The sequence below is a fragment of the Triturus cristatus genome, chromosome 5_2 (assembly GCF_964204655.1).
Source record: "Triturus cristatus chromosome 5_2, aTriCri1.1, whole genome shotgun sequence".
NCBI lineage: Eukaryota > Metazoa > Chordata > Amphibia > Caudata > Salamandridae > Triturus > Triturus cristatus.
The window spans coordinates 405,846,444-405,918,532 of NC_140588.1; the positions used below are offsets into that span (position 1 = coordinate 405,846,444).

A 72,089-nucleotide genomic window follows, 5' to 3' on the forward strand; every position below is an offset into this window, starting at 1 on the left:
AAGAAGACACAAGAAACAGTTGTAAGTGGGTAACAAATGCTGCAGGTTTTATTACATAATTCCAGGATATGTAATAGGTGGGTTATCTTACGGGCGATCCAAGGGCAGGCGGCCATCTACGTCACCTGCCCCGCCTGATGAGCTGGGCAGCACGGGAACGACCCGCAAGTGCTGCCCCCCAAGTGATTCTTTTTTCGATCACGTGCCGTTGAGATTCTACTCACACCCCCCCTCTCGGGGCGGAGCGTCGCATAGCAAGCCCCCGGTTGTTCAGGCCCACAACCGCCCGCAGGCCTAGCGGGGCGCCGACCGGCTTCCGGGACCTCTCTGGAGGCTCCTCGTTTTGGCTCAGGCACCACGTGGTGCCGCGCAGAGGTACCCTTTGTACCGGCCTGCTTCCAGATCGCCCTGTAACTCCGCCTGCAACGAAAAGGAAAACATTAAAACGTTCAGCAAAAAACCCCACCCCACCACACCACGCCGGGTAAGCGGTAGGGAGGGTAAAAAGGCGAGGTGGGCGACAAAGAGGTCGCCAGTGAGGGTGGGGGAAGGCTAAGTAGCCTTCCCCTCACACCTGGGCCCGGAAGTGACGCGCATTGCGCGTCACTTCCGGCCCCCGACACGAAGGGGGGCAACAATCAGGATCCCTGCCCCCGCCCCCCCCAAGGAGGGAGTGGGGAGGGGTGACCGGGGCCCCGGGGCCACTAAGGCGCCGACCGCCGAGTGGCCCCCTGCGGGGGCCGCGGTCAGCGGCATAGTACCCCCAGGGGCACCCCGCTTTCCCCCCTCCCCCAAATTAGGTTACCCAAAGAAGACACAAGAAACAGTTGTAAGTGGGTAACAAATGCTGCAGGTTTTATTACATAATTCCAGGATATGTAATAGGTGGGTTATCTTACGGGCGATCCAAGGGCAGGCGGCCATCTACGTCACCTGCCCCGCCTGATGAGCCGGGCAGCACGGGAACGACCCGCAAGTGCTGCCCCCCAAGTGATTCTTTTTTCGATCACGTGCCGTTGAGATTCTACTCACACCCCCCCTCTCGGGGCGGAGCGTCGCATAGCAAGCCCCCGGTTGTTCAGGCCCACAACCGCCCGCAGGCCTAGCGGGGCGCCGACCGGCTTCCGGGACCTCTCTGGAGGCTCCTCGTTTTGGCTCAGGCACCACGTGGTGCCGCGCAGAGGTACCCTTTGTACCGGCCTGCTTCCAGATCGCCCTGTAACTCCGCCACAGCCCTGGAGGCGGCTAACCGTCGCAGCCAGGGCCCCCCACCAACCCGCTATAGTCTTACCAGCACCTCTCCTATCTAGGGCTTCCTGCAACTAGCTGGAAGGGAACCATCCCTGCAGACAGAAGGGTTTGACATTCTGCCACCTCAAGACAGTTTGACAGTGCTCGCGGGACTCAAACCCTGTGAGATCCCTTATAACCACAGGCCCAAGACATACCAGTGAGCTATAGCTCCTGGATAGTAGATGGCCCCATCTATGTCCCCAATCCCTAGACGCTATCCCAATCGGATAGGGTCTGTTGAAATAGAGGGGCCTGTGAAGATGTGCGATAACTATTCGCCCCCCAGCGGGAAGGTTACACCTATTCACAATCCTGGGCCTGCCCGCTTTGACTATTATGACGAGAAGGGTTACTTAACATTTTTACAGTCCCCTCAGATAGTTAACCTGGGGCACGGGAGTGCACCTCACTGCCAGCGCGTGACCATGGGCAAGGGGCGACTCTTGCCCCTGCCCACCATCCCTTATACCTTATAGGAATTATGCCACTACGGATCCCTCAGTGATGATCCCTTAGGCATACCAGCTACGGGAATCTGTTTGGCTTAAGCGTTGCGCGCGGTCATAATGTCCCCTTGTGTTTGCCCCGCTGACACCCCAGATATTGGGACAGCAGCACCAGTCTCCTGCAGCTGCCGTACGCGACCAGTGATTCCGGTGGGGAGTGCCACCAACCGCAATGGTCCTCCAAGCATTACGGAAAGCCCATTTTTACCTGGGCCTCTCTCCAATTGATGGTGATTACACCCAGCTGAAGGCCAGAGGCCCGCCTAAGGAGCCTATTCACTTGTTTTGCTACCCGGCTCCCTTGTGGGAGGGCCACAGAGTTAGGGCAACGCGTGTGCTCCCAGGGCACGGTGCTGCTGGAAAGCAGATATCTGATACTCACACGCTGATACCTTATCTGTTGCTAAATGCCCTGCTGCAGGGAGTTTCCCAAGAACCGTAGACTTCGCGGTCCCACCTAACTTGATCCCATCACCTGGGGGGAACCCAGTGGTGGCAGGACCTGCATGGTAACTCCATCCCGACGTAGCTATCGCTTATTTGTGCCGCCGAAGCAGGCCATGCCCCCTTAGTCTCAAGTTCTACCCCTAGAGGATAACCTTGGGAGCAGACAAGTCTGTGGGAACCAACCGGAAACTTTGGTGCAAATACCGGCCCTATTCTGAGCGTAGCGAGTGCTGCACGGTCAATAATGCCCTGATGCCCTGGGGCTCTACGTGGTCTTTACCAAACTTTGAACGACCGCACACTTGCTATATAACAACCATACCACCCACCAGCCGGGTGGAAGGTTTTCATCGAAGCAACCCGAAATCTGTCTTTGGTTGCAGGGGAATGCCCCCCAAAGTACATCTGGACCTATTCCTATATGGTTCCTTCAGCTACTCCTCCTGCAGGCCTAACTCTTGGTTATGGTGCCCAGCTCAGTGTTCTGCAGGCCAATCGGCTTAACCATGAACTATCGGTCGATTTGAGACAGAGGTAAACCACGGGTTGCAATCCGCTCGCGAGCGGCGCACCCGCAACCACTTGGACAATCACGCCGGTAACCTTGTGCCGTGATTTAGGCCCTAGTGATGCGCTATGTGGTGACCACTTATTCTTTTGCCGCTATGTCAGTGCGTCCCCGAATTCAATGCGATTGGGGCGCTGAGCTGCACCCATATCTAACCCATCTAGTGGCTCAATCCAGACTTCCTTTAGCATTAGATAATAACTACCATTCTATCTCGGTTGCGTTGCCTTGCCCGACTAGGCACCCACCCGGGTGTCTAGGTTACAGTTAGATATGTGTGAGTTCCCCATGTCAGTGACCGTTGAAGGCGGCCCACCTAAGCATGTTGGCGGGGCCAAGTTGCGGGCTTAAGCATACCTCTTTTAGACTGTCGGCAGCGACCCGTGTTTAACTGTTACTAACATGGCAATGACAGTTCTACGTTAGGACTATCCCCACACTGGTCCGCCCTGCCCAAGGACTGATGCACCTGGGAGGGCGAGGCCGTAAGCAATGGGGGTGGGTAACGAGACAACAACAATGACAAGCGACCCAAGCCCCCTTTCAGCAAAAGGTTGGAGACGAGCGACACGTGGTCACGTGTGGTCAGGATCGGACTGCGCGACCCTTACTGTAATTAGCCCTTATATGTCGCGCGAAATCGACCCGAAGGTAATGGCGCGCCGTTCATGAGCACCGTATATACATACATCATCAGGCACGTGGATAATAATTATCTGGCCAGAGTCACCGCGTGACCCGCCCGAAGGTGTTGGGAGTGCAGAACATGAGCCCCGTATTTACATACCTTATTCGGGCACGGTCGATTAGTGATTAGCTCAAACCGTACTGCGCACCAAATAATTAGAGCGCCGGACACAAGCACCGACCAAATAACCCGTTCCGGTGCAGGAGGAGTCGTAATGCCCGGCATCGCCTAATGCGCGCGAATGTGGGCACGAGCAACTTCTTGTGAGTAATACATGTACCTGTATCATGTGTCTGCATCATAGGAAGCCAGCCACCACATGTTGCCTATTTATCTAGCGCGCGCTCGACCGAAAGGTATTGGTGCAAATTTTGTGAACAATGCCTGCACTTGTATCAAGTATCTGCCTTATAGGAAGCCAGCACATACATGTTGCATATTTGTGTCGCGCAAACTCGACGCCAAAGGCATTGAAGCGCTGTATATGAGCACCGTACTTACACAAGCCGACACGGGGAGAATAGGGGATTCGTACCATATAACACGATCGCCGTGCCCGGCCACACGAGCACCGCACCAGATTAACCCTTGAGGAGCGGGGGGGATTAGTAATACCCGTAATCGCGTGATGTGGACAGTGCATGTCTTGGTATCATGTGTCCGCCTTATAGGAAGCCTGCAATTACATGATGAATAGTTATATCGCGCGAACTTGACCGGAAGGCATTGGAGCACTTTAACATGAGCACCGTATTTATATTACCTCTTCAGGCAGGGGGTGTTTACGACATTCATACCATATTACCCGCTCCCCGACCGAACCGCGCGAGTCCCGCACCAGATTCTCCATTGAGGTGCGGGGGGGTTTATTAATGCCAGTAATCGCGTATGTGAAAATTGCATGCACTTGTATTATTTATCTGCCTTATAGGAAGCCAGCAATACATGTTGCATAATTATATAGCGCAAGCTGAAGGTGTTGGAGCGCCTTACCTGAGCACCCTATTTACATTACACATTCAAGCACGGGGAGCTTACAAGATTCGTATCATACTAAACGATCCCCGTGCCAGGTCCATTGCGCCTGCCGCACGCAGCCCACTGCATGCCCCCCCACCCTCAACGGCAGCGTAGCCGACGGGAGGGGGGGCGATAACCTTAACCAGGGAGCGCCACATGTGTTGCACCTCCCGCGATCAGCGGGGACCCAGGCAGCTCCCAGCCGTGCAGTGCTGGTGTTTTGGGGCCGTGAACCCACGCTAGTCTCCTACGTGCTCGAGTATATGGAGCAAAATCTTGCGAGCCATGCATGTACTGGTATCATGGATCTGCCTATATAGGCAGCCCGCAATTACATGTTGAATATTTATATAGCGCGAGATCGACCTGAAGGTATTGGAGCGCTTTACATGGGTGCCCTATTTACGTTACACATCCAGGCACTGGGCGCTTAATTCAAAATACAATACTACGTGATCGAGTGTAACAGATAACACGAGCACCGCACCCGATTATCCAGTGAGGTGCGGGGGGTATAGTAATGGCCGAATGCGGACGCAACCCCGCGGGCCGGACTGGTTACCCTAAACCAACAGCCAACTCACAGGTTACAACGCCTACCCCTTGCCCCCGCTCGCCCCAGCCGCGTGGAATACCGAAATTCCTTCAAACCTGTACTGTGCGCGAAAACCCTAAAGCGCCGGGCACTAGCACCGCCCATTCCGGAGCAGGGGGTGTCATACTGGCCGAAATCACCAAGGATGGGGCGCACCACGAATGCAGATGGGCATAAAAGGATGGGCATGGCCCCCATGCGGACCACCCTGATTCATTTGCTTTTATGGAATGGTCAAAAAATGATCGAATAAACTATAACTACTACTTCTACTAGTCCCTTTGCAGGCTGACTCGTCAACAGTCTGCATTAAATCACAAAGTAGAGACTGTTGATTTCACCCACGACCCAAAAATGTACATCTTAGCGTCCAACCATCACATCATAAAAAGTTGAATATTATGCATGTGCAGATGCAGATTTAAAGTGTATTGGGTTCCGAGTTGACAAGAAAGATTACAGCGATGTCACCTTCTATGCAGGCAATCCTTGGTCACCCCCTTTGCACAGCCCTTTCAGCGCCTTATATGTTTGATGGTACTAGTGTTTGAACACTACGCCCTCTAGCTACCAGGTTTGACGTTTTAGTTAGGTCTTTACAAAGGATATATGCCAAATAATCACTATTTATTAACTACATCTTTTATCGCCACGTGAGATGAGATCTTATAAGGCAGTGAGTGGGGGTGGGCTCAGGCGCTTGGAGGAACATCGGGTATCATAGCGAGGCGGAGCACAGTTGCGGACACCATTCCTTTTATATCCGGCACAGGGAGATTAAGTGATTTGCCCATGATCACTGGGTTGTACAGCGCCATTGCCGAGGCTTGCAACCGGGTCCCCCCATTCTATAAAGACCGCCTGAGCCCGTAGGCCAACTACACCGATTCACCCCGTCACATGTTTCACCCCGCCGAGTGGCCGGTTGCCGTCGCTATGCACTATGCGCGTCATTCTTTTTAAGCCGCTAACACCTTGCATCCTGTGACATGTTGTTTTATGTCGCAGGAAAGTGTTTGCACGGCTGAAAGTTAGTTCTAAAACCCCTTTCAGGGCACAGAAAGATTAAGCAACCGACCTCGGGCGCGTTTACATGAGCCCGTATTAGTATTACGCCCGGCACGGGGAGCTCAGTAGCCACTTACCCTATTTAATGTGGGGATTAAGATTAAGTGATGTGCCCCGAATCACAGAATGCGGTCCCGAGACTCGAAACACCAACCAGATTGAGATTGAGGACCTGAGCCTCGGTCCTTGTATACGTTTCGCTCTTTATGCATATATCCCGTAGCACCGTATTTACATACATATTGAGGCACAGGCCTCAACCGTTAAGAGAAACGTTAAGAGAAGGGAGGCCTCCGAGTGTCGACCTCCAGGGGGCACACACCAGACACTGGTGCGCGTTAGAAAATATCGACCCCGCTGTCACTCAACTGCGACCCCCTTTATGGTCTGCTGTTGCCTGTTCCCGATTCTGTAAAACAAACCAAGTGTTAAGCAGCTGTCGCATCACTGCCACTAGCCAGCAGGCTCGTGGTAACTTAAATTTTTAGATACCGTTTACTGGAGGGGTGAATTGCCCGGACACTGACGCAATGAAAGTTTATTCTAACTTAGGAAAGCATGTAGGGTAGCCGAAAACTTGCATTTGTTATATCTGTAATAGTGCAGTTGTGTAAAGCACTAACTTGCCGGGATCCAATCAGGTATCAGGGCGCTTGACATAGCACCAGCTACGTTGCATGGGGACGCAACTTCCATATTATGTTGGGCACGGGGAGATTGTGATTTGTCCAGAATCACAGGAGGATCAACGTCAAAACCGAACTCGAACCCCGGTCCCCAGGTCTGTGCTAGAGCGCCCTATCCGTTAAGCCAACTCTTCTCCCTTACTCGCAAAGCGCGAGAGAAGCGCCAGAATCCCACTTGCCGCGTCCCAAAGCCAACATAGAGGCTCGGACGGGGTCCGAACCCGTGAGCTTCGAGAAAACTGAGTGCGCACAAAGGTCATATGCAATCTTGAAGCCTTTGGGGGGGGGGGAAGACATTCCTCGGGTCAGACAGAAGCATTGTTTTTTTTTTTTTTACATCTATTAACTAGCGCGACTCGACCCGAAGGATTGGAGCGCTGGACATGGGCACCGTAATTACATTACCCAATCAAGTACGGGGAGATGAAGAGATATGCCAAGGATCCCAGAGTGTGGACGCCACCTCGCTCAAACCCTGGTTGCCTGCACCAAGGTCGGCAGCGCAGCCGACGGACCCCATCTCCTCCCCAAGTTGCATTTGAGTGATTTGCCCAGAATCACCCCATGCAGCCCCGAAGCCGAGACTCGAACGGTGAGTTCCAGCGCCACAGACCGCAGCTCTGCCCAAGGCCACATCGTCACTCGAGATCGAAGCCTTACCAACTGGCCACCGAGCCACGACCCAAGGCTGCCACAACCATGGCTGGGAAGGTGGGTGGGAGGGGCAGGCCCAGGGGTCTCGGAGCAGGCACTAGCACAAGGAAACGACCGACCGACATCTCACTATATTATGAACTGCTGCCTAATAACTCCCAGACCCCCTTCTTTATTTGGTACAAAGATTTCAATTCCCGCAGCACCAAAAGAGCCGTTTATATGACCAAGATCGCACACGGCCCTCACGTGTGGAGAGGTGCGCTGTGGATTGACTGTGCCGTTTATTATTATAGAGAAGTGTGCACGCGGGGTGCAAGGGTGGGGATGAACAAGCTCTCTTCTAGACCTGAACAGAACGAATCGAACCTGTAACCTTGGACGTAAGTGTCTCAGGCCTTGACCATTCTGCCACAGTGACTCATTACAGCGCGGACTCGACCCGAAGGTATTTGAGTGCTTTCCAAAGCACCGTAATTACATTACACATCAGGCACGGGAAAATCAGATGATGGCACTGCCGATGCCCGACCGAAAATACACACACGTGCGCCCCACCCCCTGCCGCACGCGCAACCTCCCTGGCCCCTAATCTTGCCTCCCCTCCGCCCGTGGCAATCCTCGCCACAGGGGCCCCGTCGACCTGGTACTGCCCAGGGACAGGGCCGGGGCGGAGCGGGTGCTGCAAGACTCACCAGAAAGCGTGGAGGCGACGAACACAAAGCCGTGGGGGCCTGCGGAGCATGAGGAGGTGCGGACGGCGGACCGATGCTGACGAGGTAAGGTCAGGCGAGGTGGGCGACAAAGAGGTCGCCAGTGAGGGTGGGGGAAGGCTAAGTAGCCTTCCCCTCACACCTGGGCCCGGAAGTGACGCGCATTGCGCGTCACTTCCGGCCCCCGACACGAAGGGGGGCAACAATCAGGATCCCTGCCCCCGCCCCCCCCAAGGAGGGAGTGGGGAGGGGTGACCGGGGCCCCGGGGCCACTAAGGCGCCGACCGCCGAGTGGCCCCCTGCGGGGGCCGCGGTCAGCGGCAAAGTACACGCAGGTCCCCATGAACTAAATCAGCACCCTGCTCGGCAGAATTCCAAAACGCCCGGTAGTCAGTCCGGCCCTGCCCGGGACCCCAGGAATTGTTGCTGCCCTGGCAATAGAACTTTAACAGGTGTCCGTCCTCTTGATAAGTGCTATGAGTCCGGGACAGCTGAGCAGGCGGTGCTGAGTATCTTTAAATGACATGCTTCTCTTATAACAGCGGTGCCATCACTGCTGTGCTCTTCTATTTCGGGTGATTTGAAGCAGTTTTAAGTTCTTATAATGGTTTCTGATTGCTAAAATGAGTGTCATTTTTGATACTTAAATGATTCTCTGGCCTTCGTTTGCTTGATTTTTCTCACGAGAAAGTGTCACACTTTACATGTTGAATGTCACTCCTTAGAACACTGAAAATATGAAAATGTCACACATATACAATCTGAAACCTTGGCAGCTATGTATGATATAAGCATGAATTGTCTCAGCTTCTTGCTCACTCATTTGTCCAATCCATGAACTCTCATTATCTAATTTATTCATCCATGTAGCTGCTCATGCACTTAAAAGTCACTCTATGCGTTCACCCTTAGTTCCACGATCCAAGCATTCTTCTATTCATCTACTAACCTATCCAGGAAGCACTCGTGTATTCACTTATCCATGCACTCAGCCACCCTTTCATTCATTCATGTACTCACACACCAAAGATCACAAATTCATAAGCTTCTTTGTTCGGAAGCACAGCAGACTTTGCTGGCAAATTATGAAATGTACTCCAGCGTTTTAGTTCTTATTACAACTGCTGCGTAGTAGCAAGGCTAAGATGACCGCCATGGTACAGCATTTCAGTAGTATACCTGTTAGTCCTATTTCTGTTTCTCTGTTTTTTCCAGCCCGCTGCCTCTCTGTGTGTCTGATTTGCCAGGCGAGGCTGCTGGCGGCAATTTGTAGCGAAGTTGGGGAGCAAGAGAGAAGAGTAAGAGTAAGAGTTGTTTTTGCATTCAGCTCGTTCACAGGGGTAAGAAGAAGACTTGGCGCATCGGTAGTTTGTTTTAAGAGAGGCGGGTGGGAATTCCCCACTGTCCCCACATTCTTGTTGGCTGGAGCAAGCCAATCTTGGTTTAAGAAGGAGGGAGGAGCCCTGTTGGGCTGCGTCGGGTGAATCATTTGCAAGAGTACAGCGTTGCAGTTCCCCCCTCTAAGACGCTGAATGTGGAGCTTTATTTGATGGGTGGGAGTATAGGTGCACTGGGCCAAATCAATTAACGTCTTGGTTACTTTCACCTTAGTAAAGGCGTTGCCGGCTTTAACACTGGTGGCGCCCTGTGCGACAATGTTTGTTGGCAATGACCGCCTCTGCCACGGATTCCCTCACCACTGCCCTTTAACAGAGCCCCTCAAGTCTCCAGAACCACTGTCTCTCGGATTCATTTATTTTTATAGCACCACTCATATCAGTGTAAGGTGTCAGAGCACTTTACATCTCACACACACATTGCACAGACAGTCTTAGGTGTGTAAATCAGTGAATAGGAAATGTTACATCAGACAGGACTACAAGGTGCAGTGTAGGAGTAACATTTCATCAATACTGAAAGGCAATTTAGTTTAAGAGTCCTTATTCTGGTAAAGTACAAATTCAGTAAAAAGTTAAAATGTGACACCGTTGTTAGGGGTTCTCTTTAATAACAAGAATTGATTTCTACTGAAATGAATCATTGTGGCAAGGTTAGGATAATTAAAGACTGAGAAAAAAAACCTATAGCTCTAACATAATACTTGCACCCAGCTGTTTGATGACAGTTAATAGCTCAATGCTCTATGTTAGGATTTTGACTTAACTAACCACAAGTAACAAAAGGAGCTCTCTTACAGAAGCAGTAACCCACTGACCTATTTACATTACATGCACTTTATCTGCAAGGTACATGTTCTTAGCAGCAGGCGTTTTAACCCAGTGTGCTACCTTTGGATGAGTCAAGACTTCCACTAGACAAACCTCCTCTCTTTCCAGGAAGACGATTAATCACTGAAGATATATTAAGATTTTAATTGATGTTTGAAAATTGCTGGAGGCCAGGAACACAGCAGCAGGTGCTGTTAAAATAGTGCAAAAATTTCGCCCCCACCCCCAGTCAGCGACCGGTGCGGTGGCACCGATCGCACCACCCTAGAGCCGGCCCTGAGTAAAGCATCGCGCACAGCAAGCAGACAGAACGCATCCAACCGTTCCCATTGTTACAGACCTAGTGTGGCAACAGATATGATTGGAGACATTTTATTGTGGTACACAGGTTCCACTGGCTCATTCGTACGTTTTCTCTCTAATTTATGTGGGGGCACCCGAAGTCAAGCTCTAAACATGATGAGTTTGCAGAGCAGACCGGAGAAACAAATGCAACTTTCATGATGGTACCTTATGGAAACTCTGGAAAGCGTGTGAAGTCACTTGGATTCTCTAATCTTAAATAATGTGCAGCTCTCCTTGTAAGCAGGGATAGCAATGCCATTGCCCTTTGAGTTAACACTCTAACCACGCTATTCCAGCCTTCCTTCTGTACTATTATGACCATGTGATAAAAAATAAAATGAAAACAAACACAAACTCGCTGATCCACAAACTCGCTGATCCACAAACTCGCTGATTCCCCCCTGGGCATCAGCGAGTCTGGGGACGGGCCCAGACATGTGGCTAAAAAGAACAAAGTATTCTGCAAATATTTTGCTGTCCTTTCACCTTTAGGTAATTACATATACAGTATAATGCACACACCTTAAATTGACCTTAAATGCCAATTAAATTGATCAGTCGGAAATGCCCTCTTAACGTTAGGAAAGGTCAGTTGGTTAATACAATTACTTCAGATATCTGTGTGTGTAACCAGTCGCAGACAAGAATCCTGTTTGGCACAGTGGACAATAGTTATGTGTATTTACAGTTCAGCAATGTGTCATCCAGCGACTGAAAGTACTGTGAACATGCAAGTCATTATTTTTAAATTGTATTACACATACTATTAGAATCAATCAATCAAACAGTGGTTTGTAAAGCATGCTACTCACCCGGGAGGATCTCAAGGCGCGGGGAGGTTGGGAGGGCAAGCAGCTCCATTCAGTCAAAGAGCCAGGTCTTGAGTGTCTTCCTGAAGAGGTTCAGAGAGGGGGCACGTCTGATGTTGATTGGGACCTCGCTCCAGGTCTTGGCCGCAATGTAGGAGAAGGCTCTTCCACCTGTTCTGGATCTGCGGATGCACAGGGTTTTGGCGAGGTCGGCTGATTAAAGGTTTCTCTTGGGTAGGTGGAAGGAGATTCTCTCGTTGGGGTATTGGGGTCCAGTGTTGTGGAGGCATGGGTGAGTATCATGAAGGTTACTCTTGTCTCAACAGGGAGCCAGTGGAGGTTCCGCAGGTGTTGGGTGGTGTGTTCGTGACAATGGATGCCGAGGAGAGTCTGGCTGCAGTGTTCTGTATGGTCTGGAGTTTACTTAAGATTTTTCCACTCATCTCTCTTCTCCCATTTAAATATTTATCTAGGCCCTCGTAACCTTCCTTTTAGACTATGGCAATTCTCTTTACTTGGGCCTGCCAGGCTCTCTTATTGTCTTCAGGTAGTTCAGAATGCAGCTGCTCACATGATCCTGAAACGACCTCATCGTGAACTAGTGCGTCTCATCTAAAACTCCTGCACAGGCTTACTGTTTGGAAGTGCTACTTCTTCAAAGCTCTCTGTTTGCAACGCAGAGCCATCCATAACTCTTCATCATAGAAAAATAATTTTCCCTTACTGTCCAACTCACTTCTTCACTGCCAACATCCTTCAGATTCTCTGCACGAAACGCAGATTCAAGGATGGCTGTGCTTTCTTTTATTTGGCATCCAAAGAATTAAACTCCCTGGCGTGTACCTTGAAAAACATCCCCTCCATGCTCCTTTTCAGGAGGAATCTCGTTCTACTTAACATTACCCGCAGTCCCTGTTGCCCGACCACTCTTCGTGGAAGAATGCGTATTTGTGGCCAAAAGTGAGCTTTATAAATGTAATTCATTTGTTCAACTTACAACTACATCACATTTCACACACTCCACCGCTTGGAACACAGATCATCCATTCAGAACAGCACAATGGTCCCCACACATAGTACCAATTGTTCATGCCATTCACTCACCTTCAGATTGTTACAACAGTATTTACAGTCTGCACCTCTGGTTATGTTATGGCACAAATGCAACCTGACTTGCCCACTTGATCGACCAATTAATCAAAACCTACATACCTCGCCGGCAGCCAATCATCTTGGTCATTTCACTACTCCATCACACAACACTTCCCAGAGCAGCTCTTATAACTTGCTCACTGTCTCAATTAACCCCGCCATTACCCATTTTAATGTAACCACTCACCTTCACCTGCTTGCAGCATTTACTCTAGCTTTTCAGAAACCTCAGTCGGCCAAATGATTCACTGTCAAAATTACCCACAAAAGCATTCTTCAATCACATCAGTAATCATCAGCATTCAACCTCACTTGCTCACACCGTTCACCACCCTCTGTCCTGTTAAACATCCGTCATCTACATAAACAGTCGCTTGTGCCATTCAGTCTAATGTCTTACATACATGTGCAACTCTATTCAGCCTTGCATAGCATGGGACGGTCCCTTGCAATTGTACTTTGACATCTATCGCTCCCAAATCGGAAGTTACTCTACTCACCTTAGCCGCGTACACCACTGATTTGCTACTCCACTTCCACAGCCCACACAATTCATTACTTGCCAATGTCCCTCTCAACACCACTATTCCTCCTCAGCAGTTCACAGCACTGTCCCAGGGTCATTCCGCACTGCTTATCCTCCATATCCACATAAAGGAGCAGTGTTCTTCACAGCCAGCTGCAATATCCCACACAATATTGCTCCAATGATTCATAGCACAATCAACAGCCTCCCCAGCCGATCTCACTAATACTGGGTTGTATTTTGGATTCACATTTGCAACCCGGCTCAGTTACAGTAGTCAGCTGTTAAGGCAGTCACTCTCAATAGTCAATCAATCAGTAGATTTGTAGAGCGCTTCTTGTCGCCTATCAGGGTATTTAGGCGCTGGCAGTATCCAGTTGATAAGCTGAATAGCCAGGTCTTCAGGGACTTTCGGGAACTCTGGAAGAGATGGGGAGGTCTGGAGATGAAAGGGTAGCTCATTCCATGTATTCGCTGCTTGGTAGGAGAAGGAGCGACCAACACAATTTTTACATCCAATGCAGGGGTAAGGTTAGAGAAAGGAAAGCGGTGCGTAGGTGTGTGGTGGACTGATGGAAGTTTAGGCTGTGGTTCAAGTACCTGGGTCGCAGCTGTGCAGGGCCTTGCATATGTGGGTCAGGAGCTTGAACCGGCATCTTTTCTGTACAGGGAGCCAGTGGAGGTCTCTGAGGTATGGGGTGATGTGGGTTTGTCTAGGGAGATCAAGGGCGAGTCAGGCTACAGTGTTCTGTATGGTCTGTAGTCAGAGGAGGAGATTAGCTGCAATCCATGGGCTGGAGATTAGGGCCTCAGTGATGGTGCATCTTGAGCTTTGGGGTAGCCATTTGAATATCATTTGAATAACAAAGCATGCACTGGATGAAGAATTAGGAGGACGAGGAGTCATCGTGGTTGGCTTGTCCGCCAAAATGATGCCTTGGTACCTAGCATGTGCAGTGGGGGTAGGGGTAGGTCTGAGTGCCACCAGAATGTGTACCATGGAGAGCATTTCTCCCAAAGATCAGTACCTCTGTCCTGTCCGTGTTGAGCTTCAGGCAGTTGCCCTTCATCCAGTTGACGTCTGTAATACAGTTGTGGAAGTTGGTCTTGGCAGTGACTTTGGAGAGGAAGAGGATGCATTGTGACGTCTGCATAGGATATGATGTTGGGTCTGTGTTTTTTTCACAGTGCTGGCCAGAGGTGTCTTAAGTGTTGAAAAGGGTGGCGCTGAGCGAGTAGCCTTGGGATTCTCCACAGATGATTTCTGTGGATTTGGAGGTGAAGGGGGAAAGCAGACTTGGATGCCTATATTGTGAAGTCTTGGGATGAGCGTGTGGTGGGAGACCGCATTGAAGGCTGCAGAGAGGTCTAGGAGGATCAGTGTCTCTACTCAGTCAAGTAGTACTCTGATGTTGTCAGTATCAGCTATGAGGGCTGTCTCGTGCTGTAGTTGCTGCGGAATCCAGATTGGGAGGAGTAGAGTAGGATGTTCCTTTCTAGATGTGAGGAGAGTTGTTGGTTGACGGCTTTTTCCAATAATTTGGCCAGGAACCGCAGCAAGGAAATAGGTTGGTAGTTGTTGAGGGACTCATCAGGTGACTTCAGTTTGACTAAACGATGATCTACCTTTTTGACCTTGGCATGTATAATTTCAAAAGGCAAATCGTTTCAGTTTCCTTTTCTTCGGGTCTTGTGTCAATAAGTTGTTACTGGGCAGGTAGTGTGGTAGATACCAGTATTTACCATTGGTATTTCAGGGCTTCAGAGTATTTTATTCTATTTAGATAACATAACCTAATTTCTTAAACATGTCTCTCAGAAGTGTCAACAATTAGCAGTCATGACTTACCCCGAGTAGTGGTTAAGGGATCAGAACACAAATAGCTTGATATAACATAACAGGTGTATTTGTAAAGCGCACGATTACGTGTAGGTGTCCTGGCGCTGAATAACAGGTGTTTGTTACCCAACTCAGTTATACACATTTTATCGACCTGAGATGGATGAAAGGCTGAGTTGACCCGCCGGGATTTAAACCTGTGACCATGAGGTCGAACACAGGCCCCTGCGGTGGCTGCTTTAGTCCACTGAGCCACCAGACCCGGATATAGTAATCGCACATGATAAGCTCAATATTTAACAGGGTTATATCTAGTTTAGAAAAGGGGTTATCAAACCCCAAAAATGTGCGTAGTAACTCAGATCCTTACCACCCCGCCACTCCCAAACCCTGTGCAAGCAAAGTGTCCTGAAAAGTGATAATGGAAAATCGGTCACCATGGGAAATAAAGAAATACTTCCTGGCAGATACACATCGTATGAAGCAGTATTTCTGTGAGACTTTGTCTCAAGTTCCTCTTATCTGCAAAAACACGAAGAAAAGGTTCAGTGCAAAGTAATGCACCTTTACACAAAACATATGGGGATGAGAAAAACTATTTGAAAGTCAAATATGTTAACTCTGCTGACCATAAATGTTCAAATAACCAGTGGAGCCCTTAAGGGGATTTGAGGAACAGAAAACGGGTCTCTTGAGAAAGACACTTATTAACAGTCTGGTCACCAAATTATTCGAAACATGGACTTTGGAGCCCCTGTATGCTTGGATTGCAATATTGTATCTATTTTGCAAAGTAGATACAGACAGATTGAATACAATTCCAACCCTCTTTAAGTGTAGAATTCTAAAGTGATTTAGCAAACACAATTTAGAAAAATCTCCAATTTCTGTTATACGCTTTCAGAGTGATGGGACATTCGGACTGCTGAAAACATGAACCTTGAGATTATAAGGTTAACCTTTCACGTTTCAAATCCCTAATCTGAGAAGATTCCAAATTCTGAGGGGAGATGGATTGATCAGGATTTACCAGTGCACTCTGACTGTCAAATCATAAGAGAGAACCAAGGATGTTAAGGCCAACAGGGTACCATCTGTAGCATCTCCACTTGGCTATCCTGCATGCTTGTTTTTTTAGATCTCGCTTACGCAGTGTACATGCGCTGCTCTAGGAGGGCCTTTATCCATCGGTCTTTACTTTTCAAGCACTGTACTCATGCTTGTGGCGGCATCCATCTTGCGGGAGCGAGCAGCGGTGCGGCCACGTTAATTACAAACATATGGCCGTTGCTCGCTCCCGCAAGGTGGATGCCGCCACGAGTGCGAGTGCTTCAAAAGTGAACAGTGAAGACTGCTTGTTTAGTATTGCGATGCACTTTCTTTTATTTGGCTAGTTGGTTGTGCTGTGGGGGCATTGACATAAGGAAGATGCAGTCCTAGATCACAGACAGAAGGTAGCGAGGCAGACAATCCCTTTTCGTGTTGCTGCATGGCTTGATAATGAGCAGTTCTCTCTATTTCGGCTCTTGCTTGTTTTACTCGAATGGGGCTGGCAATATGTTTTTTTATTTTTCAGGAGAGGCAAAATATTGTCTGCACACTATTTCCAGTCACTCCCAAGGTAAGCGCCCTTTCACAGAGGTCTGTATAGCGCCACATGAGGCGTCACCCTTCTGAAATGATCCAGTGTGTGGCTGCAGGGCCGCACTGAGAGCTCTCAACACTCTAGGAACTCCCGGCCACCCCCTTATGCTACAGGATCTGTGTAGCTCGTTACTGCCAATACAATGGCCTTGAAGCGCTATCAGAGTTCTGATATTTTCATCCATGGTCTTGAGACGCGTCACAGACTGGAGTGCGTTTCCGATTGTGTCAGTAGGCAGGGTGCGGTTAAAAGGTGGCTTTTGTGTACAATCTCGGTTGTACAGGTGTTGAGACTGGCTAGTGTTTGGTATGTAGAGTTTTTTTGTTTTTGTTGTTACACTGTCAGGTACCTGCTATTTGAAAAATGTATTTCTGCAATGTGTATTGCCTGGCATACACACTGCACTCTGCTCTGGCAAACTGTATGTTCACATTTAAGAAGATAATGCCTTGGGAGAGAGAGGGCTGCCCTGGTGCAGGAGCAGTGTTCCGAGTGGGGGTGCTGCCATCGACGTTACATCGCCGGAGTCCTAGGGATTGTAAAAATCCAAGCATCACACAAGGAACAAGGGTAGCAAATGTGCCACACCCATTAAGGAGGCAAGCAATAAGGATGTGGTAAGTAGCTGGGGTGCACTTTGGAGCACAGGGTCACAAATAAATTCTGGTAGTGCACTGTCATTTACAGAGAGCACATGTTCACTGCAATGGCCACTACATTTGCAGAAATACAGTTTACCAAGTCTATCTACAGTTTTAATGATAAACTGTAATGTGTGGAAATCTGGTTTCAGTGAATAATACTTGCTTGCACATCACTTAACTAAAGTGCCTCGATTTGTTTTAATTGTATAATAAAAAAGTCCCATCACACTTCAAAATTACAAAAAATGCTTCATTTGGGTTTTCTAACTGCAGATATATTGTCAAATATTTGTACAGTCCATTTACATGTTTTTAATGGTTGTGGCGTTAGAAACAAAACATCCCACCGCCTTTCACGTCGCACTCCCTGCACTCCAGCAAGATAACCGCATACAGAACTATTTACAAAATCCTCTCTTTGTAGTCAGAGGGTGAAAAGTAAACACCAATCTCCACATAAAATGAATAAGCAACAATTTGATAGCCTGACATTTGACCTCCTTTTTGAACACACAGCAAAACGCGGCAAGATAAAGAAAAACATTTAAAGGCAGGTTTGTTGAGCATTCATCTTTTGAACACCAATGCAGTGTTTTTTGGGGTGCTGCAGCACCTCCGCACCTCTTCCTCCAGCACCTATGGAAGGGGAGAGGAGTTGGCTTAAAGGCTAGGGCGCTCGACCTCGAATCTGGGGAACTGGGTCCGAGTCTCTGCAATGACGCTGAACATCCTGTGATTCTGGGCAAATCACTTAATCTCCCCGTGCCTAACAAAAATGAATGTGTCCTAATGTAACGCAACTGGTGCTATGTAAGGCGCTCTGATACACGATTCGGGTCAAGTTGGTGGTATATAAAACTCTATAAAAAGTTTTTTTTGAAAAAAGGCTGTTAACTCAAAGCAGTAAAAATAGAGGGAATTAGCTAAATGTACATAACTTTAAGGGCGAGTTTCCTCTGCAGTGTAACAGTAATAACATGGCGCACCTAGAAACAACAAGCATTGGCATAGCCAATAGGTCTCGCCTTTGGAACCTTATAAGTATTTAGTTATGCAGTACAATATCCTCGGTGCAACAACATCAACTGTTGCATGGGTAAACACTTATAAGGTCCCAAAGGTGAGACCTATTGGCTATGCCAATGCTTTATTTAAGTACTCTCGGAATGAGGGGAATCATTAAAATCGTTTAAAATGCTTTTATCGCCCAATCCTGTGCAATTTGAACAAAACAGCAAAACTGAGGGAGAAGAGCATTCTCTCTGGTTGCAAACAAGGCGCAACCAAGGGAAACTAAATCTGTAGGTAATCTGATGGAACTCAGTAGGATGGAGAGACAGGTAGACTGACCCATTCTCCCTGCACAGAAGTATACTGCACTGAGATTGAGTAGCTTGGTTTCTGAATAAATAAAGCATTTGTGAGCTAAAAAAGGTAGAGACGAAGACCCAGTTCCTCCACGATGATTAAGCTATGCTTTGGCAATCTAATTGTCTATTTGAATCAAGGCTGAGTGGTGTTTTAATGCTGGACCGCAGGTGGGTAGTGCCAAGTGAAACACTCTCAACTCCTTACAGATGCATGGCATCAATTGATCTAGTTGATCCCATCTGCCCTGGACTACTTTTTTATTGAAAGTTGCTACCCATTGCACTCTACTGTCATCTGTTGTCATTTCCCTTGGATTTGGAAGAAAGAGAGAATCCTTGTCCAGTGATTGCAACTGAAGCCAGCACAAGAGATGTTGTGAAAGCTGGGTCCGAACTGATATAGATGACGAACGTAAGGATAAATGTGTACCCGAGACCTAGATACAGTTAACACACATGAGGCCATGTTCCCTTGTGCTACCCACTCCCTTGCAGCAGCATTTGGCTTGGCTAATCGGTCTCTCAGATGATTCTGCAGATTCACATTCCAGTGATCTACCAGAAATACTTTCCCTAGGAAGTTGTTGAACTAGAAATCCTTAATCTTGGAGAACTTTGTGAATAGACTGGTACTCTTCCAAACCTTTAAAGAAAGAGGAAGATTCACTCAACCAGTCATCCAGATATATAAAAACTAAAATTCCTCCAGAGTGAGCTTGAAGTTTCATGCAACCTCTTGGCTGAGGCAAGGTGAAAGAGGAGAACACCACCAAATTGTGCCTTTGTAGAACTTCTACCTCCCAATCTTCTGGAATATTGATTTGCAGAGTCTTTGAAAAGAATTTGAATCAGCCTCACATCTGATTTGTTACTTAGCTGCACAGCTAGTTATACATTTGATGACTTCAGTGTATTGGCTAGTTGAGAACTGATTGAAACAGCAAGTTACTTGACAAAGTACCCCGTGGCTCTAAAAGGGATTTCGTCCTCTTGAATTGGAAGGCCTAATGCTCTTGTCTGTTCAAAACATCTTCTTTTAGGGGCAGCATGGACTAGAGTAAAGAGCTTTCTTCCCATGGCAGAATGCTTCACCATCTATTCCGGTTGATGCCCCAACACTCTCGAACCAGAGAATGGTAATACATTAGCACAGTTTTTTGGGGCGTGTCAGCCTTCAGTTTTTTTTGGTGCTGTATTTCACGATTCCATTTTTTTAAAATTAAATATCTTTATTTGCCTTTTCAAATTTTGCTGAGTTACAGTATAACAGCAAGTGTATTTGTAATGAACGTTAATAGAGTACATTATTTATGACAAAATGGAAATAAGAAAGGAGAGAGTCATTTTCATTGTCGAAACATATCTACTGATTCGGATATCTATTCTGTTCCTCCATCTGATATTATACGTAAACATCCGCGCCTAAGCATACCGTCAATTCAAGAGGAGGATGCAAAACATTAATATACTTTTATAATATAATAAACTAACAAAACCATTGTTTACTTGTCTCTCTTGGATTGCTGTGTGTAGAGAGCATACTTTTCAAGCATAGTGTATCCATACTTCTTCCGTCATCTTAGGTCTCACGGATCTGTCCCGGGCTATGTCTGTGCCCTCCCACTAGTACCTTTGACATGTTATGTCTATGGCCCTTTTCCCCTAGGTAGTCTAGGGCCTCATCCTGAACCCATATCAGTGTGTGCCTGTGGGCTTGCAGCCTCGCCTCGCACATCTGCTACCGGCAAAAAGTCTCCCCCTTTCTCCCTATCCATTTGTGTTAAATCTAACAGTATAGTGTCCCAATACTGTGCAATAGAGTATTTGCGTTGCTTAGCTATTTCCTCCCTGTGTAGTGATGTACTTTCAGCTTGCGCCCACACTAGGAGTGATTTTCTCCAACTATTAACAGCTGGGGGATCAGTGTGCTTCCATCTCTTGGTTATTAACCTCTTTGCGACTATCAATCCTAGGTCGGTAAATCTCAAATAAACCCTGTTTGCCTTTGATCTTGAGTGTTGGTATGAAAGTTTTTGTTTAATTTGTCCGGGGAAAGGTATGCCCTTTGAGTTGTATGCGTCTGAATTAGTTTAAACTTGGCGTTTCTTGAAAAAGTATTGGGGTTTGCTAGCAGTGTGTCCCATTCGCGGTCTGTCCATTGTTTTCCCTTGTCCACTTCCCATCGTAATCGGAGGGCTGTTATGGGTTTCATTACGTGGGTGAGTAACGCTTCAACCAGCCAGTGCACTATATGTGTTCCATTGCCCATAACATGCAAATATTGCAGTAGGAGATTTCTCAAATTCAGTAGTGATATCGCCCCATGCCGTGGAGAGCGATCTTGTAATTGAATTATGTAATAGAAATTGACCGGTAGGTAAGTCATAAACATTTACTAAATTCTCAAATGGTATCAGGGCACCTTCTGCATAAAGATCGCCCAATGTACTTAATCCTTCTTCTTACCAATGTACGAGTGTTCCGTTAGAGGTGTTCAGTGCACCCCAAGGTGTTCCTGAAAGTGGTATTGACGGGGCGTAGGGGGCTGTATTCTTTGTGAGATACAGGCTCCTCTTGTAGCACTGAAGTGCCAAGGCCACATACATCTGTAACGGGCACTTTGATCGAGTAATGGGATGGAAAAAGTGGTATATTAGGATTGAGACCATTGTGTTTGTTCAGTGGCTGTGTCTTCTAAACCCTTCCCTGCGAACCATCTCGTAACCCATTGTAATTACACTGTCAAATAATACAATTCCATATGAGGAACTGCCAGTCCTCCTCTACTTGTGTGGGCATATCATTTCTACAGTGCAATGCGAGACCGGCCCTTGTTCCAAATAAGATCTTTGGTTTGTTGCTCAAGTTCCCGAAAGATTTTGGTCGGGACATAGACTGGGAGGTTCGAAAAATAGTACAATAATTTCGGTAATATTATCATTTTAGTCAGTGTAATTCTGCCCATCACATTCAAAGGGAGTGAATTCCAGAATTGAATTTAAGCTCTAATGCAGGTTGCCTACTAATACATCCATGGCATTCCTATATATAACGATACCTAAATATCGAAATGTATTTGAATACCATCTGAGAGAGGAGTTGTTCATGTGAACGTGTAATTCGGCCGTGTCATGGATACAGGCCCGATTTTGCCCAATTCACCCTGAGACCCGACACGGTTTCAAATTCCTGAAGTGTGTCTGCTATTGTAACAGGGATGTTATGTAGGTCCCTTAGGTACAGTCGTAGATCATCGGCATATAATGAATCAGTATGTAAGCCGTCTCCCAGTTGGATGCCGCACTCTACCCCCGCCTCCCCCCCCCCCCCCCCCCGCGGAGTCGTGCGTTCAACGGCTCCATGACAAGAGACAACAGAAGCGGGGACAGGGGGCAGCCTTGTCTGGTGCCCCTATGCACGCGTATACTTTTCGATATAAGCCGACCCGTCCAAACTCCCAACAGTGGGACGTTTATACAGCAACTGTCGTCTAGCCCGTATCTACGCAATACCTCAAAGATATCGCCACTCCCGAGAGTCAAATGCCTTTTCCAAATCTAAAACCAGATATCTGTGGCGTAACGTTGTACCATAGAAAGCCTTGGTATATTAAGCGCTGTGCTTCTAGTGGAAACAAATCCGTTCTGGTCCGTATGCACTAAAGTCTGCACTAGTGGGACCAGGCGTGCAGCTATTATGGATCCTGGTACCTTGTACTCGGTATTAAGCAGCGCCAGTGGTCTGTACGAACCCAGCATTTCTGGGTCTCTGCCGGGCTTAGGAAGAGAAATCAGCAATGCTTCATTTTGCGTAGCAGAGAGGGTAGAGTCTCCTATGGCAGTTTCATACACCTTCTCTAGTTGGGGTGCCAGCACCTCTGCATAAGCCTTCTAAAACTCCGTCCGGGCCCAGAGTTTTTCCATTAGCCAGTGCACGGATGCTTGCCCTAATTTCCTCCAATATTATAGGGTCATTCAGCTCATGCTGATGCTCAGGCGTGACCTGTGGTAGGGTAATATTTACTAGGTAATTTCAAATATCTGCACTAGTAGCTTTAATCCGGGACTTAAACAGTGCAGTATAATGTGTTGTGAATTCCTGATGTATACCTTGTTGTGAATAAACCCTCTCTCCTAATGGCGATTGTAGGGATGTAATGGGCAATATAACATCCTCTTGACGAATCAGCCAGGCTAAAAGCCTACCAGTCTTGTCACCCAGATGATGAGTGCGCCGCATAATTAAGGCAGCGAAGCCTCTCTTTGAGGCGGGCATGTTCCGTCTTGTTACTAATCAACCTCTCTTGTGAGCTCTTCACTTTCGAGGGATCTTAGTTTTTTCTCCACCGCAGTGAGGTCTATCTCCAACTGTCTGCGCAGGCCAGCCTGTGTGCCTAGACAGTGTCATCTGGTAACCACCTTAAAAGCATCCCACTCTTATCAGTGGTGACGAGGCTGTGTCTGGGTTGTCTTCAAAATATTGTGCAGCCGCTGTTCCCAGCGACTCCCAGAATGCTGCGTCTAGTAGTGTGTCTGTTTGTAGGCGCCACCCCGGGATCGGTGGCACACTGTGGGTCCAATCTAGCTGTAATGTGTGTGGGTTATGATCTGAGTGTGTTCTCCCTAGGTATTGTGGATTGTCAATGGCTTTTAAAAGATTATTGGACACCATTATGTGGCCAAGGCGAACGTGTAATCTGTGTGCCCCAGAGTAATACGAGTAAACCCTATCCTGGGGATTTCTATGTCTCCATACATCTGTAAAATGCCACTTTTCGGCCCAGCTAGTTAGCGCTTTCATGGCAGTATGTGTGGGCGACCCGGGGAGAGGAGGAAAGGAGCGATCAAGGAAACATTGATTACACTATTATAATATCCTCCTACCAACACCGGATCCCATGCCAATTAGACAGTTTACTCGACAATTCCTCCAGAAATGTAGCCTGATCAGTGTTGAGTGCATATATAGATGCGATGACTATCAGTTGCCCATCTAGCTTCCCCCTCACTATGACATAACGACCTTCCGGGTCAATAATGGAAACTTCTATGTGAAATGGTGTGCCTGGTTTAACCCAATTTAAAACTCCCCTGGCGTATGCCGAGTAGCCCGTGGTGTGTAACTGACCTCTCCATCTTCTTTGCAATTGCTTCACTTCAGTCCCCGGCATATGTTTCTCTTGTAGAAGGGCAATCTGTACATCATGTCTTTTCAGATATGAGTAAATGAGGTATCTACGGGGCGGATTATGAATGCCTCTCACATTCCATGTGCATATTGTGATCGGCGCCATGGTAGCATATCGTTAGGGGTAGCATGCGACATGAATGACCTAATTACTTTATGAGTTTGTATATCTCTTAGCTGAAGTAAAGATTGTTGCGCGATAAGTGTGTATTTGTTTCTCAGTATGCATCGACCCAACACATGCCTAATGGTTAAACTACTATGAACTAAAGTTGTCAATACTAAAAGGGCGAGAATACAACATGCAGTCGTCCAAACAAACAATGAAAACGACATTCTGTCAATGACAAGCGGGGTTTCCTTGCAAGTGAAGTGTGTATACAGTAGAAAATATGCTTTTCCTCCGTGGGTCCTCTCTTCCCCCAATTAAGAAAACAGGAAACAAGATCCAACAACAATCTACATTGTCCAGTTCGACAGGGAAGGTCACATACCCTATAGCTTAAATCCCACCTTACACTGGCTCTCCCTCCTCCTCAAAAACCAATTACTATACCAGCATGCATGCACATCACAGCTACTTATCCCTGTAATACTTTAACTGTATGGACTAGTTATACGTGCGTAAGCAGCGATATAATCCAAACTATACTTATTCAGGATTCTACCACGCATGCAAGGCAGTCGTCTGCAGTCTGTGGAGTGACCACGGTAGTTCATCCGATCCCTTTGAATTCAGGGCTTCATCTGATCATTCTTCCTCGTTTTCTTGTCCCTGCAGACTAGACACCGATGACATTTCTCCATGAGCCCCTCCGATTTCTGCTGCTGCCTGAAGGGCATTGCTCTGGTCCTGTAACATCTGCTCCCGGTTAATGGCCGAGGTTTTGAGTAGCTTGATTCTTTGGCCGCCTATTCCCTCTTCTACGACGTCCAGATTGGCCATCCATGCTCATGCCACTCGCTCCCATTGGTGAAGCGTCTCTCCCGGGGCCTTGCGCATCCAGCCAGTCCCCCGCTGCCTCCGAAGTGTTGAAGTAGTGAGTTTTGCCACTTGCTACCACTCTGAGGTGGGCAGGGAACAATAGGGAATATTTAAGTTTTTGCTGCCGGAGCTGCCTCTTTACAGCCATGAAAGAGAATCTCTGCCTCTGCACCAGCATTGTGAAATCAGGGAAAAACATGATTTTGTGATTGTCCACCTGTATGCCCTATAGCTTCCTGGTCTCTTGAAGAATGGCGTCTGTCTCTATAAATCAGCAGACGTATCAGGAGTGGCATAGGCTTCGACCCCGTGGGCGGAGGCCTCGCCAGCACTCTATGTGCTCGTTCTACAACGAAATGAGAGGAGAGTGTCCCATCCGGGAGCAAGCTGCGTAGCCATGATTCAGCATGGGCTACTGCATCTCTACCTTCCACGTTCTCTGGCAGGCCCACCACGCGCACATTGTTGCACCTTGATCGTCCTTCGGCATCTTCGGTTCTTCTTTCCAAGAACTCCACCTGGGCAACCAGATCCTTTGTGTTTCTCCTCCGATGTTACCTGTGGGGAAATCTCTGACATGGAGGCCTCCACATCGGATGTCCTGTCTGAGAGCATACGGTGGTTCGCATGTAGAAGATTCAAGTCAATAGCTACCTTATCTATCTTGCTTTCCAAAGAATTATGGGTCTGAGCCATAGTTTCACTGAGCTTTTCACAGCAGCCAAGACACCATCTAGCTTGCTAGAGGTCGGGTACGAGGGCTCTTGTCCAGGCATTTTGTCTGAGTGGGCTTGAGTCAGAGGGGGCTGGGTCGGTGGGCCCCCAGCACCGGTTTGTGTTCTGCCTTTCCGTGACATAGGGTCGAGAGGGAGTCCCTGTCGGGTACTGGACATGGGCGGCACAGCCGCCCTCATCCTATTAGACCGCAGTTCGACTTTTGATACTGTCTCATGCCCGCCTTATCGAAAGGCTGCTCCACCTAGTACTATGTCCTGGCTGTCCTCCTTCCTGACGGACCGCACGTTTCAGGTTTTCTCTACAAGTGCTGCATCGAACACACACCGACTCGAGATGAGATGGTTGGTTGAGGCCCGACCAGTGCATAGATAAAAGATGTGCAGGAAAAGATCACCGCTCCAGTGGCCACAGGTAATATAAGGAGGAGGAGAGGGAGAGGTGTAGGTCAGTCTGTGTCTTGTGGTGTGTATTTGTGCCCAATCCTGCGTTTGTAGGACCCCTGCCTACTAGTCCTGGGCCTCAAGTGTGTGTAGCCACCTGAATGCGGCCTACACAGGGACCCCCTGCAAAGCATCTAGTCTGCACCTGGCTCTTCAGCTATCATGCACCAGGCACCAGAATGTTCACTCAGCCATTGCCACGGAGAAGCTGCGCGACTCCGGGATCCAAATATCACTGATAAAATCACTGCTGGGCCTCAGGCTGGGGACTGCATCTACTGCGCACAACAGTGGGTGGGTAAGTCATTGGTTCCCATGTAGTTACTGCGGCGCCGCATCCCAGATGGGAGCTTGCCTGGTATGGCTGGTCTCCCTTGCCCACACACTCCAGAGCCCACGTAGCCATTTGCCCAGTACCTGCATTTCCATGGGCCTTATTAAACGCAGGTCTGGTTGCTAAACACGGTCCTAGCGCTGAGTCCTGGCTGCCTTATAAGCACCAGTATAATTACTGTGATGAGGCTCCTTCCGACCTCCAGCTAATCACCGCTGCTGCTCGCGGGAGCCTAGGACCGGAGCACGACGTCTTCCTGCTGAGTAGTGCGGTTCACCAGCAGAGGTGCAGCCGCGGCATTGCATGAAGACCTCTCCGAGGTTCTCGTGCTTTCGCCTCACGGCTCAAGTTGGCTCCGGCATCTCTTCCCCGCATCCGCTGGGATATTTGGTCCAGGGCAGCTCAGGGATCAGCGGAGCCGGTCATTGAATCCAGGTACCCTCTGTTGCGGATGTTTTGTGGCGGGGAAGAGGGAGTCAGGGACGGAGCTCTAACTGAGCACGCCCGACTCCATTACTTGCGTAGCCACGCCCCCTTGACGTGTCTGCCTTCCATGATCTCAATTCAAGATGTCTCCTAGCAGCTGTGGAAGCTTCTGAAGCTACTCCTGAAGCATGTAAAGATATTGAATAGAAACCTTACTGCTGTTGCATCGTTGATAATGTCTCTGAAAAATGTGCACTCTGCTGTGTTTGACCAACTACCACCTGAAGGGCCTTAAGTGACAATAGTAAATGCAGAGTAAGTGCTGGTTGTGATTGAAAAATTCAAGGCCGCATATGCTCTCTTCACCACTGCCGCCTCCTTTTTATCAACTACATCTGATGGGCTTCCGAGATGATGGCTTACTGAGACAAGAGCGCTGCCAACAGCAAGTTCATCTTCACTATTGGAAATGGTTCCACAAAATTATGTAACGCATAACGTTACCCAAAAAACTGCGGCGTATCTGCTGCTCAATCTTTTTCCATTCATGCATCATCACTTTTAAAGCAGAATCCAAAGTAATAATTTCAGGTTCTCCCTTTTTATATTGGCTGAAAAAATCTTCCTCCTCAGGATACTCAGAAGGCCTAAATTGTATCTGTGGTGCTGAGGGACCTGTCATCTCCTGTCCCTGTATTAATTGGCCCAGAAATTCCTCATCATCCAGGTCCTCAACAATGGAATCATACAGAACAGTCATTAATAGGATAGTGTTAGGGGTAGTGGGCGGCCCCTGGCAAACAGAGCTGCCTTAACTACTCGTTCAATCTTCTCCTGGACCAGGCCAGAGTTCAGAGATTGAGGGGTACCCTCTGCTGTCTCGCAATTTTGCCTTTTCAGTGCTCACATGGCATGTTTCATTACTAAACACAAGGCTCCTTGTTTACCTGCAACACTTTCCACTTTGTAGCATTGTCAGCCTAGCAAGTGTTGTGGTTTTCTGAAAATCAAGCCTGTTGAGGCTCATGCAGGGTTCAAACGGGCGTGCGTCATCACTTTAACTTCCTTTAAGTATATTAAAATACTTTTTAAGACAGATGTCTAAAGCAGGTTGCTTCTGATGCTACATGGTCACTTTGACTAGCGTACTCGGCAAGTCTAAAAATCAAACACCATTTTTCATAGTGGTTCTCTCAATAAGGCTCACTATAGTGAAACCTAATTCACTGCTCGTGGCTGCAGATAGTATTTAAAATAATAATATTAAGAAACAACCTTATCTCCTCATGATAGGTAGTATTGTACTAACCAGAAACAGAAAGTGTATTATGGTTGTTTCCGCTATATGTACCGGACAGGAAGAGGAAGGAACCCATATTTGTAGTTTTTAGGTCTCGGCTAGCGAAGGCTGCGCTTGCGCAGACTCGCTCGCGAGATTTAATGACTTGGAGAAGAGGGGCTTGAACCCGCCCCTCTTCTCCCCTGTTCTCCATTGGCTGGCCTCTTGAATGCTGGCCAGCCACTGGAGAAGAGGTCAGTCACTCCGATTAGGCCCTGTCCTTTTCGGATCGGGGGGCGTGTTTTTTGCAAGAAGTCTCATTCTCTCCTCCAGCCAATGGCTGGAGGAGAGAAAAGACAAACACGCCCCCGAATCCGAAAATACCGCTGCGTTTCTCCGAGGCATTTCTGCTCTGCCTCGCAGAAAGGCGGTGGTGTCTTCCGGTGCCCTCGGCTTGTTCCTCTTTACTTGTTTTATTTTTAATGGCGCCGTTGTCTCCGCAGTGCAGCCACAGTGCACGCTTCTGCTGTTCTGCTGGGTGGGGGTGAAGGCTTTCGCTACGCTGCCCTCGTTTTATCCCAATTACCACCGGGAATGGCGAGATGAGACCCAGCTCACTGCTTCGATCCGTGGCACAGGCGGGGGTGGAGGCTCCGGTCACACTGCCCCACGTCCACGCGCCAATCGTCCTTCGCAGCCCACCTTCGAAAAAAGGTGCAAAAGTGAAGCCCGCTGCTCCTGCAGCCCTTGCTGATGCCGCTCCTTGTCCTGCTGATCCTCACGCCACAACCCGATGCTGAGGGTCTGATCCCGACTGCCGTCCTCAACTGGATGTCGGGTAGGTCACCACAGCATTCTTTGTCTCAGGTCCACGGAGGGGGGCGCTGGGGGTGTGATGCCGGGAGCCTTAGCAGCGGGAAATTACAAATTATTTGCGGGTTCGCGACCCCCTGTGTTCAGGGGGCAGAGTCCGGCTTCGGGACCGCAGTATTCGAGCCCATCCTGTTGCAGCCACCAACCCCATTCGTACAGCGCTGGCCGGACCGCCCATCGCTGCCGCCTTGGCAGCAGTGGATGGGGTTTGGTGGAAGAACTATAAACTAACATCGTTTTGGTCCCTATTTAAATAATGCACAGTTTTGTCTCTGGAAACATATGAGGGGGTGCGAGTGCTTTGACCATACGTCTATCCTGTGTCCTGTGTCAGTCCTCTCCAGCGTCCATGCTTGTGAATTCCTGATCTTTTGTGTGTCTCACTGTTTCTTGGGCCAGTTTGTGTAACTGACTCCTTGTTAATGTTACTGCCTCTTTCTCAATGCCCCCAGCATTGGTGCTCTCTCCCTCCCCCTCTCTCTCTCTCTGTTGGTCTCTCCCTGACTGGAGGTAATTGGGAAGGGTCTGGGCATGTGCTGCATAGCGCCTAGTCCTGGTGTACAGGCTGTGTTTAAAAGATTATGTGGGTACACACACGAACAGCGGCGCCGAACATTAGGTGAATTGCCCAGAATCATAGTGTTTTAAAAAAAAAATTCAGCTTTTAGCTCAGGTTTTCTCCGATTCACAAGCAGTGATGTGGTCTGTGGACCATCTTTTTCTCGACGTGTGCGGTGTTTGTGGGTGGGAAGAAGTGATGTGCGGGGGGAGGGGTTTTTGTCCCCTGCATAGGTTGCGACTTCAGCTAATGGAATGGTGCACTATTTAAAGCGCCGAGAGTGAGAGTGCAGGCTGCAGGGTTTACTTTCGTGCACGGGAGCGTGCCCATCTTGTTGTCACTGCTCTTGTTGTGATGTGTGGAGGCTGTATATCTGTGCTTGGGGGGGGTGCTTCACAGTGGGGTGCCAGTACTTCACAGGTGTTTAAAAGACCATTCGGTTGTTCTATGGGGCTTTGTTGGTTTTTCACCCCTTCTAGAGCCCCTGCATCGCCATTCTGACTATTGTCTGGGTTGCTCTATGGGAATAGCTCTGTGTAGGTGGCTCTGTGTGGGTGGCTCTGTGTTTGTCGGTGGCTTTGTGTGTGTGGCTCTGTGTGTGGGTGCAAATGCAATAGGTCTCGCATTTGAGATAGATTAAGCTATTGACATTGTAAATAACAATGGCGTTTCTTTAAATGTTTTAAAAATAAAAACATAAACAAAAATAATGTCATGAGCAGTGCCAATAGCTCTAACTTTAACACTGCCGAGACCATTGCATTGTAAATGCTTGTTGATATTGTTATTGTTTTTGGTAATGTTTAGCCTGGATCGGTAAACTACATGTGGCGAACGGTGCCTCATTCAGAAAGGACTGGAACGAGAATGACTGATTAGAGTGTTATCTGTACTGTGCTCAAAGGAGAATCCACCGTTAAAAGGCTCCCCTTTTAAAACACAAGCCACCTGAGAAACAAAAGCTTCCTTGAAGAATGACGTAGATAAGGATGCAAACTTCATATTGTAGCTGTCCAGTCTTCTCAAGAAAATCTTTTTTTGTTTTGTTTTTGATTTTTCCATTTTTAGATTTCAACACAAAACATGAGTTTCCTGAGAAACGACACCTGCTAAACTATAACAGTAAATTCACAATAAAACAGCATCTCCGGGCCTTGCACTGCTGCGCGTGGCACACCGTTGCTATAAGCAGAGCCTCTGTCTCACTATAGCAACACAGCCATACACCTCTTGGGCACCCCTAGCGGTGACGGGCCTCCTCTTCGATGTAGCTTGCTGCTTGGCATGAGGTATGCTTTCACACTGTGGGAAATCTTTACCAGGACAGCTCGCTCTTACCCTTTGAGTCCCTAATTGTGGACGATGGACTCCTCCTGGTAATTTTTTACTATACAACTGTATCTATGGGGCGCTAGATGCACACCAGGGAGACATGCAAAAGTAATACCCGATACATCTCACACTTCAATGTCTTCAAGTTATGGGGACGGGATGTTAACTAACACGCAGGCTTGCTGATTCTCTACACATACATGCTGCGCGTTCACTTTCCCTTTGTATCGGCACTGGGAAACAGATCTGGGTCGACCTTGTACTGATAAGAAATGTGTTGCCATTCTAGAATACTCAGCGCTTGTCCCACTTAATACCTGTTTCCACCTTATTCAGTATTATATACTTCTCTCCCCACGCAAGATAAACCGCTACTATCATCGCACTGATGCTGTTTCCTCTTGCTGTGCCCTGCCTGGTGGTGATCTTATACACATGCTCTGGGTCTGCTTCTACCTTCAGTGTTATTGTTTGGGTGTTACCGCACACTTGACCAAATGTACGGGGCAACCCACACTGCATACTTGCGAGGTCTGCATGCTAGGCTTTCGCTTCAGAGGTAAGAAACACAAAGCCACCACCCGGTTTATTGATTTAGGGTTCTTCCTGGCCAAGTGTTGGATCACCCATAAATGGAAGTTGCTTTTGTCTCCAGCGATCACTGCCTGGGAACACTTCAAGGAGGACTGGGCTCATGCTGACCGAACTGCCCTTAACAGGGAATTCTCTCTTGAAGCAAGTTGGGAGGCCATCGTGGCCGACTTCCAGACGCCATTATTACCTAGTGCTGAATCACCCAGAAATGCTATTTTGAGATTTGGATCCGATCTCTCTGTGTCTTAGTTGTCGCAACCAAAAAGAAGTTGTCCTTTAGCTATTGAAAGCATAGGAAAACGATTCCAGCACCATCCAGTTATAATTTGTGTACGTTTTAAAATCATGAGGGTCCAGGGACCTCTCCGGTTGCCAGTCCCCCAACGAACGCACTTTTTGCTTTACCCTGACTGAATTCCTCTCCCCTCCCCATTATTTGTTATCTTGTAGATTGTTACTCTGCAATAATGCTTATTCTATTCCTCCTGAAATGTCATGGTGCGTTACTGTTTTTCATACCGTGTTTATTGAATCTTCAGTTCCTCGTCCTGATCATTTCTGTCGTCACGCTCGAGAACAAATATTTGGCTGTATTCTTTAAAAATGCAATAAAATGATTCAAACAAAAAACAGTAAATTCACTTAGCTTGATCACACTTCAAGTAAGTTTTTATTTCTTTGACAGCTTGTATTACTTTTCGTGAAGAAACATTAAAACACTTCAGTCGATGGTCCTTGGTCATCACTTCTCTCTTTCTTTATATTGCGTACCTTTGTCGAGATAGTAAAAGAAGTGGCTATTTGGCTTCTACGTGCTGAGTGTTTCCTATATGGACTCCGATGCGGAGAGCCAAAATGCTGTCAATAATGGTGACAGCCTGCCAAATACCAAATGGCAGTCCTTTGGGTGTATCCAAAAGTCGACTGACATCAAGTAAAGCAATGGCAAATCCTGTGAGCTGGCCGAGAATGTAAATTACTCTAAGCAAACAAAACCTGGATGAGACGGGTCCAACCCCAGTTTATTTATAGTATGTATCATGTCCTAAAGCTCTGGAGAGACCTCTAAAACTATTGTTAGCCCTATACAACAAGCATTGGCATAGCCAATAGGTCTCGCCTTTGGACGTCTTATTAGTAAATGATTTAAATATCCCACGAGGAATGTGGCTTGAGCAGCTGTGTTGGCATGAAGCATTCTCTTAGCGCCACAAGGCGCCTGGGAAATATGAAGATACATTTCTGATTTTATTAGATTTTTATTTGAGAGAGAATTGCTTGTAGCTTTACCGTGAAATATAGTTAATGCACTATGTGTCTTATGTAGCTTAATTATGATTCCACATTCCTGCCTCATTGAAGTAAGATGTAGTGCCTAATTAAACATATAGTATTGCATGTTAACGCCACGTGCAAGAGTTCTGAATGGTTCAGCTAAGGGGAAAACATTTATAAAGCACATTATAGGCAAAGGCATATGTAGGCGCTGAGCGGTCATTAAATAATAGTACGTTCTGTGCAGAGGTGGTCAAATTATCACTGGGGAATAAGTCCCACTAAAATAAACACGCCTGGAGGCATGTTAAAACAGGGCCTGTTACAATAGGGCCCCTAAAGATCATGGACCACTTTGATTTCAATAGTATTGGGAAACTTCTTACGAGTTGTAAAAAAAAAGGCGATCTAAGAAACCCGTCTCTGCCTTGTGTTTGTCAGTCAGAAACAGGCCCACAAGCTCTCGCATCACAGGGAATTACGGAATAAAATGTAGGGGCCGCCAATTCACACACTGACACATAAACACGGGGCGTTAACAGAGTGTCATTCTTCTCAACACAGACCCTTAAAGATTGCCCCAGCCAAGTAATTGAGTGCCCCCTTATCGTGCGCTCTCCATATCCATGTGCCGGGCCGTCCCCCTGTTTGCTCTCTTGTGGGGGGCAGTGTTTCCTATTATTATGCAGACAGCGCCGCCTCGGTTGTAAAGCCGTTGACCGTTCAATCAGCAGAGTAAGCTACTGCTGATAATTAAAAGTTCCCAACCTCGGGCCCCAAGGCCAGTTTAGAGCCAGTCCAAGAGGAGCCAGAGCTTGAGAAGCGCGGGGGCTAATTGATCAGCTGAGGAAGCCTTATTACTGATTGGTCAGAGCTAATTGCATCTCCGGGAAAAGATATAGTCTGTCGCCCGGAGGCAGGCTCGGCAGCCATACATTCTTGACATCCACTGTCTGGGCACTGTCCGAGCATGTGGAGCGAGGGCTCGCCATCTAAAACGCAATTTATGTGTTTATTATTTTCCCATCTGCCTCCACAATTCTTTATAATTATTATAATCTTGTTATGTGTTAGGATTCCGCGTGGAAGGGGGATATTTCCCTCAGACTCAGCACACAAGCAGGGCCACAAATGTTGTCAGGGAGATTTTCCTGTCGCTTTTGATGGAAAAAAAAGATTTTACGAGGGACAATGATTTTCGAAATGCTACATTTTACCGTTCGGTTGCTGTAACCCCAATAAACGAAATCCTATGTTTATAATAATGAACATGCATAAAAAATGTGCGCTACGAAGGGGCAGAAGCACTGCACGTTTAAACAAAGAGTACCAGTAATTTTCTCTTTTGTGATGCGCTGTAAAATACACCGGTTTCCAAACAGAGGTGAGGTGGTGGCTACTTGTTTCCTATTTATTTACAAACTGAAAGCAGCCGCCCACCACTTCCTTTAGTTTTTATTACCTTTATTACAATCTCGGCACAGGTGCCACAATTGCATCAAACGTAAGAAATAGACAAGCACTTTTTTTCTATTTCTTACTTTTGATGCAATTGTGGCACCACGTCGGTGCCGTGATTGTAACAAAAGTGATGAAAACTAAAGGAAATGACGTGCAGCCGTGAGTGAAAAACGCGGCCGCGAAAGTGAAAGCGACCGCGTTGTCTTTAATTAGTAACATGATCCAAAGGAACAATGCAGATGCCACAATGCACGCCGCTGCTCGCTCCCGACACCAAAAGGCTATGGGGGTGAACATTTAGACAAAAGGTGGGACAAACACACGCCTTTGGCCAATTGCGTGCTTTCATTTTTGAAAGACACACGCAGTGACCAATGAAATATGTGGGAGTTACCAAAATCACACGGACAAGTTTAGGGGAAGTTTGGAGTGCTCACAAGAAGCCTCCCATAGGGTAGCGCATGCACGCTGCGCTAGGCTTGACCTAAAAAGGAGTCAAATGCATTAGGACAGCGATTGTGTGACTCTGGTTTAGACCTTACTTGCCATTGCCTCAAAGGGTGTGCCTGAAGTTAATTTCTTAAAGGAGAAACCTTGTGTAGAAGGGGTAGCAACAGGACTAAAAAAAATCTGTGGGAAATAGCTGAGCACATCAGCAACTTTATCTTGGATATTTGAATGTGGAGAATGCTCAGGAGAGGAGAACTAGCTATGACTTTGCATGCTGAAGTAATAGTGGCCATAAGCAGAAGACTGGAGAATTGACTTTGGTTGCCTCAAGCGACCGATATGTGTATATCTCTCCATTCCTTTACTTTATTTACGGGCCCTGGCCTGTAAAATGAAGCTTCCAATTGACAGGTATGAAAGGGGAAAATATTTTTGGCAATTTTGTTACTCTTTTGGTTATAAGAGCACACTTTTTTCCTTCTTGTCCCTATCGCCGTGCTTGCATTCCCGCACCAGCTTTCTACATTATTTTCGAAGCTTCTTGATGCCTTCGTTATGCACTGAATAGGTGGAAAAATAAAATACAATTGTAGACAGAACAAGGGTTCTATATGAGGAAGATCCAAGGAGCTGGAAGGATGTATCTTTGATGTTGTCAGTGTAACAAGTGTTGACTAAAAAACGAACATAAATGCAAACCAAGTACAGTCATGTTTCTCTGAAATATGAAGTGATTTAACTTTTATTTGTCCAGATTTTTTGTTTTTTTAAGTTCCATTCATCTGAAATTGGTGCATATTAAAAATGTGGTTTTGTACTTGGACAATTTGACATCGGCGACATCAGCTTCTTTGACAATTAGTCTGGGCAGCAGATGAAACAGTTTATTTATTTTCCGATTATAATTAAATTGTTCTTTCTTGAGGTCTGCTGCTAAAAGAAAACCGGTTATAACATTTCTCTTTTGTTGATTACATGTAATTATCCTACGTCCTTCTGAGAGACTTTCTTTTTTGTCTTTTATTGCAGTTACAGAATGCAGATGCCGGACCCCAACTCAGCACACCTTAGCGAGTGGCAAAAACATTATTTTGCTCTTACTTCTGGCAACTGTTCACCTTATGAGAAGGCAGACGCATATCGTGCACAAATCTCTCTGCTTCAATATGCATGTGCAAACTCTGAGATCTCAGAGGTCTCGGCTGGCAAGTTGTTTAAAAAATATTCGGAGAAATATTCTGCAATTATTGACTCTGACAATGCGGAGACTGGCTTGAATAACTATGCCGACAGTGTGCTGGCTCTGGTAAAATGCCCACGAAATGACAGTGACAAGTGGCAGTCCTCCTTGACAACTAGTAATATTTATGAATTAAAGAGCGTGCAGAAAATGATGCATGATGCCAAAAGCAGCAGAGACGCGCTGCTATCTGCAGTAGAGGCAGCTCGTAAGGAGAGCAGTGTCTGTGGTAATCCAGGTCTCCAAGGACATGGTGAGAACAGTGGATCAAACACTGAGCACCAGGCGACCTCGCTTAAAAACCAGACACCAGATAACTTGGATGCAATGTCAACTTCCAAATCGATTAAGAACAATTTGCTTCCTACAGAGTCTAAGCCTAAATCTGATTTTCGAATAATGCCCGTGCCCCTAGCTGGGCAGCCGGGCAGCAAAGGATCTAGCACAGGGTCTGCATTTGGAAATAAGGACGTTGCCAGTCATTGTTCCAGTATGCAAGCAGGGCGTTTTACCTTTGGGCAGAATCTTCCTTCTTCAAGTCCGTCATCTCTGGCTAGAGGAGTGTTCAATTCTGGAAAGAGGAAAGAATTTTTCAGTTCCAATGATGATAGCAATGAAGCAGGTCCCAGCCATAGACTATCCAGTTATTCTGAAGCCAAACATTTCAGCGGAAATGGAAACCAAGATCAAGAAAGTCGTCTTGGAAGTTTCAAAACTGCAAAAGAGCAACTCTGGGTAGATCAGCAGAAAAAAAATAACCAAGCTCAGCGTACTTCTTCGTGTCCGTTATACAGTGGTGCCAAAAAATCTTTGGGTGCGGCGCGATCTCGGGGATTATATGGAAAGTTTGTACCCCCAATATCTAAACAAGATGCTGTGGATAACTATGGAACAATGCAGAGCAAGCCTCGTGAGGCAGGGTCCTCTGAACAAGAGTTCCCTGTGGATGAGCGTTTGAAGAACATAGAGCCAAAGATGATTGAGCTCATACAGAGTGAAATCATGGATCACGGACCACCAGTAAACTGGGATGACATTGCAGGTCTTGAATTTGCTAAGGCAACTATCAAAGAGATTGTAGTTTGGCCAATGTTGAGGCCGGATATATTTACAGGGCTACGAGGCCCCCCAAAAGGGATTCTTCTGTTTGGCCCACCTGGGACTGGAAAAACTCTTATAGGGAAATGTATTGCTTGTCAGTCTGGGGCAACCTTCTTTAGCATAAGTGCATCTTCTTTGACATCAAAATGGGTTGGAGAGGGGGAAAAGATGGTGCGTGCGCTGTTTGCAGTGGCACGATGTAACCAGCCTGCAGTGATCTTCATTGACGAAATTGATTCTCTGCTGTCTCAGAGAGGGGAGGGAGAGCATGAATCTTCGAGACGAATAAAAACTGAGTTTTTGGTACAATTAGATGGTGCTACAACCTCATCCGAGGACCGCATTCTCGTGGTAGGTGCTACAAACAGACCACAAGAAATTGATGAGGCTGCTCGAAGAAGATTAGAGAAACGACTGTACATACCTTTACCTGAACCTTCAGCAAGGAAGCAAATGGTAGCTAATCTAATGTCACAGGAGAACTGCTGTCTGACTTTGGATGATGTTGAACTTGTGGTTAAACAAGCTGAAGGATTTTCTGGAGCAGACATGACACAGCTTTGCAGAGAAGCTTCCCTCGGTCCCATACGTAGCTTACAAGTCATAGACATTTCAACTATCACATCTGATCAAGTGCGACCAATCGCATATGTTGATTTTCAAAAGGCTTTGCAAACTGTACGACCCAGTGTGTCCCCGAAAGACTTGGAACTATATGAAAATTGGAACAAAATGTTTGGTTGTGGTAGAGGATAGCCTTAGAAGCAAGGCATCTTGGAATATTGCTGCATGTTTATGAGCTCTGCAAACTTGGAACTCTTAATCTCTCAGCTTTTGTTATGCTATCTGTACTGTTTGGTATCATGGGAAACCAATGTTTGTTTGCAATGTTGAGGATACAACAGGAAGTTGGGCATCTGAAGTTGTTTAATTATGGGCATAGTTGTTTTTTTTGTAATGGCCAACATTTCTAAGGTGTACTTGAAATCTTAAGGTATAGCCATAATGCCGGAGTGCCTTGTGATATGTGTAACAAGGGTGCAGATTTTTTATATATATATATATATACAGAAGATGGATAATTCAATAAAAATTAACAACGTAATTCATGTTGATGTCCTGTAATGCTATTTTTATAGATCGCGAACAGCGCCGATAAGTATTCATCTCTCCACTCTATTATCAATGCGAAATGCTTCTCCCTGAAGTAATGGCGACGAAAATAAAAAGACCAGTTTGTCCAAAGTCTGTTTTGAAAATAAAATTCTGTATAGTGAACCCTTTCTCTATTAACGGGCACAACCTTTTTTCTTTGTTTACCTGGAGGTTGTGTCTAACGTTGTCAGTTTTAAGAAAGTGAATATTTTAGGTGCATTTGAGTGATTAATACATTCTGAGGAATTTCCCAAAGAATTGTGTGGTTGATGTATTCCCTACATGCAGTGAATTGGTTCACATTGTACATTTAGTAATTAAAACAACAACAGGGAAGGCATTTGTATTTTTTGTGTATGGCTAAACAGCATCAGCAAAGGAAGTTTGTTATCGATTCTAAACGGGTCTCGAAAAAGCAAAAGAAAAAAACATGGCCGGCCACCTCGCAATTACCTAAACCAGCACATACATCTCCACGTATGCGCACTTCTGTCATGATGCTAAAATTGCCATGTTCTTCTGCATTGTCGGCCCAAGCAGGATTATTGTAATTGTATGTATAATAGTGCTTTCTAATCCTGACAAGGCATTGAAGCGGTTTACCGCAAGTAGCACGCTACTCTGGAACCTAAGGTTAGTGGTTATTATTGTTTATTGCAAATAGTGTCTGCTCTTAAGAAAAATTGCATGCATTTACACCATTTACTTTGTGATAAATTAATACAAGTTAAGTGTGATCATTATTGTTCACCAGCAGGATGCAAACCGTAATGTGGGCTACAGTACGGCAAATGGCATCATGAGGCTGCTGATGTTGGCACCCTACGTGGCAGGTCCTCTGAACAGGCTGTGAACAGGGTCAAATAGAGCCATGCCAGCGCCACCGAATGGCAATTTACTGATGGATACGGATTCCCATCATTCACAACCCAAAGGAGGAACTGATGGGATGTGAGGTGAGAGGAGAGGGTTGATTTTGGAGATCGCCGTACACGCCGCTCCTCTCAGACTCCAGCAGATGCGTCATCCATCTCCACCAGCCGCCCCTAACTGTTAACACCGCAGCTCACACCTCCACCCTCCCAGAAGTGCCCAGTGTTGTCGAAGCTTGAAGTCCCTACCAGTGAAACTTGCACCCTGCAAGGTAGCTTTCCATAGTCTCGCTCCTGCGCTATCAAGCTGCCAACTTCTCATGTGGCGGTACAAGCACATCAGACACAAGATTATGTTTATGAGCAAGTGCATCACCATGCATGTTCACCTATAAGTCTTGATGCTGCAGTGGCCGTGTATTTATTTTTGCTCATATTTACTGTTACAAGATACTGGTCATCCCTCATGCAGTGGTAGATTAAAAAGTTTGTTCAGCGGTCCGGTAGCTAACTGGCTGCTGCCCCACCCACAGAAAATATACATCACAGGGCAGGGAGGCGTGGAGAAGCAACAGAACACTGCCATGCAGAATACACAAAATGGGGGAGCGTGGAGCACTTAGAGAAGCTAGAATTGAGTGGGTGGTGAGAAAGGAAATAAAAAAGACCAGTGAAACTGGGCGGCGTGGAAGACGCAAAATACATATTGGTGGTGTAGAGAGCAACATGGGGAGTGTGGAGTGGGGATGTAAGGATGAAAGCATCAGTGGAAAAGCAAAAATCAAAGAACAAACTCGGGGATTGCTGAAAGCAAAAGAAACCAGCATTGGCATAGCCAATAGGTCTCGCCTTTGGGACCTTATAAGTAATCGGAATAAGATGTGCTGGGTGTATTTCTATCTAAAAAAGTTAACCACTTGGTGTTTGTTTGTGACATTAGCACCACTAAAAGGCAGGGAAGGGTTAACGAGTGCCGTTAAGAGAGCCAAAGACAAATTCGTGCTGGGGGGTTCCCACTGATAAAGAAGAAGCGGCAGGGGGGAACGAGTAAGCCGACAGTGGAGAGGAATAAAACACCCCGGAGGTCAGCTGAGCTCACGAGTGTGGTTGATGCCTAGGCATTGGAAAGAAAAAGCAAGCGAACACTTAGTGGGGCACAACTTGACACCACATACATCTCTCTGTCGTAATTGCCCCTAAACTAAGGGGGCAGAGTCCACCCTTTAACAAGCAAAAGCGAAAGCACAGCGCTTTGTGTGCATGCCTCTGCTCGCAACACGCCTAACCTAGACAACAGGATCCCGCGAGTGGTGCGCGCGCGCTTATAAAAGTTAACCACCTGGTGTTTGTGTGTGTGACATTAGCACCGCTATAAGCCAGGGAAGGGTTAATGAGTGCCATTAAGAGAGCCACAGATAAATTCCTGCTGGGGCATTCCCACTGATAAAGTCAATGAAAGTAGCATGATGATTAAACAAAAGCAGAGCCTGCTGGGTTTTTAGGTCTCGCCTAGCGACGCAGCGCGTGCTTTGCTCGCTTGCGAAATATATTGTCGGCGATTTTGCTTCCGAAGCGGGGGTGGAAGCTCCACCCATGCTTCTGTTTGGTACGGGTCCAAAATGCGTGCTTTTCATTGGAAGGGAGGCATTTTTTATTCCCTCCCTATCTCCTGTTCGCCGTGCCTGCCCGGACAGGAGATATGCACGCGTACGGCATCTTTTGAAATGCCGCGTCTTTTGCTCACGGCGTTTCAGCACACTGAGCCTCTCAAAGGAGAAACGTCAACAATCTTCATAGACTGAGGGTGCGCCTGCGCGTGACAAACCCTGATATGGCTGTGCCCGTTTGTGTGGATGCCCGGCTCTTCTAAAGGCGCACCGTGTGGCCCGTTTCAAATCTTCCAGCCTTAACTTCTACCGCAGTGGCAATGGCGCAGGGCAGCAGGTCACACAGGGAATTTAGGAAGGCGAGCAGAGGGAGGGTGGCAGGCCCAGGGCAGGCGCGGCAGCCATTTTTCACTGAGGAGTAAATAGATAAATTTCCTTGACTCTAGTGGGAGTAAAGATGACTTACTTTTAGAACCGCCAGCCATAAAATTGGCAGCGGAGGAGGGGGGAAGCTGGAGCGCGCTTGTCAGATGTTTCATAATCAATTTTTAGCATCATTAGATTCTATTCTCCGGCAGACAGAGACGAAGAAAGGAAGGGGGAAAATAAACGGGGGTTGCAGGGGGCGGCGGCATACGATGGGGAGAAGGAACCATTTGCAAGTGAGATGGATATTTTCAGAAAATGGCTGTGGTCCTTTCGGGCAGAGCGGGGTGCTGGATGCTGTTTCAGTGCGCCCCTGCCACAGAATCACGACGCAGCCAGTGGTTGGGCCCGTGGGAGAGGCGGGTGATTCTTCTGCCTTCAGTCGCAGAGCCGCCAATTGAAATGTTATTTCCTTTTTTTATTGTTTTCTTTGCCAGCACATACATTCTATAGCAAGCGAAACAAGCCTGGGAGCGGGGTCTATTTTTTATTTCATGATACGCGAAAAGCACAGGCAGTGCACGTTTCTGTCGCATATAGAGCAGGCAGCATATGTTATGCAGGCAGCGCAGGTGTGATAGATGCGACTGCCGCAGCAGTACACGATTCTCTGTCACAGAACATGGTTAGCGCAGGCGGCGGCAAGTCAAGCTTCCCTCACACACTGAGAGTACGTACAGCGCAGCCAGCAGCAGTGCACGCTTCCCACTGCACAGAAAGGGTACGGCTCCTGGTGCAGTTGCCCAAGCCCCACCTATGAAAGCACACACGTGAATAGGTCCACACAAGCGTCCCTCATACACAGAGGTTACATAGAGCATGGACAGTAGCAAGGTAAGCATCCCTCAAATACGAGCCCTGCATATGCAGCAGTAACTCGCGCTTCTCTTACACAAAGAAAGCACCGTACAGCAATAGCAGCAACATTGCATTTGCAAGCCATTCCCACATTCAGCGCAAGTACATCATGGAGAACTTAAGTGCAACCTCCCCACACTCCCAGGACGTGCTGGCCAGTCAGGAACAGCTTCCATCACAAGAAGAACAAATGCAGCACATAAAGTTCCACTGCAAGCTGCCTCCCATACCGACAGACAGACACACACTCACTCTTACTGCAATGACCGCAGCAGCTAGGCAACCTTCCCTGCATACACTGGAGCAGGTCCTGCACTCTGAGCAGTAACGCAAGCTTCTCATACACATACAGCAAAGGCAGTGCACCTAAGCTTCACACTCAGCAGAAGTACAGCATACACAGCATCAGTGTAGACGTCCCTATCACACACTCATCCATCCAGAATTAGTATATATCTCAGAAGTAGTGAAAGCTTCCCTGATGTGCTTAGAACAGATACAGATCACTTTTTGGTAAACAACTTTTTGTACGCAGGGAATCAGAACGCGGTCGTTACAACGACCGCGTTGTGATTCCGCATACCATTATTCTGCAAGTCGGAACGACGACTTGCGGAGGAAGCGGGGAAGGTGTTGGATTGAAAATCTAGCACCTTCCCTACTGTCCGCACAGACTGGAGTTGGAATAGTAAATTATACTATTCCAATATCCAGCGCCCCCCCCTCCGCAAGTCATTGTTCCGACTTGCGGAGTAATGGTATGCGGAATCACAACGTGGTTGTTGTAACAACCACGTTGTGATTCCCTGCGGACAAAAAGACTGCGGGATAAGGAGGCATATTCTCACACACTCATCCATCCAGAATTATTATATAGCCCAGAAGTAGTGAAAGCTTCCCTCATGTGCTGAGAACAGATGCAGATCGCTTTTTTTTGTGTCAGGAGATGTGCACGTGTACGGCGTGTCTTTTGCTCGCGGCGTTTCAGCACAACGCGTGATTACAGAGCAGCTAGAGTGCTTCGAAGCACTTCTTTTAGAGAGAGCAAGGTAATGTTGAACCCCGCTTCCTGTCTTGCTTTTCCTTTGTCTGTTTCTCACGCTCTCTCTTTCTGCCTGCTTCTACATTTAGGTCTCTCTCTCTCTTCCTCTCTCTCTCACTCTCTGTTCTCTCCTTCTCCCTCGCACTGTCTTCTCTACTTTCTTCTTTATGTCTCGTTGTTCTCCCCGCATACATTGTCTGGCCCTTTCTCTCTCAATCTCTCACATCTGTCTCTTTTCTCTCCCTTTAACCCTCTACCTCTCTCTACCCCCCTCCCTATCTCCGCCCCTTTGGCACATACTCCATCTCACTTTCCCCCTCTCTGCCCCCACCCCCCTCTCATTGTTGTGTTGTTTCTGCTGTCACGTTTGTAAACGCATACATTAGTACATGCATACATTGAAACAACATCTCTTTTCTACAAAGGCTCTGTTTGAAGTGCAGACACCTTTCAAAATCGTCCTCCCGCCTTGTCAGGCGTGAGCTAGAACAAGTTATTAAACTCTTCAGAGCAGCGACTGCTGGAGAGGTGAGGATCACAGCGGCTTCAGATTCCTACATACGACTCAGGGGTTAGAGTTTGCAAACTAAGCCAGTGAATCAGTCCCTCCACCACCTCACTTGTTAGAATGAGCCCCTTCGCCCCCTCTCTATGTTGTACAGGCATCAACAATGCAATCGGTCTCGCCTTTTGGACTTAATAAGTATTTAGAGAGAGGATAAACACTCTCCATTGGCAAACAGGCTCGCGCCCAAGAGCTGGCGTGGCCTGCGGAAATAAGGAACACGTTTCCTCTGCTGGCAGGAGTGAGTGCACAGGAGAGGGGCGGGAGCGGCAGTGTAGCTCAATCAGTGCGAATCGGAGGGGGCAGGTGGTTAAACAGGGTGAAGCAGGGAACCAAGACAATATATTGCCTAAGCGTTCTCTGTCTATTAAACCGTGCTGAGGACAAACTTCGTCCGGACTGTTTTTTTTTTTACTATATAGCACCAGTGGCTATCTCACTCACCTGATGTTCTCCCTCTCTTTCTCGCTCCATTTCCTTCCTCTTGCTTAGTTTAACATACTCTTCTTTTGCTTCTTACTGGCTCCCTGTCCATTTCAATTCTGACCTTTACATCTGTCCTCTATGATACTCTTTCCCTCCGTCCCTCTCTGCCCTAATATCTTCTGCTCTCCACATCTTTCCAACTCTACCTCCTTTCGCTCCTCACTCCTCTTCCACTTCACATTGTCATTCTTTTTAGCCTCCCTCTGCTTCTTTTCTCTTTGGTCCACTTTTCACAATCCCACTTCTGTTCTTCCTCCTCTTCAATACCCTTTCTCTAATTTCTACTCAATATTCTGTTCTTCCTTTCTTAACTTTCGTGCGCTTTTCTTACCTCAGTTCACTGCCCTTCTCTGGCAAGAGGGAGTATTCTGTACCTCAGTCAATACATTTTCCTGCCTGGATGTTTCGTACGCAGCGTTTCACCAATAAATGTATGCTCTGGTGAACCGTGTTTATTAATTTGTTTTAAAAACCTGCAAGCGGTGCATAAACACGCACTTTGTACGTATAGTCCTTGCTTAACAGAAGCAAGGCTGTCAGTCAAAGAGGCTGCCAGCCTTGCTTCTCGTAAGCAACGACTATGAGTACAAAGTGCTTATTTACGCACAGCTTGCAGGTTTTCAAAAGCATAAATAAAAAGCATTGTCATTTACAATGCCAATAGCTGAAACTCTCGCAACTGCGAGACCTATTGCATTGCAAATGCTTGTTAACACAGATGTAGATGCCTGAAAGCCTTTTCGTGAAACTTTGTGGCGCAGCCAGCTTTTCATACAAGGAGCTCCTCGTTTGGGATATTGTTCTGCTCGATTTTCCCGGCCTTCTTGTGAGGAAAAGATGATTAAATGTGACTTCAGTCTCTTACCATTCAAGTCTAAGGGTTAGAGTAGTGAATGGAGCCTATTTACTAGGCACTTCGACATGATTCTGTGCTCTTCCCCATAGATCAGTGCTCGCACACATAGCCTAGGGGATAGATTCGTTAGTATTAGGGATAACCTGTCCTGTAGTGAGGGTATTTCACGGAGCTGTGCTGAATTCAGGCCTGGTAGGCCTCAAACGGGAGAGACTCCATCTTTCTTTCTGCTCCGGCAGCTTGGGATGCTTCTAGGTCAAACGTAATGTTTTAGTTATGAGGTGTTATTCGCTTGGAGAGAACCGGTTCAGGCCGGCCCTTATCGAAGGATTGTATTTTTCTTCATGCCGAAGACACTACATCAGGCCGGCCGGCTGGGAACGTGTCCTTGGTACGGGGAGGTACAAGAATTTGGTGGGCGGCAGGTTACAGGCCGGAATTTTCCATGAGGAAACGCACCTCTATATTAGTGAAAGTCTGAGGCAGTTACATGTTCAGTCCGTAGGCGGCATCTAGCCGTTAGCAGTAAAGCTACTACTTTTTCCAGGGAAGACAGACGCCATCTTGAAGGTGGAGAAGAACCGAGAGACAGATGCTTTCCTAGCAGAATAGCCAGAGAGGAGAGAGTAGCCGATAAGGAAGAGGTCCCAGTGACTCGGAGAAGGGTGATTCCAGGTGAGCCGAGGCACAGACGAGAAGGGAACCTAGATGACTACTGAGTGCAGGCTACATACTACTAAGGTGATGTCGACCCTTTCTTATTAGAGTGTACAACTTAATCTTTCACTTTTCTTTGCAGGTTATGTGTTATATCGTAATGTTATGTGATTGTGTATGTAATGAGTAATAAAGTATCCAGTTTGTAGTGAACCAACATGTGCTGCGTGTTCTTGTATAAGAGGGTAGCCTATTCTTCTAGTCAGCTGCGGCTACATGAACAGATGTTAACCCTGATCAGATAAGTGGTAACTGAATAAGGGAAAGAGTAGCCCCTCGAACCTGAGAACAGGCTATGCTCGAACTGGCAATCCTTGTGTGATCTGATGAATAGTGAGACTGATTCCCTTTTTGTATGTTATGGTAATCATAGGATGAACTGTCGTATGAGACTGCCGTCTAGGTAGAGAGGTCTGGGTTCGTATGGGACCGCGAGGCCGCCACTTGTGATACTGTCGTATGGGCAGAGAGGTCTGGATCCGGGTGGGATCGCGAGGCCGCCACTTGTGATACTGTCGTATGGGCAGAGAGGTCTGGATCCGTATGGGATCGCGAGGCCGCCGACTGTGCTGAGACTGCCGTCTGGGTAGAGAGGTCTGGGTTCGTATGGGACCGCGAGGCCGCCACTTGTGATACTGTCGCATAGGCAGAGAGGTCTGGATCCGTATGGGATCGCGAGGCCGCCGACTATGCTGAGACTGCCGTCTGGGTAGAGAGGTCTGGGTTCGTATGGGACCGCGAGGCCGCCACTTGTGATACTGTCGTATGGGCAGAGAGGTCTGGATCCGGGTGGGATCGCGAGGCCGCCACTTGTGATACTGTCGTATGGGCAGAGAGGTCTGGATCCGTATGGGATCGCGAGGCCGCCGATTGTGCTGAGACTGCCGTCTGGGTAGAGAGGTCTGGGTTCGTATGGGACCGCGAGGCCGCCACTTGTGATACTGTCGTATGGGCAGAGAGGTCTGGATCCGTATGGGATCGCGAGGCCGCCGATTGTAAGAGGTCTTGGTATGTATAGTAGGAATCCCCTGTCCTTAGGTGATAGATATATGTGGTTGCAGGATTGTAAATAGGTTCTAGGGAGGGGGTAACGTTCTGGCTGGGTTAGTGAGGCTCTGATGAGCAGGTTCTATCTGATCCGAAAACCCAAGCAGAACATTTGGCGTCACGAACCGTTTACGAAACCTGTGTGCGTTGTGGTTGTATCGTGTTTCCTTTCGGTGCGTGCGTGGTTTCGTTTGAATATTATTTGTCTATAATTGTTTGCTATTTTCTTTTCTCTTTCTTCTTTTTCTTTTTCTCTTTTTCTTTCTTTTCAAAGATGTTTTCTAGAAAGTCGAAATCTACTTTTAAGTTGCCCGTTGATATTCCCGGCTGGGATTCAACACCTTATGAAGCCTTAGCCCGTGAGTGGGCTGATTCTACTGGTTTGAGTGAGAATTGGAATTCTTTTTTGGAGCTGGCGGAGCCGGCTAATGTGATTACTTGTTTACAGAAGGTGCCGGTATCTAAGGGTGATGAGCTTCCCGTTTTGGGACGCAGAGGTTGGATTGTTCTGTCTGCGTACAGAATTCTGCATGAGAGGTTGTTGAAGTTACAGAACTTGCATAAGGATTTGGAAGCGAACTTTGTTGAGATTCAGAATGCTCATACTTTGTTGCGATGTCAAAATAAGTTGCTTGCTGATAAACTTGAGACGTACCAAACTATTGCCGAGAGGGCGGCTGTGCGAATTGCTCGTTATAAATACAAGAATCGGCGTGGTCGGGTTTCGATGCGAAAGGTGCGTCTGGTCGTGGCGAAAGCCGGACTGGATTGGAATCCTGATGAATGGGATGGTAATATCTGGAACTCGAGTGATTCTCCTTCCTCGGGTGAGGAGTCTGCCAAGCGCGAGTCCTCTCGCTCTGGCCGTGATTGTAAGTCTGCATCTTGCGCCTCTGATGGTGCACCCCGTGATTGCGCTCGTCCTTCGAGCGGGGTCGATGCTTCTTCCATTGATTGTTCCTCTACGTGTACTGGTCGAGCTCCTTGTGATGCTCGTCCCGCGGTCTCGGTGCATCCAGTTTTTCGGCGGAAGGTGCAGCAGGCTCCCGGTGCTCCGAATGGTATTGCTTTAGACTCTTTGGAGGATTTTACTCAACAAGAAATTAGTGATATTTTGCAGCGATTTCGGCAGCGAGCTGGTGAGACCTTACTCACATGGATGGTGCGCCTTTGTGAACTGGGCGCTGCTGGCATTATGTTGGATGCTGGCGATTGTTTGAAGTTTTGTTCCTTGAGTTCGGATTCTACTGTACAGGATCATTTTCGTAACTTTAATGGTGGTGGTCAAATTTCTTTGCTTCAATTGGCGACTGAGGGTTGTAATCACAAATATCCTACTGAGTCTGACTGGCCTGTGACTGACAAACCGTGGTATACTTTGCGCGATGCTGCACAACGTCTCAAAGAGGAGGTGATGAAAACGGCGATTTTTCTAAATACTGCTGACAGGTTGCTTGATGGTTTCTTGACATCTTCTGTGCGGAATCGTATTATTCGTTCTTCCCCTGTTGCTTATAAGCAGGTCATGATGACTTTATTGATTAATCAGACTGGTAACATGTTATCTGTGGTGCTGGAATCGGTACGCCAACTCGGTGAGTTGGGTGAGTGGTTTAAACCTGAACGGCAGTCCCGGCCTGACACTCGTACTCCTGGTGACAATAAACTTACTAGACGTGATATGTTTCTTGGTCTTATGGCCGACGGTGTGCGGAAGGAGGACATTGATGGTGAGACTACTTCTCGTTTGTGGGAAATGTTTCGCAAACGTGGCTTGGATCGTAAGGAGGGTGCCCGGCGTGTTCGGACAACTGAGTGTGATCGTGGTTTTTCTGACGGTAGCGGTGATGGCGACCGCCGTGGGCGCTCTGATCGTCGTGATGATCGACGTTATGTACGTGATTTGTCCCCCCGTCGTGAGAGAGACAGGGAGAGAGAGGGGGAGAAATGATTATGTTAACAGCAGACGTAGAGATGATAGGGATCAACCCCCTGAGTTGAGAAGGAGAGAGGATCGACACATATTGGCCGATCGAAACCCGCAGTACAATGCAGAGAACAGTAATCCATTTCGTAATGGAAATGGATATGAACAGGAGGTATCGATACCTGGGAAACGTGAGAGTCTTTATCCTGATTTATCCTGGTACACAGAACACAGTAAAAAGGACTAGGAAATAGGTCAAGCTCCAGTACACAGATGGGCTCACAGAGATAATAGACCCTATGTAGATATTGATATTTATTGGAAACATCATAATATCCAAAGGGCCCGAGCATTGGTAGATACAGGAGCTGAGGCCACTCTTATTCATGGAAAATCAAAGAAGTTTAAAGGTCAGCCTTTTACAATTACCGGATTAGGTGGAAAGGAAACTCCCACAGTTCAAACTTTACTTGAAATGAGAATAGGTAGAATTCCTAGAAAAGAATACTCTGTATTAGTGGTGCCACTCTTAGAATTCATAATTGGAATTGATATTTTGAAAGGAATGACTTTGCACTTAGATGATGGATGTTACCAATTTGGAACTAAACATTATATATCGTCCAGGCCTGTATGGGTTGGTCGTTTAAGAATGCCCCCCATAAAAGTTCCCCAGGCGACAAAAGTGGTTTGTCAGAAACAGTATCGTATTCCAGGTGGTCATGAAGAGATTAGTACCACTATTCAGGAGTTGGTGGATGCAGGAGTTATAACTCCAGTTACTTCTGCTTGGAATAATCCTGTTTGGCCTGTACGTAAGAGTGATAATTCTTGGCGCATGACTGTTGATTATCGAGAATTGAATAGACACACACCCCCTTTGACTGTTGCAGTACCAGATATTATTACCCTAATTGAAAGAATCCAAAAACATCCAGGTACATGGTATGCGTCCATTGATATTGCTAATGCTTTCTTTTCGATTCCGATTGCCCCTGAGTGTCAGGAACAATTCAGTTTTACGTGGAACGGGCGTCAGATGACGTTTAGAAGTCTTCCCCAGGGCTATGTGCATAGTCCTACGATATGTCACCAGCTGGTGGCAGAGCATTTGACTGAGGTACCGGTTCATCCGCAAATTCAGATATGTCACTATATTGATGATATTTTGATCCAAGGCGAAACACAAGAGGAAGTTCAGACTCAATTGGATAGAGTCATTGAGTGCTTGCGTGAGAAAGGTTGGGAAATCAACCCGGATAAATTACAAGGTCCGTCCCAGGCTGTGAAATTTTTGGGTATTAATTGGCATGAGGGGCACCGAGAAGTGATCCCTCAGGTTAAACAGAAAATTCTTGATTTTGCAGTTCCGAGGAATAGGAAAGAAGCCCAAAGCTTCATTGGCTTGTTTGGTTTTTGGCGCCAGCATATTCCTCATTTGAGTCAAATATTGGCCCCTTTGTACCAGGTCACTCGTAAAAAGAATGCATTTGAATGGGGTAAACCACAGCAAGATGCGTTCAGTCTGGCAAAAGAAGCAATTCAGCATGCTCTAGATTTATGGCCTGTAGGTGATGGTGAGGTGGATTTGAATGTGTCTGTACAAGGCCTTTATGCGAATTGGAGTTTGTGGCAGAAACAAGGCAAGAGTAGAGTACCGTTAGGTTTCTGGACTAAAAAGTTACCTGATGCTGGTGAGCGTTATACACCTTTTGAGAAACAGTTACTTGCATGTTATTGGGCTCTGGTGGATACCGAGCAATTGACTTTGGGACATGATATAGTTTTGCGACCTGAAATTCCTATCATGCAGTGGGTTATGAGTTCGCCGAAAACTCACCGAATTGGACACGCTCAAGAGGCGAGTGTGATTAAATGGAAATGGTATATACAAGACAGGGCACGTGGGACAAAAAGGAGTTGCATCTTTGCATGAGCGGGTGGCACGGGCGCCATCAACTGAGACTGAGAGTGAATGTTCCGTACCTTTAGTACAGGAGTCTCCTGTTAAGTGGGGTAAACCTTTTGATGATTTGTCCGCAGAGGACAGAAACCATGTCTGGTTTACGGATGGTTCAGCAAGGTTCATAGGGACGAAACGGCATTGGAAGGCAGTGTCCTATAATCCGATCACACAAAAATTGCTGAGTACAACTGGTGAGGGTAAGAGCAGTCAATTTGCTGAACTCTATGCTGTTTATCAAGTTCTGAAACAAGAGTTACCTGGCACATGTCATATTTTTACCGATTCTTGGTCTACTGCCAATGGACTGGCAGTTTGGTTACCGACTTGGCATTCCCATAGTTGGAAAATCCATTCAAAAGAACTGTGGGGAAAAGAATTATGGCAGGAGATTTGGGAAATGCTCCCACAGAGTACTGTTACAATCTTCCATGTGGATGCTCATACCCCGATAGACTCTCTTGACAAATTCTTTCATAATATTGCAGATGAGAAATCTAAAATTGCTGAGGCAGTGGTGGACACGCAAGATTCTGATATTGCGGGATTGGCGAAATGGGCCCACCAGAAAGCAGGACATTTTGGAGAGAAAGCCACTAGCAGGTGGGCTGCTGATCGAGGAATTTATATTCCCCTAGATTTAATCAAAAATGTTATTCTACATTGTCCCATTTGTCAGCATATCAGGCAGCGCAAAGTGCCCCAAATTGTTAAAGGTCATCGCGGGAAATTGCCCGCTCAAATTTGGCAGATTGATTACATTGGTCCACTTCCTATGAGTAGGAATTGTCAATATGTTTGCACCATTGTTGATACATACAGTGGCCTGTTGGTGGCCCTTCCCTGTAAGCAAGCTACCCAATTGAATACTATTAAAACATTGGAATTGATTATGATGTATTATGGTGTGCCATTCCAAATTCAATCTGATAATGCATCCCATTTTCGTGGAAGATTGGTACAGGAATTCTGTGTGGAAAACAATATTGAATGGGTGTTTCATATACCATATTATCCACAGGCCTCGGGTCTTGTGGAGAGGTTGAATGGCCTGCTGAAAGACCAATTGCGCAAATTAACAGATGACAAGTATAAGAATTGGCGAGACTTTTTGCCTCAAGCGTTATTGATTTTAAATAACCGTCCTTTTCTAAATGCTGAATCCCCACTTATGCGTTTGTTTCCTCCGAATGTTGATGCTAAGCCCAATGAAATCAGAGAGACTGTGATGTACTGGGAGATTACTCCCGGAGCTTTGGCTCCATGTAGAGCGACCCCAGGGTCGGCAGGTTTAGACCTGCATGCCATGGATGACACCGTTATAAAAAGTAAGGATCGGGTCATCATTGAAACTGGTGTTGGTGTTCATATACCAACTGGAAATTTCGGATTAATCGCCCCTAGATCGGGGCTGGCTGTAAAAGGCATTCAGGTGCTTGGAGGAATCATTGATAGTGATTATCAGGGAGAGATTAAGGTGCTCCTGCTGAATAGCAGTGAGGTTGACTTACTGATACATCAAACTGACCGAGTGGCTCAATTGCTAATAATGCCTGTTTTCAGTGGTGGGATGACAAAAGGCACTGCCCCAACGTTGCTAACTGTACGAGGCCAGAAAGGTTTTGGCTCCACGGATAATCCTGGGGCCAGAGTTTGGGTGCAGTCGCCTAAGAATCCCCCTGAACAAGCAGAAGTCATTGCGACCGGTCAAGACAACGCCATTTTAGTTATGAGACCAGGGAAAGAAGGCTGAGAAGCTGTCCCGGCTGACAAATGTTACTTACGAGAATGAATAATGCCTGTATTTGATTCTCTTTCAGATCATTCTTTGGACTGTTGCTGCAGGATGTGTCGGCGTTGGACTCCTTTTGGGCTGGTACGACGAGAGAGGAGGGATCCCATCAACCCGGGCTGAGTTGAGAACCCGAGTGTCGCGTTCCTTCGCTGCGTGGGATTCGTCGTCGATCTTTTGGATTACATTAGCCAAGAAAGTAACTAAAGCCCCTCATTTCTGCTTGACACCGATGAGATCAGTGACGGATATTCTAGCAACTTGTTTAGTTGCTGTCCCTGCTTCATTGGAGACTTTGACTCATATTTTTAATTCATCAAATGCTCGCCCCAATGTTCTTCTGGGCGATTTCGCTGCCCATGAGTATTGCCCCTTGTGTACTGTACTGTCAGACCCGATACCCCCCATCCAGTCCCAAATAGTTACCTATAATATCACACAAGGTGATTTGTGTTTTTTCCTTACTTGTGATCCTAGTGCGATTTCTGAATGTATGCGTTTAAGATTGAAAGGTGCCACTTCATTCACCGCTCATGAACGAACTTTGTGCCTTCAAAGGACACCGAAAACATGTACTTCTGTTCAGAATAACATGACTTGCAAGAGTATGGTAGTTACCCCCAGTCACTATCGCACGATGTTACTACCTGCCGGATGGCTTTTCTCATGTGGTAATACTTCCTGGCCATATATCCCCGCAAATATTTCTGGAGGCCCTTGTGCCATTACTAGACTGAGTTTACTAATGTTTTCTCCACATCCGAATGCCAACTCTCGTGTGATTCGAGATACAGTGAGGTTACAGGAGGATTGTGACTCATCTTTGCATTTATATTCCAAGTCTGAATACCTTAGCCTGGCTATTTCAATTGTTGGTGTTCCTGCTTTGGCAGTTTATAATGCCAAATCTATTGGGAAAATGGCCTGCTGGATGGTAAAATCCATCAATCATACTTCTACAGTCCTGTCTGACATGCTATTAGACGCCCAGGGTGAACGTAAGGCTATCTTGCAAAATCGAGCGGCCATTGATTATCTTTTGCTTAAACATGGACACGATTGTTCTGATTTTGAGGGTCTTTGTTGTTTTAACTTGTCGGATCATACAAAATCCATTCAAGCTCACATTGACAAATTACATGACTTGACAGAAGAAGTTAGAAAACACATTGACCAGGGCTGGTTTGACTGGCTCTTTAATTGGTTACCTGATTTACATATGTTACGTCAAATATTAGGAGGTATTCTGATTACTATCGGCATTTTGATTTCTATCTGTTGCTTTATTCAGTGTATTCCTTCACTACTTCAATTCTGCACACCTGGTACTAGACATAGATCAGTTAGTCTTGTTTCATATTATTCTTCCACAGATATTAGTTCCGTTTAATGAATGTATAATAGACTGAAGTCAAGGGTGAAATGTTCTGCTCGATTTTCCCGGCCTTCTTGTGAGGAAAAGATGATTAAATGTGACTTCAGTCTCTTACCATTCAAGTCTAAGGGTTAGAGTAGTGAATGGAGCCTATTTACTAGGCACTTCGACATGATTCTGTGCTCTTCCCCATAGATCAGGGCTCGCACACATAGCCTAGGGGATAGATTTGTTAGTATTAGGGATAACCTGTCCTGTAGTGAGGGTATTTCACGGAGCTGTGCTGAATTCAGGCCTGGTAGGCCTCAAACGGGAGAGACTCCATCTTTCTTTCTGCTCCGGCAGCTTGGGATGCTTCTAGGTCAAACGTAATGTTTTAGTTATGAGGTGTTATTCGCTTGGAGAGAACCGGTTCAGGCCGGCCCTTATCGAAGGATTGTATTTTTCTTCATGCCGAAGACACTACATCAGGCCGGCCGGCTGGGAACGTGTCCTTGGTACGGGGAGGTACAAGAATTTGGTGGGCGGCAGGTTACAGGCCGGAATTTTCCATGAGGAAACGCACCTCTATATTAGTGAAAGTCTGAGGCAGTTACATGTTCAGTCCGTAGGCGGCATCTAGCCGTTAGCAGTAAAGCTACTACTTATTCCAGGGAAGACAGACGCCATCTTGAAGGTGGAGAAGAACCGAGAGACAGATGCTTTCCTAGCAGAATAGCCAGAGAGGAGAGAGTAGCCGATAAGGAAGAGGTCCCAGTGACTCGGAGAAGGGTGATTCCAGGCGAGCCGAGGCACAGACGAGAAGGGAACCTAGATGACTACTGAGTGCAGGCTACATACTACTAAGGTGATGTCGACCCTTTCTTATTAGAGTGTACAACTTAATCTTTCACTTTTCTTTGCAGGTTATGTGTTATATCGTAATGTTATGTGATTGTGTATGTAATGAGTAATAAAGTATCCAGTTTGTAGTGAACCAACATGTGCTGCGTGTTCTTGTATAAGAGGGTAGCCTATTCTTCTAGTCAGCTGCGGCTACATGAACAGATGTTAACCCTGATCAGATAAGTGGTAACTGAATAAGGGAAAGAGGAGCCCCTCGAACCTGAGAACAGGCTATGCTCGAACTGGTAATCCTTGTGTGATCTGATGAATAGTGAGACTGATTCCCTTTTTGTATGTTATGGTAATCATAGGATGAACTGTCGTATGAGACTGCCGTCTAGGTAGAGCGGTCTGGGTTCGTATGGGACCGCGAGGCCGCCACTTGTGATACTGTCGTATGGGCAGAGAGGTCTGGATCCGGGTGGGATCACGAGGCCGCCACTTGTGATACTGTCGTATGGGCAGAGAGGTCTGGATCCGTATGGGATCGCGAGGCCGCCGACTGTGCTGAGACTGCCGTCTGGGTAGAGAGGTCTGGGTTCGTATGGGACCGCGAGGCCGCCACTTGTGATACTGTCGTATAGGCAGAGAGGTCTGGATCCGTATGGGATCGCGAGGCCGCCGACTGTGCTGAGACTGCCGTCTGGGTAGAGAGGTCTGGGTTCGTATGGGACCGCGAGGCCGCCACTTGTGATACTGTCGTATGGGCAGAGAGGTCTGGATCCGGGTGGGATCGCGAGGCCGCCACTTGTGATACTGTCGTATGGGCAGAGAGGTCTGGATCCGTATGGGATCGCGAGGCCGCCGATTGTGCTGAGACTGCCGTCTGGGTAGAGAGGTCTGGGTTCGTATGGGACCGCGAGGCCGCCACTTGTGATACTGTCGTATGGGCAGAGAGGTCTGGATCCGTATGGGATCGCGAGGCCGCCGATTGTAAGAGGTCTTGGTATGTATAGTAGGAATCCCCTGTCCTTAGGTGATAGATATATGTGGTTGCAGGATTGTAAATAGGTTCTAGGGAGGGGGTAACGTTCTGGCTGGGTTAGTGAGGCTCTGATGAGCAGGTTCTATCTGATCCGAAAACCCAAGCAGAACAGATATATTGTAGCACTTTTGTCTTCAAGTCACGCAATGCGCACTAAGACTGTTCTGTGTATTCCCTTCCTGGTGTGAGACTTTACAAGCATTAACCCCTACTCTTTCCCTGCAGCCGTGGATCATGCAGGAGCGCCAAGCTCATTTACTTTTGTTTTCTTTTTCTCTCATTATGGCAGCAATTTGAGGAAGGTGCAAAACGAAGAAATTCCTTTGGATGCGCCTAAACATATTGACTGCGGCTTAACAAAATAAACTCGGTAAAACAATTTAATGTGATTTTAAAATCAGTTCGAATTCTGTGGAATAATGTCTGCCTCTTTCCTGTACATTAATATCAAGTAAAGAGAAAATAACTTGGTGAGCTGAATGCGGCCTGGGTTTAGGTAATCCTGGGGAGCAGCTGGCTTGAAAATGGAAGGGCGTGGTGAGTTGAAATACTCAAAGGCCCCGGGTGGTAACAAAAAGAGCAAGAATAAATAACTTAAACGACTGGTTTTAGTTCCTGACTTGCAATATGCAGTCTTAGATGGTGCCCACCCCTGATGAAATGTCAAGCGATATATTTAACAATCCAAGAAGCAGCTGGTTGGGCACACTCCATACGTGTTGTGTTGTCGTCCTTCTGATTGCTGTGCCTTGAGGGTCTGCAGACTGTGAAATGGGACCCCAAAGTTATCTTAAAGAAACAACACACGCAGCAGCATTTCCCTACCCTTACTTCTTTGAAATCAAGACGCTTCTTTAGCAATCCTCCCAGCACATCCCTCTCACTTGTCTTTAAAAACTGAAAAGCATACCTGCCAATAGATACATCACAAACATACTGCTGCGTCAAGGCAGCACGCTCAGCTTCGGGAAGTGCAAAGCTTGACACTTGTTATGCTGCGATGAAATGCACATGATCGATAGAAGAAACATGACGTGGGTTCTGTATTGGACATAGGGACAGCTCCTGTGAACTATTGCAATATTTCCATGGTGACCACAGAGAATGAGGAAGTACTTTGCCAACCCGAAGCACGGAAAGCATGCAAATTACCCGAGCACTGCCAGTAGAACCAGAAAATGCAATTACTTATTTACAGCTTCTAAAAAGACATGCATGCCCAGACTACTAAAAAGGCTCAGCCCTGACTCGAGTGAAATAGGAGGAGACGACACCCCAGATGCCAGCAAGATAACGATAAGGGAGCCCGCCGCTGCTCGCTCCTGACCCCCTTAGGCCAGGAGAGTTAACGTTCAAAGAAAAGGCGGGACATGATGCCGTCTTTTGCCATTAACGTGCTTTCATTACTGAAAGCCACACGCAAAGGCCAATAGAATATGTGGGAGTTTACTAACTCCCACGGAAAAGTTTAGGAGCGGTGTGGAGTGCTCACAAGAAGCCTCCCATAGGGCAGCGCATGCGCACTGCGCTAGGCTCGACCTTAAAAAAGGTTCCATGAGTGTAAGTAGTGGAACAGACAAGTCATACAATCAAAAGAATAGTGAAGAAGCTATACTCTCAGAGAGTGACAAACAAGAGGAAGGTAAGCCAGCATATAGGTAGTAAGAAAATGGCAATGACCAGAAAGCAAACCAGTGATAAATAATGGGCCAACCCAAAACCCAATGTAGCTATTGAAAAGAAAGCACACCTTCGAATCAGAAGCAAGCAAATGAGATTGGCAAGGAAGTCAACCAATGACAATGTACTGACCAAATGCCATTTTAAGTATTGGTATTGTAAATAATAGGTTTTTTGGCAACAAACAGCTAAATCTGCCTGTAGATGACATCTACTAATTACATCTAAATCGCAGTAAAGATGAAGTGGGCCCTAGCTCAGCCCACTTCAGCTATTCACTTTCATGGGTTGCCTTTGCTAGGATTGGCTGACCATTGAGGCCATGGCATTTCTTGGTTTAATTTCAGTGTACGTTGGGTTTTGGAGAGGCGTTTAAGTGTTTTTTTTGTTGTGTTTTTTTTAGAATACAGAAGCAAAATGACATGTCACTTGTAGCGCAGACTCTTGTGTGTACTTTAACAAATCTACTTATAAGCCATTTTAAACGGTTTATGGGTTTTTTGCTTAGGAATTGAGTGCTGATAGTCTTCAACAGGTTAAGATTCACTAATTACCCTTGCATGCGTATTTTACTTTGCTGCCATGATCGCATCTTGTTGAATTTACAGCTTTTTATGTTCACACATTAAAGGTGTGTGCGCATATAGGCTATTGCACTGAAAATACTGGCCTGTGTCAAAAGTTTCTACTGTACTTTGTTTTGCTATTTATGCCTTTTAAATTTACCACTAACAAATCATACTTAATTTTCTGACAGTCTTCTTTGAGCATTCTACTTGACCCTGCTAAGGCAGGCTGTCCAACACAGTGGTCCTAGTTCCACCTTCCATATTGTAGCCCAAGAGATTTCTTCATTATGTTATTTTCGTTCTATAACAGCTGGGAGCAAAATACACACAAATCACCCAGCTATTTCCAAACACTTCCACTATCAACATGCCAGAAAATGCCAGTGCATATTAGAAATGAAAAGTGACACTTATTTGGCTTTACCAGTGATTATCAAGTGTTGCATAAGCTAAGACCTTTTTTTCAAATATTCCTTTACGGAGGCCTTGTGTAAGCCTCCTTGAGCTGTTCGTTTCTTTGGCTCAGGGCCCATTAGCAATTGGCTTAAGACAATGTTAATCACATCTTAGATCAGCCCATGGAAATAATTTACTCTCACCATCTTTCTATTGGGAATATGCCTAGATTCCATTGAAATCTGAAAGGTATGGTTTGCCTTTACACGTTCAATGCAAAATGATCAGTGGATCATCTACCTTGTTGCAGAGATGTTCTTTGTGCCACTGTCGGTGGCTAAGTGAGCTAAAGAGTGATGATGTATTCAACCCAGATCTCTGACTGGAGGTGAGTGTCTGAAAAGTTTCAGCGCACCGTCCATCATTTCCTTGTGTTTGCCTTGTACCACTGTTTCATTTATGCACTGCCAGTTTCTCTACATCAACCCCTCCCTGGTGGCTCCTCCCCACTATTGAAGGGGCCCTGTTAATTCTGTGGCTCCTTTCCCCTGCTCCTGGGCAACTACTTTTCAGCACACTCAACAGCTTAATTCAGTTACATGCAAAGAATGACTGTGGCTTTTAAATCCCAATTTGAGCAAGATCTATTGGCTTGTTTTCTCATGGACGTCAAACTTGTTTTTTTTTATGTATTATGCTGATTTTAATGGTTTGGGCATTGGTCTGATTCAGTTGGTCTGTTTTCCTTTGGTTGCAACCCATCTTGTTTTGTAATCTTTTTCTGGATCTCTTATTTCCATTCAGTACTTAATTCTGTGTGGCACTACAAGCCAATGTGCTAATAGACACACTATGAGGTACACAATGTTCTCTAGCTGACCTCCTGTTGTCTGTCGTTTGCCCTTAAAACCTTTATTAGGTAGTGATTGGTTAGCTTTCTGTTTTTGTGTGCTATAGATCACTGTCTGAGTAAATGTAAGCATACATATGACAGACAACCAAAAACAAGGGCAAATGCGATAGTTTTCTCCTTGCCCCACCCGCTTTCCAAAACCCGGGCATGTGAAAAGACTGATCTCTCCAAGATTTTCAAAACGGGTTTAGGTGTGCTTGTACACTAAAGTGCACATTACCTAAATGCACTTGCATTTAATCCTCTCTTCCCTGATCCTGATTGCAGTGTAATCTTTTCGTTATATTTTACATTTATGCCTTGGCACCATCATACAATGGCTGCAAAGAGTGTGGCAGGGCCACCATTATGCCACTGTAGGCAGTACCATGCCACAATATGTCATGTATTGTCACTTGATGCAGATGCCAGCATCATAGCAGGTAGGAGACACCATAATTAGATGATCACAGTATATCAAGAATTGTCACCATCTCTTTTAACCTGAAGTGTCTGTATAGAGTACTGGAGGCAGCCCCCTCTCCTTTCTGACGTCAGTGGCCCTGAGCCTAGACCTTGAAAAGGCATTTGACACTGTCCGCTGAGAATATCTGCTTGAGGTTCTCGGATATTTAGGATTTGGCCCCCGCTTTATCTGTCTCATCCAGCCATTCTAGTTCCATCCCACTACCTGGATCCATGTAGCCAAGTCCATCTCTCTCTCCTTGACCATTAGCTGAGAAACCTGGCAGGCTGTCTATTAGCGCATCTCCTTTTTGCCCTAGCCATGGAGCCATTGGTGGCTCTTCGCCGAGCCTCTGGCAATTCATGGGGACTTCATCTTTCTTACAGGATCGAGGCGGTATCTGTATATGGAGACTACTTTCTTCTATGTCTAAGTGAATATCAAATCCCTGCCCCTGAAATAGTGCAGCTACTCAAAACTTTTGTGGCTCTATGTTGCCTCAGAGTCAACTGGTTGAACTCTTTTGTCTTCCCACACTCCTATTTGTCCAAGTTGTCCATCTCAATTCAGGAAGAAGCCCTCTGCTTTGGGAGGGAGACAACATTTTGCGATCTTGGTACCAAGGGCGTTATTTTCCCTTTCCTCCCAAATAACATTCTGGAAATCCTTGCCCTTGCCCCAGTTGAATGGAAGGTTTTCTATTAAATGGTGGTTCTCACTCACCGTCTTTATTACTTCTCTAAAATGCCTCCGGGCCTCCCCTGTGTTAAACAGGCTGCTGACCAAAGGTTTCTTAACAAAACTATTTGAGGTTCTGCTATCTGACACCAGACAGTTGGCCATCTTTACCTGAAGCAGGAGAACCATAGGTGTGGCAAAGCAGGAGATCAAATGTTTTAGTGCTGTTCTTACCCTGTGACGATTTTCAGCATTTCTTCTAGTCTGCCAGAACCTAAAGGAACACCTTTCCTTTGTCAGGATGCCAATTTAACATGATTGAAACACATGGGCTATTGTTGTCCATCCATAGTGGAACACCTTTTAATATTGGCGACAACTATTCCCCCATGAGCATGCCGTTGCCTATTAACTTGCGGGTGTAAACTGTTGATCTGTAGTTGTGGAATATTGGCCTTCTTGCGTACGCTCCAAAGTGAGGAAACAGTCTGCTTGATCTTCCGGATAAAGTCTCTAGTCTTTTATGACTGAGCTCTCTCATTTTCTAGATGTGTGAGTAGTGAATGGATACATGATAGGAGACATACTTGAGTATGAGATCTCCTGATGGTATGTACCTCCGAAAATTGTAAGGTGCACCACAGTGATACTTGGAGACAGAAAAGTTGCTTTCCAATTTCCCGCATGTCCCCGGGCCCTGCTTCTTCCTCCAACCCTCTTGCAGCACCCACTTTAGCCTGACTTTGTTTCATGTTTCTGGTTTCAAAATCACACCCCCATCTATGGAGCAGGAATAATGTGTTGTCTGCTTTACCAAGATCAATTCTGTTCCAGTGGCCAGAGAGAAATGAGTACATCAAGAATAGCAAGTAAAGGCAAGGCTGCTGCAAAACACATTCACAAATTAGATGGGCTGGCTGTCTACCCATCTGCTTCCTGTGCTCAGCGCTGGCAAGGAGAGCTGAGCTCTGTATTAACCCCTGTTTTGTGGAAGGCTATCTGCGTCAGATACACACATCCAGTCATCAAAGAAACCAAGTGGTTGCACCTTTAGGGATACTTCTTTCTGTGGGGCTAAAAACACTTAAAGAAAGGCGCGACTGTTATAGATGGGATCCACGAGTGAAACATTATGTTTTGGTCTTTTGGCTTCAAAGGGCTTTGTGCTCCAGCAGCGGTAAAGACTGAGCCATGGGCAGGGAGTGTGCATGGTGCCATTGAACAAGTATGAAACGTTCTCCGGCACTGGGGAAAAGCCCTGCTGTTGCTTAATAAAGAAGCAAGTAGACTGCGTGGTATGCTGAGAACCTTTCTTATTCCTCTAAAAATACAGCCGTATGTTCCAAGTGCTGCTACGAGAATCTCTAAATAGGAGGAGTCAATCAAATCAGACACCTTTTGCCACTGCTAAGCCCAACACCATGCTGAGACTGTTTGTCTCCTTAAAGGACAGAATCTTCTAGCAACCAAGATGCTTGGTGAGCAAGGGAAGAGCTCAAGGAACTACATGGCTGACTGCTATGGAAGAGCGGGCTACCTGAGGTACACCGTCTGCTCTGGGATTGGGTTCCTTCCTTTATTTTGTGATGACTTAGCACACCTTTCCCAAGTTTAGCTGTTAACAATGATACCTGCAATTGCTGAACTCAACCATGCTACCTCTGTTCTGAGATAACGTCCCTCTGCCCATCTTGATTTTGCTACCCTAGAAAAGCAGAGCTTGAAAAGGAATTACTTAGCACTGCAGTGTACTGGCAGTAGTATCAGACTCCTTTCGCTCCATGACAATAGGCAATGGTTCTTACAGGCATTACCCACTTGCCCTCAATTTCAAAGCCCACATACAAAAGATAGTCACAAAAAAATCTTTTTATTGGTTTGATGCCATACAGAACACAATACCATACCACTTTCCTGTACATTATACCTACAAAGCGATACATCTCCACATAGCACATCCCTTTAAAAATCAATTCCAGTAAATGGTTTATCTCGCATTTACCCCACCCGGGGCACCCCCTGCTCTTCGGCTTCATAGACCAGGGAGTATAACGACACAACCGTGGGGGCTGTACATGGATTTCCCCAGTAAGCGTTCCATTTGCCCCACACCTTTTCCGACTTCTAGGGGCAACCTCTGCTCTCATAGACTGTTTTCTCTGACCAAAACGTACACCAATCCATGTCCCTCTTCCAGTCCAGGAGAGTTGGTGTAGCCTCCTCCCCCCAAAGACAAGCTATGTTGCGTTTGGCAATCATCAAGCCCTAAGTTACCCACGTATGATCAGACCGTCCCAGGCCAGTGGCCTCCCATACGTTGAGTAGACCCCATTTGGCCGAGAGTGATCAGCTCTCACCACAGGTCTCCGTCATGCATGAAACGACCGAGCTCCAATAGGAATGAATTATGGGGAAGTCCCAAATAATGTGATAGAAAGTCCCCCTCATGTCCACAGTGGCTGCGACCGAGTGTATCCATCCTCTTGCCCATTTTTGCCATCTTGCTGCAAGAGAGGTAGGCCCTATGAAGTACCTTGAGCTGGATTAAATGAAAATGTGTCCTAATGGCCACATCTCTGGGATGCTAAGGCTTTTGGCCAGTCGTCCTCATGCAAGTCTTCTATATCCCTTTCCCAGCGTTCCCGAAGACGTAAATGAATATTCGGGGGAATTATTTGAGAGTTTTTGGTATGTGAGTGAGATCTCCCTGCGGGTGAAGTGTTCCTCTAGGAGTCTGCTTTCTAGTGGTGATGATTCTTGGGGGGGGTCCTCCCCTGGAGTAATGCGGCCTAGAGCATGTGTTGAATCTTCAGGTATCCTCACTTAAAAGATATCTGTGAAGGCCAAGCAGCTGAAATCGTCCATTGTGTGAGTCATTGGAAGAGGGCGAACACCAGGAGTTTGCAAATGTTTTGGTTGTTTTTTTCTCTGTGGGAACAGTAAGGAGTTTCCAGATTGTTTAATTTTATGTTTTAATTGTGCATAGCTAAGTTAGACAGTCAGATTTGCTCCTGTCCACCATTTTTAAGGTAAATGTCCCTCTTCCTCTCTTGAGACCCTATGCTTCTGTTATTACTGCTCACAAATTAAATCTCTCAAGCAAACATATTTTTTCTTTGTCTGACCGGAACCTCATTTTGTTCTGTCTCAGAGGCTTCACTTGCTGACACCTGCTGCTTAAACTATCCCATCCTCACTTGAAACCTAAAGTATTGAGGAGATTCCCTTCAGGGGAACTGAACCTTTTGTGATTTGCCTACAATAAACTTAAATAACTTCTTTGTAATTGCTGTTTGTTCTGGGGGAAAGCACTGCTCTGTTAGAGCACAAGCCTCCGGTTCGGTTAGTTGGAGCCGATAATATGTGCAGAGTGCCTGTTCCGCAGAAACCAAGGGCTCTTAGAAGAGATCACCTTACTAATGCTGTGGTGAGTGGTGGAGTTTGCATACGCTCCCTTGGCTTTAAATAACGGGTCAGCCGATTTGAGCCGTTGTTTGACTTTCGGTTCTTGACCTGACTCCACGCCCCCTTTTCCAGTTACTACGAACTAACCGACTCCTCCGTTTCGGCGTTTTTCAAAGCGCTAATTTTCTCGCGGTCGCATTTGCCCCTGAGACGCGTACCGCTACCTTTCCTCACTGCTGACATGCTACGTTAAACTGACTTGACTCTGAAGCTGACTCGCGGCTGCGGTCTGCCTTCAAGTTAATCGCGGATGCGTTCTTGAAGTGTTTATGAATCTCTTCTTGACTTCCTTTTTTTTTTCCCCGGCGAGTCTCTGCAACCCTGCTCTAATCCCTGGTATATTGTAGCAACACACGTGCGACGTGCGTTCGATTTCTTGGCTTGAAGAAGCATTCAGCCCTTGTGTTTTTCGGTTCAAGCCTGTTTCACTTTGAGCTGTGCACAGATTTTTGTTTGCTTATTTCAATGGACCACGGCCACTGCTACTGTTGCGAGTAAAGAAGCATTTTCCTGCAAACCTTCTAAGCAGACTGGGTCCTTTATGATTCCCGAGGAGATGTCCAGCTGGTAGGTGGATTTCTTCGTTTCTGCAGAACAAGCATTGATAAGTTTGATACGTTCTCCTCTGTTTTAACCTGGGGGTGAAGTTTTCATAGTTTATTTTTCCTCCCTTAGGCTTCCACGCATCCTGCCTCTCATTGAGTCGGCTGGGGGGGAATTTAGAAGTGGTCGCTTCCCTGAGTTCATTCCCCACATCTCCTTCGGTTAGTTATCTTTTATGAATACTTTCACTTCTTCCTATTGGTACTATCTTTGGGAGTGTGGGGGACTTTTCTTCCTTCCTTTGGATTGAGCCCTTCATCAGGTTAGTGGCACTGGCAACAGAAAGCCAAGCCCACAAACTATTTTTCCAACTGAACGAAGATGAATCCGGATGGGGCATGTTCCCCCCTGGACGCCGCACTCCAGAGTCTTTCTTTGGAAGAACTTGCGGAGGCCATAGTAGATTTACAGAGTGAAGTAGGAAGACTTGGCTAGAGAACCAGCGTCTTCATACGGAATTGGTACAAGCTAGACTTCAGGGAGCGCCAGACAGTAGTGTAACAGGGACTGTACAAAAGAATCAGAAAACGTATATACAACCTGCCCTTTTCACTGTCCCCTCTTCTACTAAGGGTTCTGCTCCGCAAAATACCAAAAAACCCCAACCTGTTCACGTAATGGTCCATACACCTAGCCCAGTTCCTTTGGCTATGTCGGAAAGATTCAATGGGGACAGCTCCAAGTACAGCGTCTTCTTTTGCCGATGATGCGGCCAAAGTCGCTTTTGTGATTTCGTATTTGGTTGGAAACGAGGCCAAATGGGCTGTTCCATTGGTAGAAAATAATGACCCTCTCTTGTATTATTTTAATTTGTTTAAGGAAAAAATTTGAAGCCTGTTTGCAAAACATACGTTTGTCCAAGCTAGCGACAATGAGTTACTTAGTTTAAAGCAAGGGTCCAAAGATCTTCTCACGTACCTCACTGAATTCAACAGACTAGTAGTAGAAACGCAATGGCCAGAAGAAAAGAGGACTTCCTTGTTTTACCGAGGGTTAAGTGATGACTTAAAAGATCTCCTCTCTCCAATAGTAGATCAACCTGAAGACTGTCATGCTTTTATCGACCTAGTCGTAAAACTTGATCACAGATTAAGCGAAAGGAAAGGGGAAAAATCACATAGTACTATGTCTCGTTTCCTGTTGGTTCGAGGGGATAAAAAATAAATTAGAGAAAACAAGGACATGGGGAGAGGAGTTGGCCTAACGGCTAGGGCGGTCGACCTCGAATCTGGGGAACTGGGTTCGAGTCTCGGCAATGACGCTGAACATCCTGTGATTCTGGGCAAATCACAATCTCCCCGTGCCTAATCAAAATGAATGTGTGTCGTCATGTAACGTAACTGGTGCTATGTAAAGCGCTGTGATACCCGATTCGGGTCAAATTCGCGCTATATAAAAGAACTGCAAAAAAAAAAACACTTGTGAACTTATGCAGATAGGTGATCTGAGAGCTCCTCTATCTATTGAGGAAAAAGGCAAACGAAGAAAAAACAATCTATCTCTGTATTGCGACAAAGGCGGGCATCATGCTAGGGAGTGCCTGGTAAAATCACATACAGCTCCCAAGACAATAGCTGGAAGTCATAATTATGTGCCACCGTCGGAAAACTAGACAACTAGAAGAAACAGGAGACCGATTCTTCAAGTTGTTGGCCCCTCCAGGTCTCTCAACATTTAGCGAACATAGTTGCTCCTGTGTCGAAACATTTCACCCTGGGGAGCAACATGGCTGCCGCAGCTTAACGGCCGCGGGCTCGCTCCCTCTGGGTTCTTATGGCGGCTGGAAACCGAGGCTCGGATAAGTGCCAAATTACCTGTTTTTGACCTCTGATTCCTGCATTTCTTTTGCGATTAATCATTTGCAATCCCTCCTTGGTTGTATTCTTTTTGCCGGCTTCTTTCTTTTTCCTGGTTATGCGAGGGAGTCTGCCTGGGCTCTTGCGAGTCGACCCGACTGTGGTTGATGCTCTAGGCTTCCCGGGGGGCGTGGGTTGAGTAGCCGCAGGGTAGCCGCGCTGGAGGTGGGAGGTTGCTGCGTTTGAGCGGAGGCGCAGTGAATTCCATTCCCTGCTACTGTGTTGCACCAAAGGAGGAGCGTCCCACTCGGTGGGTGGCTGCCCGGGCTCTAAGCAGGTAGGGGGGGGGTCCAGTCTTGCCGGGATGCTTCGACTGTGGTCTCCAAGAATTTAATACACTCATTAAGGGTGGCAAATTGGTGCGAGGATCCTGGACATACTAAGAGAGGACCCAATGCCTTCGCGCTAGTAGGGGCGGCGGTTCAGAGGTGGGGACTGGGTGGTTTACTGATTGTATGGAAAGGAGTGCTAAGACTCAAGAGGGTATATCCCCCCCTAAGTTGCGCAGATACACACTGCGGGCAAGGGCAGCCTATTTGACAGCCAATACAGTGATAAACTCACTCTGTTCTACCCCAGCGTGCCCCCCCCCGTAGCAGTAGCGGAAGTTAGAGCTATATCAGGTCAACGCAAAAAGGGAGTGGGGACTGCTGGGTTTGCAACTTCAGAAAAGCTAAAACTCAAAAAGGCAAGGCGAAGTCCCGATATCTGTAATAAAATAAAAAATCACTCCATCTTTGAAAACCTTCTACCAGGTCATGTCACTTTCATCAACAACCCCACTGCCCCAGCCATAGCCCATACTAGCGAACAAAAGCACGCTTAAGTCCGCTTCCGGGATAACTCCAATCCATACATCGGTCTCCATGCTACCCTTGGCTCTTGCTCCCGTAGGGCCAAATAGGATGACGATGACGGTGGACAAGGGTAGTGAGCCCACACAGTTAAATCATGCCGAATCATCCCAGCCTTTAATATCTGTTGAAGTCACCAGCACAGAACTGGAGGTCCATCCAGCAATTAGTCTCACCAACAGATACTCAGTGCTGGGGCAGCAGGAAGATCAAACACAAGACCACGATCAAGATCAAGATCAGGGCAAAGGGCAGGGAAAGTGTCGTGCTGAGCAAGATCTTTTGGAAAAGGAAGGATCGGAGCAGGAGGTTGAGCAGGCTGTGCTGCAAATGGTGCAGATGGAGGATCGGGGGGTTCGGTCAGTCAGAATAATAAGAATCTGGCTCTCCCTCCCGACGACCCCAGTTCATCGGTATCAAACACACCCTCCCTTGCAGACTTACTCCTGCCCATGAAGGACGAGATGGCATGCAGATTCACAGTTTCTGAAACTAACCAAGCAGAATTGGCTAATAGGTTTTCTGTCTCAGAAGCGAATCAGGCTGCAATTCGGACATCATGCGAGGTTCTTGCTAAAAGGTTAGAGGAAGTCACTGCGAGAACCGAGGCAATTGAAGAAGAAATCCCGAAATCGAAAGAATCGATTGAGATTACTACCTCCCATTTGGAAAAACTATCTTCTCAAAATAAGGAATTGAAGGATGACCTTGAACGATTGGAGAATCATTCAAGGAAAAATAATTTGAAGTTCTTAAATATTCCGGAAGCTGTGGAGGGAGAGGATATAAGGGGGTTCCTGATGACTTTATTGAATAGTACAGTCCTTAAGCACCACCCAAATATTGATCTTAATTATGAAATTCAGAGAGTTTGCAGGGACCCCTTCAAAAGAAACCTGGGAAGGAGGAAACCCCGTAAGATACTGGTAAATTTTCTTTCATATTCCGTTAAAGAGCTGATCTGGACAGCTGCTCTAAAGGAAGGGGTCGTTTCTTCCCCATTCTCAGATCTATCCCCATTCTCTTTTTCCATCAGATCCGACATTTCGCATATAACGGCCACAAGACAGTGGGAGCTGGGGAAAAGATTAGTAGAGTTAAATAGTCTAGAGGCTAAAGCACAACTGAGGTTCCCAGCTACCTTGTGTGTGATGCGGAATAACCACATGCATATGATTCGTTCTACAGAAGAAGTCAACACTTTTATTGCAAAGATTCACCGTGAAAAACAGGGAGGGGAGTAAAGAAAGAATATAGAGGTTTCTCTCTGAGAGCTTTGTTTCCGGTCCCTAATATGTATCGGGTTTAAAGTAATTGAATATAGCCTGAGGGAGTAGGGTCCGAATAGGCGAAGCATATTGGAAGGGAGGGTTCCTCGGGGCTCAGGAGGGGGGTAGGGATTATGGGAGGCACGGAGGGGAGAGGGAAGGGCAGGAGCACAGGGTTGGGAGCAGAGATGGAAAAAAATAACTAAAGAATATTCCTCATCACACTTGTTTAATAAGGAGCGCTACCAAATTCCAGTAAAAGACGCCCAAGCTGAACGACATATAACATGAAAGGGGGTCGTAAAATCCATTTTATTTCTTGGAACTTGAACGTTTTGAGATGCCCGCGTAGGCAAAGGTTGATCCTAAAGTACTTAGAGCTCTCACCAGCACAGGTCTGTCTGTTGCAGGAAACCCATTTAAATTCAACTGAGTCACAGATAATTTTTTCCAAAATTCCCTGGATAAAGTGTTTTTGTTTTTCTCAGCAATCAATAAGCAGCCGAGGGGTAGCAATTGTAATGAAGAAAGGGGCTCCTTGTAGGATTAAGTCGGTTCAGACTGACCAAAGAGGTAGATGGATCGTAGCCCTCCTGGATTTTGAGGGGATGGAAATCAACTGTTCATCTTTCTATGGTCCAAATAAGGATGATCCTGTCTTTTTAGTTAAATTACAAGAAAGTCTGATTAGGGCAAACCCTCCCTTGGTAATAGGAGGTGATTCTAACATTCGGCTTGACCCAGTTAAAGATGGATCCAATTTGAGCCACGTAACAGGGACCCCGAGATCACGCAGGGTTATGAAAAATGTTATATCTAATATAAATCTAGCAGATCTCTGGAGGTCTAAGATGGGTGTTGCCCGAGGTTTCACCTTCCATTGTAAAAAATACCACCATTCCTCCAGAATAGATTGTGTTGGTTAATAGAGAAAATTTGCATAACTTTATTAACATATCGATTTTGCCGAGTCATTTATCTGATCATGCTCCCCTCTTGTTGTTATATTCTACGGGAGGTAATTGCCCACAACCAAGATGGACGCTGAACAGAATAATGTTATCAGACCCAGAAATTGTCCAGTCCATCAGTGAGTCCTCTTTTGAATTGTTTACTATCAACCTAGGATCCACTTCAATAGACCACGTATGGGATGCCTATAAGGCTAGTTTGAGAGGCATGTTACATGCCCTATTAACCTCCAAGAACCGAAAATTTTGGAATTACAGGCCCTCGAGTGTAAGATATCCGCTCTAGAATTGGAAAGGGGTAGTACAAACTTGGAGGATATAGAAAAATTAAATCAGATAGGATGGAATCTGGAGGAGGCTAGGCAGGACCTTAGGTGTTTCCTGGATCTGAAATGTATGGCCCAATGGCAAGTTAGAAATATGGTAATCTTTTGAGTATGGGGAAAGAGCAGGGGCCTTATTGGCCTGGAAGGCGAGGATAGATCGGGCAAAAAATATCAACGAACTAATCATTGATGGTAGTGGGAACAAATCTAGTAAGACTGAAGAGATGCAAAAATGTCTCTTCTCTTTTTTCAGATTTGTATAGGGAGGACCTAGACCCCTCCCAGGATCAGATATTCTCTTGGATAAGGGATAAGTCTCTACCTGTTCTCACCGAAGCTTCCAGAGATGTTCTTGATGCACCCATAACCATGGAAGAGATCAGAGTTCAAATAAAGAGATCAAAAAATAAAAAAGCGGCCGGTCCCGATGCCCTCCCCAATGAAGTATATAGGCTGCTACTTGATGAACTTCTACCTGTACTCCATACATTATTTATTTCAGTTTATTGCTCCAATGGGGTGATACCCAGATCCTGGAAGTAGGCCACAATAGTTTTAATACTGAAGCCAGGGAAGGATCCCCTGATGGCTGACTCCTACCGTCCGATCTCCCTGCTGAATGCCGATTATAAGATCTTTAGGGGCATTCTAGCAGGGAGATTGGCGAAACTTGCACCAAACCTCAATATTGACCAGAAAGGTTTAATGGTGGGGAGAGCAATCCAGGAATAAACCCAATTATTGATAGGCAACATCGACCTGGCGGAGATAAGGGCGGACCCCTTGGCAGTAGTGGCCTTATATGCTGCTAAGACCTTCGACCGGGTGTGTTGGAGGTACCTCTGGGGGGTACTGGAGGTCATGGGTATGGGTCCTATTTTTGTGCAGACTTTAGAGAACTGCTATCTAGGCGCATTTGCAAAGATCCTCCTGAATGGTTCTCTGACCCCAAGATTGGTCCCACATTTTCCAGGTTCATTTTCCTCCAATTAAGATCATGGTACGAGGCAGAAGCGGGCGAAGTTACATGGAGTTGGGAACTTGAGCAGATATTACAAGACCCCCTGCCTAAAAAGAAAGAAATACCTCTTTGGTACACAAGGTTTCTTGAAGCAGAGGAAATTGAGATCCCCCCTCAAACATCGGTTTGGAATCAAACACCACTTGCCTATGGTATAGAAGAGTTTTTTGAACCGTCACTTAAGCTACTTTATAAATATATAAAGCCCGCCAGTCTAAAGAAGAACCATTTTTTTGTACTTAACAGGCTTTACTATACTCCGGTCAAGATCGCCAAATTCGCCCCAGCTCCAAATTGTCCTAGATGTAAACTTGCCAATGCTGACGATATTCATATTTTTTTTTAATGTCCGGAGTTAAGCTTGTTTTGGAAAAATTTGGGAGATTCTTTAACATCTATTTTTGAAACTGACATAGAGATAGATCTTCATCTGGTGATTTTTGGTAAAAACGATTCTACCAGCGGGGTGCTCTCACAGATCCAAATGGGCTTGCTGTTATATCTTGTACTGTTGGCAAGGAGGGAGATCTGCATAAGGTGGAGAGCTCCAACCCCTCCGGGCAGAGAAGGCTGGCTTAAAGCTGCCTTGTGCATGGCACATTTAGAGCAAGGCGGCAGAGAGGAAAATCTACATAATATCTGGCTTCCATTGTTAAGTTGGGGAAGACGCCTGCGATTGATAAATTGTTAAATGGTGGGCCTTCTTCCCGGTCCTATGATTACACCAGACCTCAAACACGTGAGGAAGGCCTTGTGGGCCTAGACAGACGCAGTTAGCTGAAGGGCGCCCAGTAACAAACAAAAAAGTCGGCTTATTAAATCTGCCAACGTCTTTGGTGAGATGAGGACCAAAAATAAAAAGGCATTTCACCCTGTCTGTTACATTGATTGTCTCTGCTCAGCGTAGAAAAGCATTATCTATACTTTTGGATTCTGGTGCTACAGGGAATTTTCTTGATATCCATCTCGCTTATACTTTAGGCATTCCTTTTTTGCCTAAATCCCGGCCAGAGCCTGTGTGGGCAGTAGATGGGACAGAATTATCTTCTGGTTTAATAACGTATCACACTCCTGAGTTAACCATGGTTTGTAGCAATGGACATTCTGAATCCCTTATCTTTGATCTAATCGATATGCCTAATTTCAGTGCCATCCTTGGAGTTCCCTGGCTGCAGGTTCACAACCCTCACATAGATTGGAATTCCCGTAAAGTCACTCTGAAGTCCACTCATTGTTTGTTACATTGCTATAGTGAAGCCAGTGAGTGGGAAAGATCGTTGTGCTGTTGATACAGTTGGAGAAACACTTTGAGTCCCCTACCTCTATGAAGACTACAAAGAAGTCTTTGATGAAGTCAGTGCCACTGCTCTACCCCCTCATAGGAGTTATGATTGTCGTATCGATCTAGTCCCGGG

The 72,089-nt window shown here is 46.5% G+C and overlaps 1 protein-coding gene across 4 annotated transcripts; it reads left to right on the plus strand.

Moving 5' to 3' along the window:
- The first annotated feature begins 9,439 nt into the window (after nt 1-9,439).
- FIGNL1 (fidgetin like 1) lies at nt 9,440-38,358 on the plus strand. Of its 4 annotated transcripts, none has more exons than XM_085607297.1 (2): nt 9,440-9,536; nt 35,760-38,358. In XM_085607297.1, the coding sequence occupies exon 2, from the start codon at nt 35,767-35,769 to the stop codon at nt 37,825-37,827; it is 2,061 nt and encodes a 686-aa protein (XP_085463423.1). In that variant the 5' UTR covers nt 9,440-9,536; nt 35,760-35,766; the 3' UTR covers nt 37,828-38,358. The 4 variants fall into 4 exon arrangements, with proteins under 4 accessions (XP_085463423.1, XP_085463422.1, XP_085463421.1 ...); XM_085607296.1 differs by having other exon boundaries at nt 9,455-9,542; XM_085607295.1 differs by having other exon boundaries at nt 9,462-9,578.
- The last annotated feature ends 33,731 nt before the right edge of the window (nt 38,359-72,089 follow it).

What these genes read in the sequence shown, in the direction of transcription:
- FIGNL1 (XM_085607294.1), top strand. Translation starts at nt 19,881, where the DNA reads ATGCTTCACCATCTATTCCGGTTGATGCCCCAACACTCTCGAACCAGA. An exon ending in CACTCTCGAACCAGAGAATG is followed by an intron (nt 19,934 to 35,759) that starts GTAATACATTAG and finishes CTTTTATTGCAG; the next exon opens with TTACAGAATGCAGATGCCGG.